A 70,840-nucleotide genomic window follows, 5' to 3' on the forward strand; every position below is an offset into this window, starting at 1 on the left:
TTGCATCGCCAACGAGATAAGAATGGTGACATAGAAATAACAAACAATGAAAACATCAAACAAATGCGGAACAAGAACCCCAAGATTTTGGATCATATTCCTTTTAGGGTTGTCCCATTAAACTTGGGTCATTTCATTTGTTGTTAAAATACAACACACTTCATCACTCTTACTTCATTCTCTGTCTTAGTTTAGTTACTCCTACTTAATTACTACTATCTCTTAATTCGCTCTTTCTTCTACATTATTCTCACTCTACTTAACTCATAAAATATTAGTATGCTCCAACACTAATGGGATGGAGGGAGTACTACAACGCTTATCCTCTAACAATCAAGTCATTTTCGGTCATCAATTAAACACCAAACATGGGCAGAATTTCATCAAGCCTCAAACCAACAAACATAAAAAAAACTAACCAAGTAATAACCATGATGCATGAAGCATAAACAGAGAATAAAATAGTAAGTTATGATGTTTAAAAAGAAAAAGGGGGAAAAAGAGAAGTGTCAAACCTGTTTAGCAGCATCATCAGGTAACTGGAAAGAGACCGTCTTTTTCTTTCTACCCATTCTCCTTCACTTAGAAACGCAACACTAGGGCAGAATGAAAAGCAACCCCTCGTGTATGGTGGAGGTCTGTGTTTTATGTACTCAATAAACGAATAATGGCGAAGCGTAGGGAGTACTGAAGAGTGTTTTCAATCGTGGCCGTCCATTTGGGTCCCACAATGCGATTTGGCTCGAACCAGATTTTGGAAAGTTACACAATGATTATTGGATTCCAATCAAATCTAATCAAATTTAAATCGACTTTTATTTCTGATTTTGTTAATTTTTTATATCAAAATAATATATTTGTTCCTTATTAGTTTACAGAGAATATTAATTTTTTAGGCTAATGTGAAATATCATGCGTTTAGGATTTTATTTGGAAAAATAATTTGATTGCTTAATTTAATATTAATAGTATTTTTAATGTATTGATTTAAATAATTAGAATTTCGATTCTATAATTATAATTTCTCAGTTTCTCTAGATATTCTTTTTTATATTTTAATAACCTTCGAAATAAATATTGATATGTGTTATTTTTACGTAAATACATGAACTTTATATTTTTTTATTTTTCTTTTAAACTTTTAAAACTTGAATACAAAAACATAAGTTTTTATTTTTCTCCTAGATCTGAAATTAATATATATGTGAGAATCAAAATTACATCAACATGTTAATATTAATTAAGAAAATACTAAATTTGAGTTTCACATTATCTCCAACTAATCAACAACATCATCTTCTTCCTCTTCCTCATCGAGTTGACTTGCCTTTCCCACTCTACCGGCACCTACAAACGATCATGCTAGCTCATATCCCTTCTGCAACACCTCCATCCCTCTCAAGTTTACTGACCATAAAAATGATTCCTCTATAATAATAACAATATTAATTTTTATAATGGTATAAATAATAAAAATATACTACTAGTTATTAAATATCTAAATACATCATAATCTTAAGAGTGATGCTAAATGGCCATAATGTGGTCAGCCATAAACATAAAATATTAATAAAAATTTATGTATTTAATGCTATTTTACTTGAAATTGGTTCATCTTAAAATTATCAAATTTTAAAGACTAATTTACCCCATTCCCATTGCATAGAATAGAATGACAATTTTAAGTCTTTGACCGCAATACTATTGTATAACTACGTAAAACTAATTTTCTAGTGTCCAATTTTTTGGCCTAACCATCAACTTCTATCTCTGCGAACTACATCAAATTATCAAATTACTAATGTGACTTTATGGACTATGAGTTTAGCACAAACAAATAACTTATTTTAATAACTTATCATTGAAAATACAAAACAAATAATATTAAAAAGAAAATGAGAAAGAAATAATCTTCTTCCTCTGCGTCACTGCTTATGTTTTCAATCGGTTGAGCCGCCATCGTGAGAGCAAGGCGGAAGAGCCCAAAGTCGACCAACCGCCGCCCCTTGCTGATAATACTAATGGAGAGAAGAAGCCTGAATCGGGGCCGAAGAAGCCGGAGGAGAAGCCAACAATCGCCTTACAGAGGGCCGACATCGAATCCGGGTTTGCTTATAGTCACGGCGGAGGAGGGCCGGTGCCGCCGCAGTATGGCGGAGGAAGGGGTCCGGCGCCACCGCCTCAATACGGCGGGAATAGTCCGGCGAACTTTTTGACATTATTACTCTCTTCGAGTGCCGGCTTCCCCCCCAATTTCCTGACGATGTGATGATGTGGCGAATTTTTGATGGGAATAAATGCAAGTAATAAACGATCACAACACGGAAAATTACGTGGTTCGATTTACTGAGGTAAATCTACGTCCACGGGAAGAAGAGAGGGCAAATTTGTATTGCTTGGTCTCGCTTACAGATTACAATACTGATTTGCTATAAGATTCAGGATCTAGAGAGCTTAACCCTGGTCTATCTGATCTAAGTTCTATTTATACATTCGAACTAAGATCGTGGTTTGCAGCCCTGGTAGGGAAGTTGATAACTGCTTAATACCACTAAATAGATCGTGGGTGTAATGGAGGTCGTGGAGATCCTGCATGGGTCCACTATCTCCTTGTTCGGTCGAATACTGAGACCGAACTGCTGAACTTTGCCGATCAGCTTTTGCCGATCTGAGAGTTGAGCTCGATTGGTCGGCTTTTACCGAGCTATAGGCTGTGACCGAACTCTTTGGTTGTGCCGAACTGATACTCTTCCTTGGATTACTATCTCCTTGTTCGGTCGAATACTGAGACCGAACTGCTGAACTTTGCCGAGCTATAGGCTGTGACCGAACTCTTTGGTTGTGCCGAACTGATACTCTTCCTTGGGTTTTGGGCTGATGGGCCGTCACTGCTATTGGGCTCGCAATTATTGTTTAGTTGTTTAGTTCGTATCCCATCACTACCCCCCCGAAAAGCGAAGTGAATCACTTCGGCATTTTGGATAAGTGTCAGGGGACGTGCTCTGCACGTGTCTGCATTAAATGTGACAGCAAATCCGGCCAGAGAATCCAGAAAAAGTGGGATTTGAAACGGTGCGACGAATTTGAAAAATATTTCCTTTCTTCATCATTGGAGCACTTTTGCGATTATTTCTTCTGCACTCTCTCTCTTTTTCGTAAAATTTTCTTCCGCTTCTTCAAGAATTTCTTCAGAGACTTTCGACCATCAAAGAGTAAGAATCATGTCTTCTTCTTCTGAAACTGTTTCTGAATCAGGTAGTGGTAGGAAGGGGGGTAAGGGATCTTCTGGCCGGAAAAAGTCCGGGGAGAAGACGGTAGAATATTTTCACAGCATTTTGAGTAAGGATACTGTGATATCCTTACACAGAAAATACTTTCTTCCTGGGGGGTTAGTGGTGATTCCCGACGACACTCATAGGGCTAACTCGCCGCCGGAGGGTTATGCCACCGTTTACGAAGCCTGCTTAGAATGCGGGCTTCGTTTCCCTCTTCCCCCTGCCTTTGTAGAGCTTCTTGATTTTTTTCAACTTCCTTTAGGTCAGGTGACTCCAAATTCTTGGAGGCACTTATCGGCCTTTGCTGCCGAGCTGCGTAGACTAGAAAAGGATCTGTCTCTGAGGGCAATCCTTAATTTCTTTCAGTTTAAGAGAAAGGGATCCTGGTTTTACTTGATCCCTTTACAGCCCTTCAGAGCATTCTGTAAAACCAAATGGCCGAAGTGGCAAAATCGTTTCTTTTTTTACAATAGGACAGCGGCTCCGGACTTTTCCTGGAGAGGGCCGAAGTCCGTAATTCCTCATCCTCGGGTAGAACCGTTGGACGAGCTCGAGGGCGAGCTCAATAAGATTCCCATGATTAGGAAACAGTATTCGGAATCTGAGCTCGTCAAGGGTGACTTCGTGTTCGATTCCTCGTCTTCGGACGAAGAGACTGAGGGTGAGGATTTCTTTTTTATGCTTTACTGCTTTAGCGGCGAAAACTAACTTTGTTTTCTCGCTTTTTGGCAGTGAACATGCTAAGCAGGCTAGGTCGCAAATCCTCCGAATCCAAGGAGCCGGAGAAACAGAGAGCCACCAGCTCGGCGTCTGATGCCGAGAAGAATCCGAAGAGGCAGAAGACCTCTTCGAGTCAGTCTTCGGATCCAAAAAAGCCGGAATCGACTTCGGCAAAAGGGAAGGCGAAGACTCAGAAACCCCCAAAAGCGCCACAGAGAGACATTGTCCTGGGGGGTTGTGGATCCGGAGCGGTTGCGGCCACTTCGGAACATATCTCTGAGCCCTTTTTATGGCCAAAGGACTTTGTGGAGGTGAATTTCCTTCTTGATTTTCTGGTTTTGCTTCTTTCCTATATTTTTTGTGGCCCCTCTGTTGACTTTTTTCCTTTTTCCATTTTCAGAGGAACAATGTGACATCCCTAACCTGAAACATGCATCAATTTGCATATTTGTAATATTATTTGTATAATTATATTTTATATATAAGTGTGTGTATATAAAAGTATGCGTATGTGTGTTAGTTTAATTTATGGATGGTTATGTATAGTGATCTTCTATAATATTAATATAGATGACTTCTTCTTGTTTTATTAGTATACATATTTTATGTACACAGGGGTACGCCCAATTTAGGAAACATTTTTAACTTGATAAAACCTTAGCTGTCATATTTTTTATAATAAACATATATGTGATGATACGTGGGAGCTAATGAAGAAACCATGCATGTATTTGATTAGGTGGACAAATTTAGACCGATGACTAAGCTTTATAGGACCCTTTCATATTTGAGAAAGTATAATGAAGAAAATAAGGAAAAGAAGAGGAAGGAGACGAAGTGGAGACGGTATAGAATCTGGAAAATCATAAAAAAAAAATAATGACATGGACTGAGCTATGAAGTTAGGACCGAGGGTTGTGAATTAGGAGACAGAATAAGAGGTTCGGTTAGATTCTTGTCATAATCAGGTGTGTATAAATCACACTTTTAATTTTACATGTTTTATTTGCTTCTTTGCTAGGTGTTAAACAAAATGAATGATTTGATTATATGATGTGATCCAATATGATTATAAGTTATTTGATTTTGATGGTCGAATATGATATGAATATTTGATTGTTGAAATGGACACGTTTGTTTAGATATATTGGATAATTTGATGGAATATGATATGGATATGTTATTGGTGCAAATGATATGTTTATGATACCGATTATGTGAATCATTGGATTAAAGAGGATCTGTGACAGTTTTGCCCTGGATCTGAAATTACAGTGGATATATTGGGACCTTCGGGTCAGACATATTGGGACCTTCGGGTCAAATCATATTGGGACCTTCGGGTCAAACATATTGGGACCTTCGGGTCAATTACAGAGGGACCTATGAGTCCAAATACAGAGGGACCTATGAGTCCAAATCATAATGGGACCTACGGGTCAATCATAGAGGAATCCCGGGCAGATACCAGGCTTGACTGTTACAGAATAATAAACTGAATAGAGTGGCATATGCATATGAATATGAAATGGTTTGTTTTTAAATTATGTTATATATTATTTCTGATTATATGTATTGATAAAAGAATATGCTTGATGTTTGTATCATGTGAGATTAAAGGTGGAAATTTATATATACTGAGTTGTGGCTCATATAAACCACTAATATTTTTCAGGAATAAGATATCAGTGAAGTTTTGACTGACATGGGTCATAGGAACTCCACGTGTTATCAGGTTCCGCGGCTGACGCATATTGGCAACCTTCTCTTCCTCATCATTTCGCATGTAGATAAATGTATAGTATATAGAGTGGTGAGAGGGTTCCACTACTTTACAGGATATTTTGAAATATGTATCGGATAAGTGTTGGTTTGAACTTATATTATATGGGTGTTCTATGAATTAGACACGTGTATTGATTGCTTTTATGATAAGTGGTTTATTTATTAAAAGAGTATACGTCAGAGGGGTTGAGGTGTCACAGTTTAGGTGGTATCAGAGCGGGGATAGAATCCCGCTGGGACATAGTATTCATGTATATCATATGATACATTTATGTTATAAGTTTCATTTGCATTTGTATTGTCATGAACATATCTCACTGAGGAGAGAAGGGTCAGCCGCCCTGCATCATCAATTAATTATAGAAACATCTCATATACATACTGCATCATATGGTGATTTCCAGTAAATACATGGACCAATGATGAGTCAAAGAGGTTGAAACATTAAATAGCACCGAAAAGTGGAATTGTTGACTTTATGAGACTACTCATCCGACCGAGGCCGAGATACAGTTGAAAAGGTTAAAACATGTGTTCAATCAGATGAGTAGTATATCAGAGTAGCATTACACAGTATCTCTTCTTTGAAGCAATACTTACTATTGGTGAGAAACAGTCCCACAATCTATGATACAACCTCTGGTACTCAGTTCGGACGATTTTCCTAGAGAATTTAATGATAAATATATGCAAGAAGTGTATTGTGATATGGAGTAAAGAGAGATTCTGTCTTTAAACAGGAACTATGTTTGTTGTTGAATATGACCTGACATTGTTTCAGTATACATGGTTTATCTAGACTGCGCGGTGCGAGTTAACTCAGTTGAGCTGCTAGCGGATATTGATTCCCTTGTTCACACACAAATTTGATATTATCATGGGTATAGATTGGTTGTCACTTCATCGAACTAAGGCAGCTTGTCATGTTAAAGAAATGGTAATATAATCATCGAGACGAGATCGAGTGATATTTAATGGTATCGACCAATTGCAACTTGTCTTATATTAGCTACATCAGTTTTTCGATTTATTCAAAGTGGAGATTTTCCTGGATTAGCACCTAATCAAGAGACAAGATTCACTATTGAGTTACTACCAGGTACTGCATCTATTTCTATTCATCCTTATCAAATGTCTTGATTAGAGTTTCAAGAGTTAAATAAATAGTTACAAGAGTTGTCAGACAAGAGATAAGTATGACTCAATGTTTTACTTTGGAGAGCACCAATATTATTTTTGAAGAAGAAAGACGACACACTGCGACATTATATACACTATTGGAAGTCGAATCAAGTGACTATGAAGAATAAATATCTATTACCGAGAATAGAAGACTTATTTGATCAATTTCAAGGTACATGATATTATGTTATTTACAGTAATGCACTACAACATGGATTTGGTTTTCTATTTTGCTCTGGATTTCTATTAAAAAATGGAAAGTTTATTGCTTATGCTTCAAGGACAATCACGAGTACATGAAGCTTCTTATTCTTTTTCTGATCTGAATTTAGCAGTGTTGTTTTCCTTCGAAGATTTGGCTTCATTATTTGTATGGAGGACTTCGTCAAATTATGGTTGATCACGAGAGTTTGAAATATTTGAAGAGTGAGAAGGAGTTGAATATGAGACTAAGACATTGGATGGAGTTTCTTACAGAATATGATTGCACCATCGAATACTATCTTGAGCAATGTGAATGTTGTTACAAATACTTTGAGTTACGAGTCAAGCAGAGTGATTACACATATGCAAATAACATCATTATTAAAGTATTATTGTTGGTCGAAGAGGAAGAAGAAAGTCGTAGAGTTTGTTTCGAGGTGTTTGACGTGTCAACATGTTAAAGCAGATCATCATATGTCTCCAGGTTTGTTGAAGCCTTTAGCTATTATAGTCTTGAGATGAGAACGCAATTACGATATTTTGCTATAGGTTACTGAGAACACTAAAAGGGAAAAGATGTTGTTTAGATGATTGTAGACAGACTAACAACACATTTCTTATCTATACGTTGGATTTCTTCGCTATATCACTTAGCTGAAAAGTACGCGAGAGATGAAGTATATTTATATGGTATTCTAGTATCTTACATGTCTGACAGAAATCCGTAATTTACTATCTTCGCCTTGATAAAGTTTTTAGACAACTATGAGGACATGACTAAATTTTAGTAATGTTTTTCACCCTTAGAAAGATGGTAAGTCAGAGAGAACTATAAAGACGTTGGAAGAACTGTTCTGTGCTCGTGTTATTGAATTTCAGGGTTCAGGGGATGAGTATATTCTACTGATAAAGTTTGCGTATACTAACCAGTTCATTTATGACACTGTATGAAACATTGTATAGTAGAAAATGTAGAAGTTCTATATAGAGATTTTAGAAATGTCAGAGATTATTCGAGAAACTGTCCAAGATTGACATTATTAAAAGCAGATTGAAAGCGACATGGGATAGACAGGAGAGTTATAAAGGTAAGTTGAGTCCTCATTATATTGGTCCGTATGATATTGTTGAAAGAGTGGGACCATTGACATACAATTTAGCATTACCTTCAGAGTTAGAGCAGATTCATAATGTTTCTCACATCAGCATGCTTCGACGCTATCGATCTGATCCTTCACATATTTTGAAAGATACTGATATATAGATTTCTGAGAAATTGAGTTATATAAAAGAACCTGTTAATATAGTGGACCGTCAGATAAAGCAATTGCGACGAAAAGATATTCCGATGGTAAAAGTTATTTGGCAAAATCACGGAGTCGAAGAAGAAACTTGGGAAACAGAGGAAAAGATGAGAAAGAACTATCCACATTTGTTTACGGGTTAGCAATTTATTGTGCGCGTCAAATTAGAAATAAATGAATTTTGCGGACAAAATTCTTAAAGAGAGGAAGAGTTGTGACATCCCTAACCTGAAACATGCATCAATTTGCATATTTGTAATATTATTTGTATAATTATATTTTATATATAAGTGTGTGTATATAAAAGTATGCGTATGTGTGTTAGTTTAATTTATGGATGGTTATGTATAGTGATCTTCTATAATATTAATATAGATGACTTCTTCTTGTTTTATTAGTATACATATTTTATGTACACAGGGGTACGCCCAATTTAGGAAACATTTTTAACTTGATAAAACCTTAGCTGTCATATTTTTTATAATAAACATATATGTGATGATACGTGGGAGCTAATGAAGAAACCATGCATGTATTTGATTAGGTGGACAAATTTAGACCGATGACTAAGCTTTATAGGACCCTTTCATATTTGAGAAAGTATAATGAAGAAAATAAGGAAAAGAAGAGGAAGGAGACGAAGTGGAGACGGTATAGAATCTGGAAAATCATAAAAAAAAAATAATGACATGGACTGAGCTATGAAGTTAGGACCGAGGGTTGTGAATTAGGAGACAGAATAAGAGGTTCGGTTAGATTCTTGTCATAATCAGGTGTGTATAAATCACACTTTTAATTTTACATGTTTTATTTGCTTCTTTGCTAGGTGTTAAACAAAATGAATGATTTGATTATATGATGTGATCCAATATGATTATAAGTTATTTGATTTTGATGGTCGAATATGATATGAATATTTGATTGTTGAAATGGACACGTTTGTTTAGATATATTGGATAATTTGATGGAATATGATATGGATATGTTATTGGTGCAAATGATATGTTTATGATACCGATTATGTGAATCATTGGATTAAAGAGGATCTGTGACAGTTTTGCCCTGGATCTGAAATTACAGTGGATATATTGGGACCTTCGGGTCAGACATATTGGGACCTTCGGGTCAAATCATATTGGGACCTTCGGGTCAAACATATTGGGACCTTCGGGTCAATTACAGAGGGACCTATGAGTCCAAATACAGAGGGACCTATGAGTCCAAATCATAATGGGACCTACGGGTCAATCATAGAGGAATCCCGGGCAGATACCAGGCTTGACTGTTACAGAATAATAAACTGAATAGAGTGGCATATGCATATGAATATGAAATGGTTTGTTTTTAAATTATGTTATATATTATTTCTGATTATATGTATTGATAAAAGAATATGCTTGATGTTTGTATCATGTGAGATTAAAGGTGGAAATTTATATATACTGAGTTGTGGCTCATATAAACCACTAATATTTTTCAGGAATAAGATATCAGTGAAGTTTTGACTGACATGGGTCATAGGAACTCCACGTGTTATCAGGTTCCGCGGCTGACGCATATTGGCAACCTTCTCTTCCTCATCATTTCGCATGTAGATAAATGTATAGTATATAGAGTGGTGAGAGGGTTCCACTACTTTACAGGATATTTTGAAATATGTATCGGATAAGTGTTGGTTTGAACTTATATTATATGGGTGTTCTATGAATTAGACACGTGTATTGATTGCTTTTATGATAAGTGGTTTATTTATTAAAAGAGTATACGTCAGAGGGGTTGAGGTGTCACAAACAATATGCTCTGCAAGCTCGTCACAGTTGAACTCTCTAAAGCGTCCAGCGATTATGATGAGATGCAGAGGAATTTGAATGCTGCTCGTCACCAGGCCGAACAGGCTCGGGCAGACTTTGAGGAGGCAAGGGCCGCTAGGATCTCGGCTCAGGATGAAGCCCAGCGTGCCAAAAACCAGCTCATCATCCAGAGAGAGCAGTCGAAACAGAGGGAGGCTGCTGCCGTGGTTGCTCAGGGGGAGGCTCTCCGTGTTTACACGGAGAAACTCTTTTTGAGCAATCAATTTTCGGCCCTTATCGGCGATCTGCTGAAATTGATGACCGATAACGCTGAGCAGGAACCCGAAGTCGTTTTGCCGCTGTATGGCCGAGAGATTGCAGCGCGCCTCCAGAGTCTGCCGCTCCTTGAGGAGCTTGCGTCTTCATCGGTCCTGCTTTCTGCTGAACGAGTCCGTAATTGCCGTGCTGACCGTGACGAGAACATGGAGGCCATCTTTGCCTCCTTGGGGCCTGTTTCACCCGCTTCAATTTTCAAAGAGGGTGAGCAGGAAAATGAGGCCGGCAAGGAGACCGAGCAGAGGGATCAGCAGACCGGCGACGGGCACGCCGAGCAAGAGGTGCAGCAGATCGGCGATGGGGGCGCCGAGCAGGAGGGAGGGAGGAGGGAGGCCGAGGCTGAGACCGAGGTCGACAAGGAGAAAGAAGCTGAAACCCACAGGGAAGCCGGAGACGAAACTGGCGAAGTATGATTTCGTCTCCCTTCTCTTAGTTTAGTTTCTTTCTATTTGTAAAATGGCCTTGAAGCCCTCCTTGTGTAAAATATTTTCTTTGAATGAAAAAATTCTCCTTTCTACACTCGTGTCTTCTTTATAGTTTTTCTTAATCTCTTTTACTCCTATTGTGGTTTACTGCCTGCTCGGTAAACTGAAATGCCGAACTGACATAGCTGCTTCGTATTCTTTACTCTAAGGAGCTGGAGGTACTTCACTGGAAGCGGCTATACTCTTCGGCTTTAAATGAAGCTGAGAAAAAAGCTATAGATGACCAGATGAAGTATGATGAACTCTTGGCTCGTTTAGTGGAGCTGGAGTCCAATAAGGACTTAGAGTCCATAAAGAAAGATCTGGAGGCCGAGCTGAATACTGTCATCGCTGAGAGGACTGCATATGAAGATTTCATCTGCCGGCGCGGGGGAATGACTATATCTGAAGTTCAGAATCAAGTTGATGAACTGTGGGAGGAGCTTCATGTACTCCGGAAGAACAATGTGCTGGAGAGCTCGGCTTGCCAACAAGTTGTGAAATCATTGCGGCGCTTGGCTTCTCTGTACGACATCATTCTTTCCCGGCGTCCCTCAATCGAGAGATTCCTTAGCCGTTTCCCGCTAACAGATGCTCACACTCCAACTCAAACCTCTAATCCACTTACTCAAATTTCTACTCCAAATCAGCAACGGACTCAGGAGCAACCGGAAACGTCAAGACAAGAACGCCCTGAAGTTCGTAGAGGAGTTGTGAATATGAGTGAGCAAGATCAGCAAATGCTTCGTGGAGAGACTCTTCGCCGCCGAGGTGCTAGAACTTCCCGGACTCAGGGAAGAGGCGGTAGGTCGATCAGAGCATCTCGTCCACCTACTTATTCTTCAACTGCTCGGAACGCCCGAACTCAGCATCATGAGGATTTTTCGGATAGGTGGCTCAACTTTAGCAATCGTAGACAGTAGAATAGTCCTTTGTAATGGTGTAACGCATTCTCGTAGGGCAGCGGAATTGTATGCCCAACAAGACTTAGTAAATGAAATTTTTTCATTTCGCTTCTATCACTGCGTATTTACAGTTCAACGATTTTTTATTTCATTTATTGTACTCGTCCTCGGTCTTATGAAGTAAACTCTTCTTTGACCGGACTGAGTTAGTGTCCTTATTTGGCGAGTTTTATCGCTTGGATTGGACTTTCCCTGTACTCGTCCTCGGTCTTATGAAGTAAACTCTTCTTTGACCGGACTTAGTTAGTGTCCTCGTCCTTGGTCTTATGAAGTAAACTCTTCTTTGACCGGACTTAGTTTGTGTACTCGTCCTTGGTCTTATGAAGTAAACTCTTCTTTGACCGGACTTAGTTTGTGTCCTTATTTGGCGAGTTTTATCGCTTGGATTGGACTTTCCCTAGTTAACCGAAGTGGTTTTCGGCTTATTGCAGTTGGTTTCAGACGAATTGCTTGTTTCTTAAGCTGAATTGTGGAGTCTTGTATCTTCCTTAGAAGCTTGGACTCACAATTGTCTTTAATAATTGATCTAAAAAGGGGATCAGCCTTTAATGATCAATATACCTCAGTAACATTTATAAGAGACAAAACGCACATAACCCTAGGACCGAACTAGACACAAGAACAATAAAAATATGAAAGCACATAACCCTAGGACCGAACTAGACACAAGACTGACCGGACCTTGTCTCTTACAAATAGAACTTCTTGAGGTTGGAAATATGCCATATTCGGGGTACTTGTTCTCCTGACATGTGGGTTAATTTATAAGACCCTTTTCCCAGGACTTCTGACACCCGATACGGACCTTCCCATGTGGGTTCAAGTTTGCCCAGCTTTTCTGCTCGGCTTACTTCATTGTTTCTCAATACGAGATCTCCCACTTGAAACTGCAGCTTTTTCACCCTTTGGTTATAATACCGGGTTACTTGCTCCTTGTACTTGGCTTCTTTTATGAAGGCCAATTCTCTTCTTTCTTCGGCAAGATCTAGTTCGGCTCTCAGTCCGTCGTCATTCAGTTCTGTTGAGAAATTAAGAGTTCGGGGGCTGGGTATGCCGATCTCAACCGGAATTATGGCTTCAGTGCCGTACACTAGACTGTACGGAGTTTCACCGTTGGAGGTTTTTGGTGTAGTTCGGTAAGACCATAGGACTTGAGGAAGATTTTCTACCCATTGTCCTTTGGCTTGTTCTAACCGAGTTTTTAATCCTTTCACCAAAGTACGGTTTGTTACTTCCGTTTGTCCGTTTGCTTGTGGGTGAGAGACCGAAGTGAACCGCTGTTGAATATTCAACTCTTGGCACCAATTCTTGAATGTTTTGTCAGTAAACTGAGTCCCATTATCTGAAATGAGGATATGGGGTATGCCAAATCGGCAAACTATGTTCTTCCAGACAAAATCTAATGCCTTTGAGCTTGTTATCGTAGCTAATGGCTCAGCCTCCACCCACTTCGTGAAGTAATCCACGGCAACGATCAAGAATTTCATTTGCCGGGGAGCTTGTGGTAGTGGTCCTACTATGTCTATGCCCCATTGCATAAAAGGCCAAGGGCTTTGCATAGCACATAGATCAGTCTGCGGCATCCTTGGGATATTTGCATGGATTTGGCATTTCGTACATTTCTTAACTAGCTGTACTGCTTCTTGTACCAAAGTTGGCCAATAATATCCCCATCTCAGAACTTTTTTAGCTAATGCTCTAGCTCCGATGTGGCTACCGCAAGATCCTTCATGAACTTCTCTAAGGATGTAATCCGTCTCTTCTGGTCCTACACATCGCAATAACGGTTGAAGGTAGGACTTTCTATATAGGACTCCTTCATGAAGTTCATACCGACGTGCTCGGCATGTGATTTTCCTTGCTTCTCTCTTATCCTCGGGCAGTTGTCCTTGATCTAGATACTTTAATATTGGCGTCATCCAGTTTGGTGAACTGGTTACTGAGTGTACTTCAGCTTCATCAATGCTTATGTGCGGTAATTCCTCCACCTTTGAGCTCGGATATGAGGCCAACTTACTTAAAGTATCTGCTCGGCTATTTCCCGCTCTGGGAATGTGGATTATCCGAAAATAAGAGAAATTTCGGCTAATACTTTGCGCTTTGTCCAAGTATTTTTTCATCCTTTCACCACGGGCTTCACTTGTACCCAGCATGTGATTCACTATGACTTGTGAATCACAATGAATTTTGAGAGATTTGACAAGTAGATGTTGCGCTAACTGAAGTCCGGCAAGAAGGGCTTCGTATTCGGCTTCGTTATTAGTGGTTGGGAATAAGAACCGAAGTGAATAAGTTACTTCGTGTCCGTCGGGAGCGATAAGTAGAATACCAGCTCCACTTCCTGTCTTATTCGAAGCTCCATCTACGAATCCAATCCAACAGTCCGGCAGCTCTACTTCGGGTTTCTGGGGCTGTGTTAGTTCGTCATTGGTAGGATTTTTCTGTTCGGCAATAATAGGGATTGCCTGATCGAACTTTGCCTCTACAAGAAAATCTGCCAAGGCTTGTCCCTTGATGGCTTTCCGAGGTAGATATTCTATTGAATGTTCTCCCAACTCTATGGCCCACTTGGCAATTCTGCCTGATGCTTCGGGCTTAGTCAAAACTTGCCGAAGTGGAAGATCGGTTAAGACGCATACTTTGTGAGCATAGAAATATGGCCGCAGTCTCCTTGCTGCATTTACTAATGCCAGAGCAATTTTTTCCAGAGGTTGATACCTTGTTTCGGGACCTCTTAATGCTCGGCTTGTAAAGTAGATAGGACGCTGCTTTAGGCCTTCTTCTCGCACAAGCACCGCGCTAATGGTTTGATCTGATGCTGCTAAATATAAGAATATCACTTCGGCATCTGTTGGAGCAGAGAGAGTAGGGAGTTCGGTTAAATAACTTTTGAGTTCGTCAAAAGCCTTTTTCTGTTCGGCTCCCCACTCAAACTTTGGTGCCTTCTTCAAAACATTGAAGAACGGCATTTGCTTTTCGGCTGCTTGGGAAAGGAATCTATTCAGTGCGGCTAGACATCCAGTTAGCCTTTGCACATCATGTATGGATTTCGGCATTGCCATGTTCTGAACAACTTGAACCTTTAGGGGATTTGCCTTGAGTCCTTCCTTTGAAACCCAACAACCCAGAAATTTTCCCGAATCTACCAAAAAGGTACATTTTTGGGGATTGAGTTTGAGGTTGGCTTTTTTGAGCACGTCGAGAGTGGATTTGAGATTGTTTTCGTACTCCGAAGTGCTTCTGCTTTTAACAACTATGTCGTCAACATATACTTCAACCTCTTTTCCGATCAGGTGCCGAAATAGCTTATCTACCATCCTTTGATATGTGACTCCGGCATTCTTTAAACCAAATGGCATCTTTTTATAAGCAAAAATACCGAAGTCAGTAATGAAAGCCGTTTTTGAAGCATCATTCTCATCCATTAAAACTTGGTGGTATCCTTTATACAAATCAAGAAAACAGAAAATTTCGAAGCCTATCAGAGCTTCTACTTTTTTATCTATGTTGGGAAGGGGGGTAGCAATCTTTAGGACAGTGCTTATTTAGATCCGTAAAATCTATGCACATCCGCCATCCTCCTTCTTTTTTCTTGATCATCACAGGATTGGCCACCCAAGAAGGATATTTTACTTCAAATAATACATCCGCTTTCAGTAATTGGCGGACTTCGTCATGGATGACTTGATTTCTTTCTGCCGCAAAGAGTCTTTGCTTCTGTTTTATAGGCCGGACTGAAGGATCAATATTTAACCGATGTGTAATTACCTCGGGAGACACTCCAGTCATGTCCAACGGAGACCACGCAAAGACATCTTTGTACTCTTTGAGGAGTTGGATGGTCTTTTCCCGGAGTAGAGGTGTTCCCGCGAAACCGATCTTGACCGTTCTGGATGGATCGTCTTCGTATAACTGAACTGGTCGTGAGTTCGGCTCCGGTGTGACTTCGTTCATTTCGCCTGCCTCTGACTCCGGCTGCTGTGATTGCTATGCTTGATGGTGCCGATATGATTGTTCGGCACTTTTAAGCGCAATCTGCAGACATTCTTTTGCTCTCTTTTGATCACCTCGGATGACTGCTATCCCTCCTTTAGTGGGGATCTTGATTGTGAGGTGATAAGTAGAGCAAATGGCCCGAACTGTGTTGAGCCAGTCTCTTCCCAGTATAATGTTATACGGGGATCGAGCTTTTACCACAAAAAACTCGATCATCGTACTGGAGCTAGTAGGCGCTCTTCCTACCGTAATCGGAAGGCTGATAATACCTTCAGGGCGGGTGTCCTCCTGGGCGAAACTTTTCAGAGGAAGTGGGGCCGGACTGAGCCGAGCTGGATCCACTTCCAGTTTATCAAAACATTCTTTAAAAAGAATGCTAACCGACGCTCCTGTATCCACAAACACTCTGTGGATCAGTTTGTTTGCCACTCCAGCTTGAATGACAATAGCGTCTTGATGAGGGGAAATGGCCGGGACGGGATCTGCATCTGAAAATGTAATTACTTCCTCCTTCTTCAGCCTTTTATGTGTTGGCTCCTCTCGATTGAAGCCTCTGCGCTCTGATTTTAGAGACGATTTAGTCTTCCCGGCTGGGAGAGCGTCAATAGTCTGGATTACTCCATCATATTGCGGCTCGTCATCGTCTTCGGGATCCTGTTGCCTTTTAAGATCCTGAGGAGCGCAGTTCGCACTTCTCTGTTTCTTATTCTTTTTCGGCGGCTTGCTTTGGTATTTTTTTAACGTCCCTGCTTTCACAAGAACATCAATATCTGCTGCCAAATTTCGGCACTCCTCGGTATCGTGACCGTGGTCTTGATGGAAGGAGCAATATTTATCCTGACTTCGGCGCGTGGCCGATTTCGTCATCGACTTTGTTCAATGGTACGAACTGAGCGGGTGGTTTCTCAGGATTGAGACGTGGTCCCAATCTGTCTTGTACCGGTGCCCTTTGAATTCTTTCAAAAGGAGTTCGGCGAGGATGTCCCTGATCGCTATGATCGGGCTTCCTCTTGTCTCCTCTGGAAGAGCTGTCTAAAGACCGTTTTCGACGGTCTGCCTCATCAGCACGAGAAAACTGGTCCGCAATGTCCCACATCTCTTGAGCTGTTTGCGGACTGCATTCAACGAGCTTTCTGTAGAGAGCTCCTGGCAGAATTCCATTTTGGAATGCCGAAATGACAAGTAGATCATTGAGATCATCTACTTGTAGGCATTCCTTGTGGAATCTTGTCATGAAGTCGCTAATCTTTTCATCGCGACCTTGACGTATAGAAAGCAGCTGAGCCGAAGTGATTCGGGTTTCAGCTTTCTGGAAGAACCTCCTATGAAAAGCATCCATTAGATCTCTGTAAGATCTAATGCTGCCTTGAGGGAGGCTATCAAACCACCTTCTTGCGTTCCCGATGAGCAGCTCGGGAAACAGCTTACACATATGAACCTCATTGAGACCTTGGTTCGCCATATTATACTGATAGCGTCCCAGGAAATCATGAGGATCCACTAACCCGTCATAAGTCACTGACGGAGTTCGGTAATTCTGTGGCAACGGAGTTCTGGTGATATCATCCGAAAATGGAGTCTTCAGCGCTCCATACATAGCGAATCCGACATCTCTTCGGTATGGTGGAGATGGAGTTCTCCTGTGATTTCGGTAACAAGGAGGAGAAGGAACATATCGGTGGTGAGGATTCTTTCTCCTGGAAGATACGACACTACTGCGGTAGTGACTTTCATGTCTGGAGGGGGAGGGAGAATCCGCCGTTTTCTTCTCCGGCTTCTGGCTCTTTTGCAGGAATGTTAAGAACTCATCCTGCTTCTCAGCCAAGAACAACTTGACAGCCTCATTCAAAGCGAGCTGCTGGGGAGGCTCGGTGCGATGACTTTTTGAGTGGTTTGTTCTTTCACCGTGAGAACTGGAGGCAGATTTCTCCCGAGGCTGTTTTCCAGACCTACGGGCTGGACTAGCTTCCTCACGTTCATCACGGACGGAAGTATGGGTATTATGTGATCTGGTACGCATTTTTTGGTGGAAGAGGATCAAAAACTCGCTTTTATCACAGTTTTGGTTTTCTGTCGATTCCCACAGACGGCGCCAGTGATGATGTGGCGAATTTTTGATGGGAATAAATGCAAGTAATAAACGATCACAACACGGAAAATTACGTGGTTCGATTTACTGAGGTAAATCTACGTCCACGGGAAGAAGAGAGGGCAAATTTGTATTGCTTGGTCTCGCTTACAGATTACAATACTGATTTGCTATAAGATTCAGGATCTAGAGAGCTTAACCCTGGTCTATCTGATCTAAGTTCTATTTATACATTCGAACTAAGATCGTGGTTTGCAGCCCTGGTAGGGAAGTTGATAACTGCTTAATACCACTAAATAGATCGTGGGTGTAATGGAGGTCGTGGAGATCCTGCATGGGTCCACTATCTCCTTGTTCGGTCGAATACTGAGACCGAACTGCTGAACTTTGCCGATAAGCTTTTGCCGATCTGAGAGTTGAGCTCGATTGGTCGGCTTTTACCGAGCTATAGGCTGTGACCGAACTCTTTGGTTGTGCCGAACTGATACTCTTCCTTGGATTACTATCTCCTTGTTCGGTCGAATACTGAGACCGAACTGCTGAACTTTGCCGATCAGCTTTTGCCGAGCTATAGGCTGTGACCGAACTCTTTGGTTGTGCCGAACTGATACTCTTCCTTGGGTTTTGGGCTGATGGGCCGTCACTGCTATTGGGCTCGCAATTATTGTTTAGTTGTTTAGTTCGTATCCCATCAATGGCGGAGGAGATGAGTTTCTTTAATGAGAAATCCCCTAAATCTGGCTTGAATCTGATGAAGAAGCTAAGGTTTTCGCAGCTAATGACGTTGAATTCGGCGTTCATGGTGAGGGGGCTCTGGATCGGTGAGCCGAAATGGCCGATTCCGGACTTGACTAAGTGTTGTTATTTCTTCTAATTTTCTTTTTAGTATTATTTGTTTTGTATTTTAAATGATAATTATTAAAATAATTAAGGATATAATTATGGAGTTAGTAATCATATTCAACCGCTTAATTTGGTTAAAATTGGAATTTAAAATATTGACGGCTAAAATTTGATGGAACAATTAATTTTGGGCTAATTGTGATATGAGTTAAAATGTTTGGGATTCAAAAATTCAAAAATAATATATAGGATCAAAATTGTAAAAATAGATCTATGTTATAAAATAAGTAAAGTTTAGGTTATATTATCACAACAGGATTTTTAATTGTATTTTTTTTACCTCTTTTACAAAGTTAAATTAAAATTTTAGTATTTTTTATACTATTCGAATAAACCCAAATGCACCCAAAACTGAAATTTTCCGAACCAGCCAGAATAAATCCCTAGCGCAATTACCCAATCTGCAATTCACCGACGCACTTTTGAATCGAAGGATTCGACTTGAAATTGAATCAGAATCATGGATATTTTGAAGCAGGAATTGATGAAGAAAAAGCAAAGTCTGGCGCAGGACGTCGGCGGAAAGAAGTTTTTCAAGCGGTCGGAAATCGAGCAGAAACGCCTCCAGCGCCTGCGGGAGGAGGAGAAGCGTGAATCCGAGGCTAAAGCCCTCCGCCAGAAGCAGCTGCAGCAAGATCATCATAGCAAGGATCCAAAATCATCGTCAGACCCTAATTCGAACACCGAGAACGCCAAACCTAACACCGAATCCTCCTCCTCTAAATCCCTAATCGAGGAGCAAAACATCGACAATCTCAATCTGCCGAAGCAGGAGGTGATCCGCCGCCTTCGGTTCCTGAAACAGCCGGTGACGCTCTTCGGCGAAGACGATGAGGCGAGGCTCGACCGCCTCAAGTACGTGCTGAAGACGGGGCTTTTCGAGGTCGACGACGATATCACGGAAGGGCAGACGAATGACTTCCTGCGGGATATTGTGGAGCTGAAGAAGCGGCAGAAATCGGGGATTGTGAGTGATCGAAAGAGGAAGTCAAGGGAGGATGCTGGCGATGATGAGGACGGTGGGGATGGAGATAAGGATCTCAGCGGAGACGGGGCATCGTCTGGGGCTGATCACGACAAGGATGTTAAGAGAATGAAGGCGAATTTTGAGGAGTTGTGCGATGAGGATAAGATTCTGGTGTTTTTCAAGAAGTTGTTGAATGAGTGGAATCAGGAGCTTCATGAGATGACCGAGACGGAGAAGAGGACTGCCAAAGGGAAGTCGATGGTGGCGACATTTAAGCAATGTGCTCGCTATTTGAGTCCATTGTTCAAGTTCTGCAGAAAGAAGGTGAGTTGTTGTGGTAATTCAGTAATGTTTTTTACTCTTCTGATTTCACTTTCATATTTAAATGAACATGTTTATATACATTTTGAATTGATGATTTATTGGAGGGTTGAGTGAATGATCAATCTAGGCTTCAATTGATGCATCAAAATTTGAAACTGTATTGTCATCATGTGCAATTGTGAATTGGTGATGAGCAGAGGAGAAGCTGGTTAGGTTAGGGTAGGGTAGGATAACACTTGATCTTTCATTATATGATTTGCGGTTTTCATTGATGCCCGGGCTAGATTGTTTCAGTATATCAATGGGAGTGGAAGTCAATGGCTTACGTTTGCCTTTTTTTTTATATCGTTTTTAGGTTCTTCCTGATGATATTCGGCAAGCATTGATGATTGTTGTCAAGTGCTGTATGAAACGTGACTACCTAGCTGCAATGGATCACTACATCAAAATGGCCATCGGGAATGCACCCTGGCCCATTGGAGTGACTATGGTTGGTATCCACGAACGTTCTGCGCGTGAGAAGATTTACACCAACAGTGTGGCACACGTCATGAACGATGAGACTACTCGTAAGTATTTACAATCTATCAAAAGGCTAATGACATTCGCCCAGCGACGCTATCCAACAATGCCTTCCAAAGCTGTGGAGTTCAACAGCCTAGCCAACGGTAGTGATCTGCAGTCGCTGTTAGCGGAGGAGATGATGTCGGAAGGGAAACAAGCTGAGGAGAGGCTTCTACTGATGGCTTCTCCCAAGGATGACTAAGTTTAGCATGTTTAAAATAAGTGTAAAGGTGGATCTTTGTGATAGAAACTAAAAAGAGGTTCCAGACTATTTTGATTCAATAGAAGGGTGTAAACTACATATGTGCATGCACCCAGGGACGGAACCAGCCCAGGTTAAGCCGTTGCTCCGGTGGGGGCTTGGCCAGCACAGATTAGTTCCCCCCCATACTGGCCGTGAGCTTGTCTATGATATTAGAAATGTTAAGAGGATGATGAGACAGGGGATGAAGTTTTAAGGGAATGCGAATAATAAAAAAATTACAAAAGCAAAGCTAGGAGCTAAGAGGGAGAGGCTATACATAAACTACGCTTTCCCTTTTCTCGAGTTCAGCCAATTTTTTTTTTTTTTTTTTTTAATGTTTCTGTCCCAATTTAAATGCGCAGTAATTCATCTTCTTTTACCTCTACTTTCTATTAAATTGCTTTTATTTACCTCCTCAAATTTTATTAAAATCTAATTAAATAAGTGTTGAATTTTCAATTAATTAGATGACCATTTGTTTAGGAATAGTGAATTTAGAGCTCGCTATTTTATTTAATTTTCATTTTATTTGTTTTTCAATGAAATTATAGTAGTGATTTCTGAATTATAATATGATTTATTATTGATTTTGGAATTAAATAGTAGTAGTAGTTAGAATATGTGTTGTAATTAGTGATTCATGAGCGAATTTGAAAATGATTTTTTTTTGAAATTTTGTTAATTATAACATCTAGTGTCTCGTATAAATTTAAATATTAAAATTTTTTATATAAATTTTCTTGTATTTAAGTTTCTAGTTTTGTCAATGCATGATGCATGCTTGTAATGAATTTGAAACAAGATAGTTTTAGCATGGACGTGGCGCGTCGAGTTAGTAAAGATGATTTTTGTAAAGTTTACTAGTGTATAAAAATGTTTAAAAGTTATAATATACCTAAAAATGTCTATAGTGTAGCGATTAATGTATTTTATTATTCATGGGTTCAGATAATCCCGCGAGAAATGATTAAATATATGAATAAAAATCAATTCTAAAAAGTAGCATTATTACTACATTTGGGCTGGTTGGCCATGCCATCTGTTTCAGTATGCATTGACAGTAGAATTGGGCCCAACTAAGCCCATGAAAATCTTCGTTTCGTTTACAGAACCCTAGTGTTAAGGTTAAAGCTCCTCTTCTTTGAAAACCGGCAACAGCCAGAATCACATCCCATCCAAGCGGCGAAGCACGGCGTGAATCTGCTAATTACACCGTATTTCTCTTCGAACGCTCCAATACCACTCATCTTGCATTCCTTTACTAGTTAATCGAGACATTTATTCGAATCTGTTTCTGTAACGTTTTGCAGCAAAATGGCGGACAAGGCTGTCACAATTAGAACAAGGAAGTTCATGACAAATCGCCTCCTCTCGAGGAAGCAATTCATCATCGATGTGTTGCATCCAGGAAGAGCTAATGTTTCCAAGGTCTGTCTTTTTAATTACTACATCGTTGATTGTTGATTTACCTTCATTATTTTTGTTTTTGCTACATTATTTAGCTCAGAAGTATTATAAATATAGATGTTAGAAATATGCAATAAGGTATACTGTTATGATGTTATACGAAAATAGCTCGATTTGGATAAGGAGAGGATAAATATTTTTGATTAATGTTTGTGTGGTGAGACGATAGCAGTTCAACTGATTTGCACTAGTGTTTCATTTATCTTCTTATGTTGAAGAGTATGTTAATGGAGCATGAGAAGTAATAGGATTTTTTTAACAATACAGCTTTTTGAGAACAAGAATTTGTGTGGGAAGTCTGTTCTTTGTCTTATTTGTGTCTGTTTTGTTGAAGGCTGAGCTGAAGGAGAAGTTGGCTAGGATGTATGAGGTTAAGGATACAAATGCCATCTTTGTGTTCAAGTTCAGGACACACTTTGGTGGTGGCAAATCCACTGGCTTTGGCTTGATTTATGACTCCGTAGAAAATGCTAAGAAATTCGAACCAAAATACAGACTAATCAGGGTAATTTTTCTATCTTATATAACTACTTGTATTTTTTTATCTGTGCTTATGGGAACATGTTTTTGTAATAGCTTTAGCTGTCTGCTAAACTAGTACTAATCAATTTCATATCAAGTGGTGGAGTTTGGTGTTTTATCTGATGGGTGTTAGAATTGTGTTATATTCAATCATTGAATTTCAAACCTGTTTTTTGCGATGCTGTCTACCTTATTTTAGTTGTTTTGGTGTGAGTATTTTATGATGCAATTCCTTAAAATTGTTTCAAATGTGTACAGACTAAACATGTTCTAAGTTTTTTTTTCTCTCTCATTTTCAAACAAGTAAACTCCCTCCAAAACATAAACCTGTCTTTCTCATTTAACAGGCTGTTAGTTTCTTTTTCTGTGTGGAAAATAAGTCTTGGGTTTCCTATTTCTAACTTTCTTACTTTTGGATTTCAGAATGGTCTTGACACCAAGATTGAGAAGTCAAGGAAGCAAATGAAAGAACGCAAGAACAGAACGAAGAAGATCCGTGGTGTCAAGAAGGTATGAGTGTCCCTTCACTGTGATTAGCCCTCTTAAACTTTGAACTCACTTACAAAACTTGAAAAATCTCCATTCTTGATCCTCTTCTGTTGGACCTTATATTAACACGATCCGATTGCAATGCTAACATTGGTTTTACATCATTGTGTAGACAAAGGCTGGAGATGCCGCCAAGGCTGGAAAGAAGAAATAAGTTCTTTAGGATTTGTTGTCTTATACAATCTTGAAGATTATCATAAGAGCGTTAGTTTTTATGTTTAGTTAAAGTGGCGCAGAAATTTTGTGTTGGTTACTTTTCATGTCTGAAAGCTGTGTTGAATCAAATTTACCATCTATCTTAGATTATTATTTTTTCTGAATTGATTCACAACTTGTACTACTATTATTTATTGTTTTTGAATTGTTCACTGCTATACTAACGCATTTTGGTTCATTGTGTCGATATTTTAATTAGGGTGAACGAATTTCAGATTCTTAGATTGGAATTATAACCAAACTTATGGACTTAGGGTTCATATTTCACACTTCCTTTTAAGTTCATGGCAAGGAAGGTAAAAAGAAGCCATATAAAAATCACGTTGATTTAGTAGTGGCAAGTGTGATAAAAATATAAATAAGTTAGTCAGATATGGTGACCGGCTTGCCGTGGGAAATAAGAAAAAAAATGTAAGGTTTGTTATATATTTAAGATTAAAAAAAATTTAAAGTTTGTTATATTTAAGACCAATTTTAAAGTTCGTTAGAAATAACAAAATTTAGCTAAAGTTTATAATTTTAGGGACTAATATTCTTATTTTAAATAGGAGATTTATAGATTAGAAATTTTGTAGCCATTATTACTACCGCTTGAATGTTTAGATTTATAATAGCAGATTCAATTTATTTAGTATTTATTTGGATAGGTAAATGATTTAAATTTAAAGGATTTGAAGGACTCGATCCTCGATCTTGAGACCTTTCGCCTGAGGCATTACCTTCTTTACCGCTTGGCCAACTCACACGCGATTATATTCAATTTATATATTTCATAGATAACAATCATTTTGAAAATTTATTTCCTTATTAATTATTATTATAGTTTGCATTGAAAATCTTACTCGAATTACTCTTAAAATTAGGTGAAATTTACTCTATGAGTGGCTATGATCACTTTATGAAACAATACAAATTTACACAGGCAGGTGGCAGACAGAGTCGGGGTGCCTCCACAATAGCATCCCTTAATCAACGCGGGCTTCTCCAGCCAGGACGAGATGGATAAGGGATGACTGTTTTGGCCATTTTGAAATTTGGTTTTCTTAAATTGGAAATATTTAAATGGTTAAATTTTTTAACTTCCTCAAATGTTGCCGTTTAGTTACCGTTTTTTTCTCCTTTTTATTATCATTTTTTTTTGTTCTCTAATTCATCCCAAAATCATTTATAAATACTCCATTCATCAGATTTTCCATGGGTTGGGTCGCTATTAGTTTAACCCGATAATAAACCAATCCATATAATTCGCCACCCTATCTATCTATTCGCACAATGATGATGGCATAATGTTTTGTATTGTAAATTGTTTATAACGAGACATCTTCAAATATTTTAATAAAGTTAACTTAATAAATTTTGGTTACATGGTATTTAAATGTCATTTATAACAAAATAATTAACAAATTAAAACAAACCATCAAATGATACAAAATTTATAGTAGTATTACAAAATCAAGAACGTTGATGTATACCAATCAATCGACATTTTATTAGACAATGATGCTACTGGAAAATTCATTGGACTAATATGAACGTATGTTATAAATTCATTGTAAATCATTCAATTTGAAATTTATAATTGGAGATTTATTTATTGGTTAATTCATATTATCGCCAAATTTTCTCAACGTGCCGATGTTTCGGCCCAATCCATTACCAGCCCAAACTTACGGACTAAGGGTTCGTATAAATAGGAGTGTGTAATGTGACCATCAGATTAGGGTTTTTGAATTTCTCAATCGGAGTTTCGCCGGCTCAGAGCTCAGAGAACCCTAGTCCACAGCAATGGTTCGTCTGTAAAATTCACACTGGGATTCCGTTTGATTAATAGCCATATTCTTCTCCCATTACCGATTCTTCTGTATTTTATTTTTGCTAACTCTTCATTTTTTGCAGTCGCTTGTTGCAAACGAGGATTTCCAGCACATTCTGCGTGTGCAAAACACAAATGTCGATGGCAAGCAGAAGATCATGTTTGCCATGACCTCGATCAAGGGTATTGGGCGCCGTTTCGCCAACATTGTCTGTAAAAAAGCTGATATCGACATGAACAAGAGGTTTCACTTCATCTCTCTCTCTCTCTTGAATGTCTTAGTTTTCGATACTTCCTCTTCATAGGTCACTTTCTTTTCGATTTAATTTTACTTCGAATTTGTGATATCTATCTGCAAATTAAAATAGTAAATTTCGTTTTTTGCACATTTTATGGGGAGAATAATTCCAGAATTTGAAATTCGTAATAGATGGAAATTTCACAACCATTATTTCCCCTGATAAGAAATTTCACAACCATTTTGAATTATTGCAGTTGCTATATGCTTTATGTATCAAAATATTGCTTTATTGGTGAACAACAGCTAATGAATATGAATTTATATATGTCATCTCTAGTTGGATTCATATCTATTCCTTTGAATTTATACCTCATTTATATTGAGTATGTTTTCATTTTGAATAATTCATTGGATTTGATTGTCTGTTTGAAGGAAGTTTCGCCCTCATTATTTAAGTACCTTGTTTACCTTCTATGAATTTGAGTAAAAGTTGTTTGATTTATAACTTGTACAGAGCTGGTGAGCTTTCTGCTGCTGAGATAGATAGCTTGATGGTGATTGTTGCAAATCCTCGCCAATTCAAGATCCCAGACTGGTTTCTGAATAGGAAGAAGGATTACAAGGATGGGAAGTTCTCTCAAGTGACTTCCAATGCCTTGGACATGAAGCTCAGGGATGACCTTGAACGTTTGAAGAAAATCAGGTCAGATTCCACAAATATGCACTCCCTTTTGTTTTTACAAGTGGTTCTTCGTCTTATGCTTGCATCTCCTGTTTGATACCTGCAGGAACCATCGTGGTCTGCGTCACTACTGGGGTCTTCGTGTGCGTGGGCAGCACACCAAGACTACTGGTCGCAGGGGAAAGACTGTTGGTGTTTCAAAGAAGCGATGAGAATCTTCAATTTCTGTCATTATTATGTATTTCCTGGCTTTCCATCACATATATATTACTGAGATTGGTAATATTAGTTTTGTCATGTAGGACGACGAGCCGGTAGAATATTTATAATTTGATTCACTGAGACTTCCCATGTTTGTGATCGTTGTTGTTACTTAAGCTCAGCTTCCATTAGAATTGTATTTTTGAAAGTTGATTCCCTTCTGCTTTAATTTATTGGATTACATTTGGCATGAGTTTCTTTCGATATTCTTTTGAATTCCAACTTTTTATGCGTCGTCTTATCTTTCTTTGTTATTGATACTTTATTAGAGTCGAGAAATCAAGTTGTTCCAGGTGATGAGGCTTATGTCTTAGTATTTGGATGGAGTTCGGAACTCACTTGTAAGTGATGATTCAAGTTTTTTAGTCATGGAACAATTCATGCGTAAGTCCTTTTATATTAGAAAGGTAGTTGTATACTAATTTAGTAGAACAGAAAAAAGGCGTAGAAGACCACCAGCAAAGGTTGCACATCCAAAACAAGCTTTTAAAAGGAAGTCAGTTCTGATTTAAGCCTGGCGCAGCGGCAACAACCGCAGCAACGCCCCCGGGGTTGGTGGATAGATCATCCTTGTTCCTGACCTCGGCATATATGACCCCCTCCGCATCTTCCCTTGTCACCCACCAGTTTCTCACTCGCATCCTCAGAAAATAGCAATTACGCATAACGCCATATAATACAATCGAACCAAATTAATCTGATTTTCAGATTGAATTTTACAGTTAAAACATCGGCGAGCGTGGTCTTCTCCTCATCCCTGGTGGTCTGCAGCCGCAGATTGGGCTTCAGCCCCAATGCGCGCGAACCTCAGCCGCCTGTATCGCAGCAACATCACTCTTGTCAACTGGCTTGTTTCCGGCGGAGAGAGCTGTTGCCTCCAGTGCCTCTCCGATTGTGACAGCATCACCCGCCGCTGTCGATTTAGACTCATCAATTTGGATGTCCACTACACATGAGGCAAAAACAAATCATCCACATAAAATTTACCAACAATCTCAAGAATTATATTAGTAGTAGTATTATAAATAATTACAAAGACTTGCTTCGGTGACAACACGGTAGCTTCCGATGTTGGCTTCGGCGATGGTTCCGCCACGGTCTCTTACGGCGCCGGTCATGTCGTCGTGGTCAACCACCCTTGATGGTCTGGCCGTAGGCGGCAGTCTCCGCCGCCTGAAGAGCGGCGGCATCCTGTGGGGAGATGGGCTGTGAAGCGAGTTGGCCGGAGACGTTGAAGACGTCGCCGTACTTGACGGGCTGCGGCTGTCCTTGACTCATGATTTTTGAAACAGGAAGTAGATTGGTTAAAGTTCGGTGTAATTAATTTGTGTTTGCAAGGTGAATTTGAGAAACTAATATATAGGTTTATTAGGTAATAGAGTTTGTAGGGTGGCGCGCGGTGGTTAAGCGGTGGCTGCTCCGCTGGCATTAAGAGTGTCCACTATAAGGCAGACACGCCCAATAGCCATGTCCCAGTTTTTATCCATATCCCCAGTTTTGTTGTCCATAGCCCTAAAATTTTATATCCGCCACTATAGCGGACACCTCCAATAGCCCCAAATTCTAATCAACTTTCATTTTATAATGTTTCAAGTAATTATGAACAAATTTATCTGGCTATACGTAATTAGAAGAACACGACTATACGAAGTAGAAGTAGAATTAGAATTAAAATTAAAATTAAAATTACACGCTACATTTAATCTAGTACAAATCACTAACATGTTTACACTGCGCCACCACCTCCCATACATGCCCATACTTCTTCAATCAAATCGGCCTACAGTGTGTTATGTGATGTGGTCCTGCGCATATCAGTGAAGCGTTGGATCAAATATTCATTGCTCCGTGGTACGCCATCTGGATCGGCGCGGAGGCAACACCGTGACTTGTACTTGCGCCCTCTTCCGGCGCCCATCGCTCTGCCGCAAAGCCTTCATCTTCTATTATCATATTATGCAATATGATATAGGCTAACATAATATTCGCGACATCATCTTCGTGCCAAATTCGTGCCGGACACCGTATAATAGCCCACCGCGATTGGAGGACACCAAAAGCCCACTCAACATCCTTCCTAGCACTCTCTTGTTTGCGCGCAAAATATTGTTTCTTCGGTCCAACCGTGTTGGCGGACAGTCTTCACGAATACGGGTCACCACAGATATATCCCATATGCCAAATAGTAGGCCCTACTGTACTGCGTACCGTTGGCTACGAAGCTGATTTCTGGACCCTCCCCCCGGCACTCCTCGTTGAAGAGCGGCGATGACTGAAGAACATTGATGTCGTTGTTCGAACCTGCCACACCGAAATACGCATGCCAGATCCGCAGACGGTAGTCCGCAACGGCTTCCAGAATCATCGTTGGATATTTGCTTTTGAATCCAGTAGTGAACTGTCCTTTCCATGCCACGGGGCAGTTCCTCCACTCCCAATGCATGCAATCGATGCTTCCTAACATTCCTGGGAACCCGTGCATCGAACCGTGCATATCCAGTAGGCGCTGACACTCATCCGGGTTGGGCTTCCGTAGAAACTCCCCACCGAAAACTTCCCGGATCCCCTTACAGAACTGCCTAAGCACCGTGAGGCCAGTCGTCTCACCCATCTGTAGGTATTCATCGAACATGTCCGCTGGTCCGGCGTAGGCAAGCTGCCGGATTGCAGCGGTGCACTTCTGTTGCGTAGACAACCCGATCCAGCTAGCCGCATCACGCCGGAGGGTGAAGCACCGGTAACGCTCCGCCAAATTCGTCGCTATATAGTTGAACAGCCGTCGCGACATCCTGAATCTCCGGCGGAATATCTCGGCTGGATAACAGGGGTTATCCACAAAGTAATCATCCATTAGACGCTGGTGCGCACCGACGTGGTCTCGTGGGATTGTCCGCCGATGAGTAATGGCAGGAGGGATCGCATCCTTCGCATTCTCCGCCTCCTCCGCCAAATGGGCCGCTTCCTCCTGGGCGGCCTGGTGTTGCACCTGTTGAATCAGAGCATTCCAACTGTTTCTTCACAAATTGTTCATTTCCGACCCCAAATTGTAGTGAGAGAAATTTTTATAGATGTAGAGTTGGAATGGTGTGAAAATAATGAATGAAGTGGAGTGTATTTATAGGTGAATTGAAATGAAAAAAAAAAATTAAAATCGGCTATAGCCGCGGCGGTCGGTGCCGCCACTATAGGCGCCGCGCCTATAACCGCGTCCGCCCCCATTTCGCCGCGTCCTCGCCCCGGAGTCGGCTGAAGCCCGTCCGCCCCCTACCGCCCCCATTTCGGTGTCCGCCCCGCGGACGGACAACCTCTCCACTATAGCCCGCCCGCCCTCCGCCCCAACCTGCGGCTATAGCCGCGGGCACCCCATAGTGGACACCCAAAGGGTACATACACGTCGGCGACGTAGCAACTTACACCTATGATCTTTCACACCTTTAATTTCCTTTTTTCTTTCTTTTTCCCCTTTTCTTCTTTTGCTTCTCGGATATAATCACACCTCTTTCACTAATTTATTTTGGCTAAAATAAGTACGTAGTCCAACAACAAATTTTCCATTTTGCCACCTCAATAGATTTAGGTGACCAAATTTTGTACAGCCAAAACTAATTTATTTGCAAAAAAATTAGTTTTTTTATACATTTAATTAAAATATATGGACACGTATATAGTACATGGAACTTGCATAATGTTATGGTCATATATTAATGATTTATATATAATTTTTTACTTTTTTGAAACCATAAAATGTAATTAATGCATATTTTAATTTAAATTTGAAAAATAATAGAGTGACAATTCAAATATTAAAAAAAATTAAAAATGAGGCGGAAGACTATTAAAGTCTTTTTAACTTGTCCACTAACTATATTTATTATTTTAATATATAATTATTATATCAAAATTATTAATATAATCTTATTTTAATTGTACAAAATTTAATTGTTTATTATAAAATTACTAATATAACCTTGTCACTTACCATGTTCCAGTAAGTCCATCTAGTTACATTTTTCTACTATTTCATTAATAAAATCAAATAATTTTTTAAAATCGGTGTTAATAAAAAAATAAGAGTTCCCTCTTGAGAACCGAGAGTAGTACTTTATAACTTATATTCATATTAAATGAGTAGGCAATAAACATAAGTAACTAATCACTACTCTCTCTTCATAAACATAAGTAACTAATCACTTCTCCCTCTTCCCTCAGTATGTTGTTAGCATTTTTAGACTATACAAGTTTTAAGAAATATTAAAAAAAAAATGAATGATGGAGTAAAAAATTAGTGGAATATAAATCTCATTTATATATATATTTTAAATGAAATGGGAGTGAAATGAGTTAGTAGAATCTGAGACCATATTACCATTTCACTGCAACAAGAAATATAATTAAGGACATTTTTAATGCAATTAAGAAACCTAATTTATGTTTTCTTAATATACCATCAACTCTTCAAAAAACGTCCTTATTGTTATTGTCAACTAAAATTAGAGGACGCAAATGGAAGCGTCATTAAAAAAACAAAAGATTAAGTTAATTTGTTATTCATATTTGTCATTCATTTATGAACTTTTTTTTAATATCCTAAATTGTTGTTATTTTTTACAATTTTTAAACACAAGTAATTACGTCTCAATTTTTGTGACCGTAAAAGATAAGTTGTTTATAGTAAAAATGAACCAAGATTCCTATTTGTGGATAGATTAAAATGGAAAAATGAGATCCATTTTCGTGGACGGAGGGAGTATATAGATGGAACTGAACTTTTGTGTTCAAGAATGGTGAGATATAATTGTAACGAAAGAGTTGCATGTATCACGTGATTATGAAAATAAATGATTTAATCACAAGACATGTGCATCATATATTAAGGACAAAATTATTAGGATACCAGAAACGAAAACTATTCAGCGATGCACCAAAATTGTGACTCACCAATCACCATACTAAAAGAAAATTAAAGGATACAGCGGTGCATGAAGGAGATAGATTCTTGATGTTGTCAAATTTTATTTTTAGCAGAAATATTTAAAAATACATGATAATTATAAATTATACTGGTCTCGTTAATTGGCTAGAGTTCTCATTATCATAATTTCCTTTGCGTTTTAACTTTAGATTCAGCCATTTAGGTTGGTGATAGATCTAAATCTTGAAGACTTTTTTTCTTCTTTCTTCTAATTACTTAAGTGACAATTCTTGAAGAAGTTTGAAAGGGCGGCTGTTTTTCAAAATTCTTCAAGGCCAAGAAATGTGAAAGTTTGGAAGATAGGACTTTCCCTTCTAAATATACTCGAAAAAATTTGTCACAGTTGAGAAATTCATGAATTATCTATTACTTGATGAATTGACAATCTAAATACTTCCGCTTTGTTGGCCTACTTTTGAAACTACTTTAATTTGTTCGTAATCTAACACTGATGCATGTATGAGGCAACTTTCTATGAAGATGTGACCCTCTATTGTATTAACGAACGCTTGTAATGTATCTAGAAAAGAGAAAAAATTATCTACAGAAGAAATCAACACAATTAGTGTGATTTTTTTTTTTATAATTTTTGCTAAATTTTCAGAATTCCCCTGACACATGACAACCATATACAGACTATCCTCTACTTCATAGTAGTGTAGTAGTACTACATTTTCCTTCGATATCCAAACTTTCATATACTCTCCCATCACAATCAATAGACGTCTAATATTTTTTCATTTTAATTTATCCACAAAAACTAGTCTCATTCCACTTTTGGTATATGTTTCTCTTTAATGAGGTTGACCCTCTCTATGAAAATATTTTAATTATATTTTTTTCTATTATATTTCTCTCTCAAATTATACTACTAATTATGAGTGAAAATTTGTGTTGTTCACTACAAAATTTAATGACTTGAGAACTGTATTAAGTTTGTGGCTTCTAGATTTTATGACTAAACTACCTCAAATCAAAGTTTCCAGAGCACTAAACCAGATTAGAATATTCCGTACCTGAAATGGCAGATGGAATAAACGTGACTTAAACCTGTATAAAAAGGACATACCCAAGTCAAGGCAGTTGAGCTCCAAAATCCAGTTTCAAATCTACCCTAAAAAAACCCAAACCAATTTATAAGCTCCAAATCCTAGCCATCAACACCACTCCCCTGTTTGAAGATGGCTTCATTAATCCTTCCAATAATTGTGTTAATCTTATCATCGATTTTAAAGACAAATGCGCAGATCAACACAGCATGCAGCAATTCCATGATAAGCAGCTTCACACCATGCTTGAGTATCGTCGCCGGCTCCTCTCCCAGCCGGGGTTGCTGCGACGCGTTGAAATCTCTAGTTGAAAACAACATGGACTGCGCTTGCCTCATAATCACCGGAAACGTGCCCGTCTCCATCCCCTTCATCAACGCCAACTTAGGAAGTACTCTGCCACGAGCTTGCAAAACCTCTATCCCTATGCACTGCAAATGTACCTTTTACTACCTCCATTTTCTCATTACTAAATTTGAGGTTTAATTTCTTATGATCTTATGTTTTGCAGCCTCCGGTGTTCCCTTACCAGCTCCAGGTCCGGTATTATTTACGCCGCCTGCACCACCTGCTCCGGAACCGGCTCTTCCTCGTGTTCATGTACCTGCTTCTGCTCCTGCTCCTGCTCCTCATCATGCTCATTCTCCAAAAGGTAATTCGGCTACACAAGGATTGCCATTTTGAATTATCGTCTTACTACAAAAAAACTTACTAGTGACACAAAAATTGTGACGCAATTACAGCGTTTGGAAATTTTTAAAAATAACTATAATTTAGGACGCAAAAGAAAGCGTCACTAAGTTGGGGCAAATTATCTTATTCTTTTATTTTTTAGAACACTTCTATTTGTGTCCCCTAATTTTAGTTGGGACACTAACAATAAGGACACTTTGTAGAACGTTGGTGGTATAATTAAATACATAAATTAGCGTCCTTAATAGCATGTCCCCATTTTTTTTTGCGGTCTGTTGGAAAATATAGTAAGTATAATTGAAATCGTGTACAGCTTTGGTCATATTTTAAGAGTGAACCTTTTTTGTAGGTTCTAAAGCGGCGAGGGCGGCTGCTCCGCCGCCAGACGGAGGCTTGGATATTGCACCGGCGGCGGCGGCGGCTCCTCCTCCGAAATTCCCATTAGGTCGAGGTGCAAATCCGGGGGTTAGACCAGTGGTGAACAACAACTCATCAGCCTCGGATCTATTCGCCGTTTCATGGGCACATCTTATTTTAGTGTTTGCAGGCATTATTGCTATTTAATTCTTCAAAGTAATAATATATTTGCGATGTAATGTTGTTGTTCGTCAAATTAATGGAGGAATATTTCGACCATCATCGACCAATGAAACTTCAAATTTTCTTGAATTTAATCATGATGTTGAAACTTTTTTTTCACCGGACTCTGCTTGGTATCATTATATCGACGGTGTCGAATTGAAATTAGATTACTTTGTTCCAAATTCAATACGAGTATTTGGTATGATAAAATACTTGAATTTGAATATAAATTATAATTTCAAGTTTCTTAATTTCATCCATGATTTGAATTTCATATTCAAAATAGATATTTGGAGTTTCAAATAGCTATAAAAGTGGATATTTCACACACATTACACACACACACGATACGCACACAACAACATAAAAATAAGACTTTTATTTCATTCTTACTATATTAGTGCTATATAGACCACAAATTCCATTAACTTATTTTATTTATATTTTATTATAAATTAATACTCTACGACTCAATCTAAAAAAAATCTCCAGCTTCTTTTTAAAATTTTAACACAAAACGAATCAAAGTAAGATACATAATAAAAGACCAATGGATAACAATATATAAAAAATAAAAATCCCAAAGATAAAAAATTAATTTTTGAAAAAAACTAAAACAAATAGCTAGTTTTATTCTCAATTTTCCATTAAGAATGATAGAATTTTTTTTCTATAATTGAATTAAAAAGGAAAAGGAATGAAAGAATCAGAAAAGTATTTGAACACTAAAATCTAGTTGTAAAATTTGAATAAATTAATAGTTTAATAACTAATAAATACTTCCTCCGTTCTTTCATAATTACGGTGGAAATTTCAGCACAAAGTTTAATAAATGGATGTTTAATATCATGTTAAGTACATAGATAAAAAAAAGTAAAAGAGATAAAAAAACGTAGAGGAAAAGTAAAAAGTAGATAAATTACCAATATCATTGTTTGATAAACCCAACTCATAAAATAACTATTTAGAGCTTGCTGCCAAGCTTAACTCATTGGATTGTAATGCACCTAGAAAGAATTGCACAAGTACCAGTGCTACTAAATCCAGCTATATATGATTTGGAATATATAAAAGATACTCATTTTTTTTTGTTTCTTGTTTAGTCTCTACAATATAAAAAATTAACTTTTTTTATATTTGACGACAAATTCGCAAGCATATCAATAGTAAGTTATTACTCTCAGACTAATACTAGTATAGCATTTCCTACGCAAAACAAAAAATCATATTTATAGATGATATGAATTTTAATGAGAAATTAATAAAATAAGAGAAAAAAAGAAAAAATCTGTAAAGTAAGAGAGATATAGAAAAAAGTAAATAAAATATATAAGAGAATAGAAAAAGTAGGTAAGATATAAAAGACAAATATTCTTCTTACAAATAAAATTATTTTTTAATGAACGGATGAACTACAACCACATTTGATTAACGATATGATTGTAATTAATTTTCCTTCACCATCACCAATTTAAATATTTAAATAAGAACGACATACATAAAAGGTTTGTTCAGATAAGAACGTACTGTATTTATGCATGTGAAAAGATTGATGTTTAAAGTCCAGCTAGTTAGTACGAAAATTAAAGAATGGAAAAACAAAAGATGAACGTGGAGAGGAAGTGACAATACTGTATATAAATAGCAATTTGTCGCATCTAAAAAAAGGTAAAGAAGAAAGAAGATGATAAATACAATTAATATAAGCCCAAGATCCTTTTATTTCCCATCGCTCTTATCCATATATCCTAGTCTCATTGTGCTTGTATTACAATTCATACTATTTATATTAATCTAGCTATATGCTAGATGATACTCCCTCCCTCTGTTCCATTAATAAGTATTTAGAGCATCTCCAACTATTACACTAAACTCAAACCTATAAGGAATATTCCACACCCACTAACTTTTTGTACTTTTCAATCATACCTATATATTTTTATCTAAATTACACACTAATCCCATGGCACTTTGTCAATATCTTAAATTAAATTAAATAATATAATATAAGATTTATTAATTAATATAACTAAATATGAAATCTATTATTCATTAAATAATAAATTACAAAATTTAGAAAATTTAAATACAATAAAAATACTAATATTACAACGTACACATAAAATAACTAAATTTCAAATTAAAATTCATTTAATAATAAATTACAAAATTTATGTATTTGGCTTATGTTTCTCTATTTTATAATTTCTATATTATGCACTGTTTTAATTACTAAAGTTTAACTATTGTTTATTATATTTGATAGCATATTTTATTTGAATATATTAATGTACGTATAGTATTTAATTAATTAGTAAAATAATTGTTTCCATACATTTTATATGTACCGTTAGTTATTAACATTAATATGGGCCAGCCCACTATTTAATAACTAAATTAAATATTAATAAGATTAGATTAGGTTAATTCAAGAATCATCTTCTCCACGCCGCTTTCTGCTTTCTTCTCTGTAATTTTTTTTTCTTTCTATATTTTGATTTCTCTTCCATCACTTCTTTTATTTTGATAAATATGAACTGATTTGGACTTGAATGCAATAACTCAAATTATGAAAAGTGTTTTTGGTATACTTTTAGTGTAAAATTAAAGATAAGTTTTTTTTCTTCAAAAACCTATAATGAGATTGGTTTTGTATTACTGTTGGAGATAATATTCTACTTTATTTTAGGTTTTGCAGTACTATTGGAGATGGTCGGGCATCTTAAAATGTTACAACAGTTACCCATTAATAAGTACTAACATCTTAAAATGTTACAATAAAATTTTTAAAAATTTATTATGGCTATAAAGGAAAGAGGCGTAATTGTAAGATTACTTTGGACAGCTTTTTATATTCAAAATATAATACTGTGGTAATAAATCTGAGACATTGGTAATTGGACAAAGAAAATAATTCTATGTCAAAGGAACTTTGTTTAGTACTACTAATAAATATCCTACTACTTCTTTACTTATTAAAATATTTAATATATTCAATTTTCTTTTTAATTTATCTCATTCAATTTATTAATTTTCTTTGAAAAAAATTAACTTTTTAAATAAAGTGAACTACATAAATGGTACATGATCTTTCGCATTCGCACATAAATGGTACCTGATCTTTATTTTATATCATTTTTGGTACCTATAAATCACATTTTTGGTACCTGATACAATTTTCACCCCAAAATGTCATTTAAACAAATACATTTTCCCATTTGTGTCATAGAGAATATTTTAGACATACACAAAATTAGTACCAAAAGTGATATTATATTATCTTCTCTCATTCTCCTCACTCTTTATACTATTATTATTTTGATGTTATAAATTAATAATTAATTTCTTTTTAATATCATTCAAATATACTTAATTAAAATTAGAGTTATAATTATATTTAATTATTATTATAATAATATTATTGTAATAATACTAAAAATTAGTATTGATTAATAAATAATTATAGTATAATTATTTAAATTAGGAATCATATAATATTATATAATAATAACTATTATTATTATTAAATTATATTAAATTAATAACTAATCAATATAGTCTTAATAAAAATTTAAAATTGTGAATTGTATTTATAATGATATAAACAATTGAATATTTTTAGTTAGATGTTTTAACCCTAAAATGAGTATAAAATAATTTAATTAAAAATATTCAATTGATTTAATTAGTTTAAATAATTAATTTAATTAGATGTTTTGTTCTTGATTAATATTGTGAATACAATTAGATGTATATTAAATACTAAAAAGAAATAAGAAAAGGAAGAGAAAAAGAAAAAAAAGGATACATAAACTAATGAGAAAAAAGAAAGCAGAATGGAAGATAAAATACTGAAAAGAAAATGAAGAAAAAAGAAAGAAGAATAAACTAAAGAAGAAAAAAAGAAATATGAAAGGAACGAAAAAAGAAATCATATATTTGGTACTATTTAATTGAAATTTTTAAAAATATTCTCTATAGTAAAAAAATTATATATTTAGTAGTTAGGATTATTTTTGTTATAGGGTACTAAAAATGATATAAAATAAAAATCTGTTATTATTTAGGTGCGAAAGTGAAAGTGGTAATGTATCTAGTTCACTCTTTTAAATATATGGTGTACATGGAGATGAGAGCAAAGAACATAGAGGGGAATTACTGAAGGTCGCAGCAGTGAAATTCAAATCTTAGACGGACACCATTTTGTCGTCTAGTTCTTTTGTGTGCAGTGAACAGATGTGGTGTTTCTCTTTTGTCGTGAGTGAGGAAGACGCGGCGATCATCTTCATCCTCCCTTCGCCACGTAACCCTGACACGTGTACTCATGCATGGCGCGTCTAACCTTCGAAGCATATCTCCGCTCTAAACTCACTCTCTCTATATATATATATAACTCACACCAACAGTAACACACTCACACTTAAAACACACAAAATGAGTTATAAAGCGATGTGTTTAGCGTTGCTGCTTGCCTCGGCCGCAGTGGCCTTGGCATCCCAGGATCCGGAGCTGCAGCAGTGCAAGCACCAGTGCCACGCCGACGACAAGCAGGTTCGGCAATGCGAAGACCGCTGCGAGGAATACCACCGCCATGACAACGACAGGAGCCCCATCCAGAAGCTGCGCGAGTGTAACAAGGACTGCGAGCGCCGCCACCAGGAGCAGCAACAGGAGCGGCAGCGTGAGGACTGCCAGAGGCGCTGCCAGGAGAGATACGAGAAGGAGACACAGAGCTACGAAGGGAGAGGAAGGCACGGCAGAGACAGTCACCAGCAGAAGCAGACCAACAACCCCTACGTGTTCGAGGATCGCCATTTCTTCACCGGAATGCAGACGCAGCACGGCCGCCTCCGCATTCTCCAGCAGTTCACCGAGAGGTCCGATCTGCTCCGCGGGATCGAGAACTACCGCATCGCTGTCCTTGAAGCGCAGCCGCAGACGTTCATCGTGCCTTCGCACTTGGATGCCGAGATCCTTGTGTTTGTTGCCAGAGGTGATTATAATAGTTTTATACTACTAATTTCATGATTTGAATGTTGCTAATTTTGTGTGGTTATGAGCAGGAAGGGGCGCAGTAAACATGGTGCGCGAAGAGAGGAGAGAGGGTTTCAACATTAAAGAGGGAGATATATTCAGAATCCACGCCGGAACGACGGCGTATTTGGTCAACAGGGACAACAATGAGAGACTTGTCCTAGTCAAACTTATCCAGCCTGTTAATACTCCCGGCCAGTTTCAGGTATCAACTACTTCCAAATTCATTATTTTGATTCATAATTGTATTTTGATGAATATGTTTGGTTTTTATTCGTAGGAATTTTACGGAGCTGGAGGGCAAAATCCGGAGTCTTACTTCAAGGCCTTCAGCGATGAAATTCTTGAAGCTGCTTTCAATGTGGATGGAGAGAGAGTGAAGAGGCTATTCGGGCAACAGAGGCAAGGAGCGATCATCAAGGCGTCGTCGGAGCAGATCCGGTCGATGAGCCAGCACCAAGAAGGCGGGATCTGGCCGTTCGGCGGGGAGTCAAAGGGCACTCACAACATCTACGACAAACGCCCCATCTACAACAACAATTACGGGCAGTACTACGAAGTCGACTCCTCCCAATTCCGTCAGCTACGCGACCTGGACATCGCCATTTCATTCTCCAACATCTCCCAGGGTGCCATGACTGCTCCCTTCTACAACTCCAAAGCCAACAAGATCGCCGTCGTGGTGGAGGGCGAAGGCTACTTCGAAATGGCATGCCCCCACCTCTCCCAGTCTCGGTCTCAGTCGCAGTCGCAGAGGCAGAGCCGCCGTGGCGAGGAGGAGGAGGAGGAGGAGGAGGAGTACTCTTACAGGCCTCGTGGTGAAACCACCACCAGCTACAAGACGGTCCGGTCCCGGTTGAGGACTGGAACCGTGGTCGTCGTGCCGGCGGGTCATCCTTTCGTGGCTGTTGCTTCCAACAACCAGAATCTACAGATAGTCTCCTTCAAAGTGAATGCTGACAACAACGAACAATTCACTCTAGCAGGAAAGAGGAATGTGATGAACCAGCTGGAGAGGGAGGCGAAGGAGCTGGCGTTCGGGGTGCCGGCGAGAGAGGTGGAGGAGGTGTTCCGTAGCCAGGAGGAGGAGTTCTTCTTCGAGGGACCGGGCCGGAGAGCCGACGCATAAAGGCCGCTAGAGGCTGCCGAAATTTTGAGCTTGGAAGTTGGATGGGTGGTGTGTAAATTGTAGTGTGGGACACAACCAACTCTGTATATGTAAGATCCACATGAATAAAAACTATGAGCTTCGGCATCTCTGTTCTTTATTTATATGTTACTCCTATCCCACATCACTAGAATAATTTCTAGTACTCCTTTTGGGTTATAAAGGTAATGGTTAATTTGCACATTATTCGAATAATTTGTTTTGATTTAAGAAAGGACGGTTGACGCTTTGAGTTAACTTCAAAATTAACTTTAGAAATTGAAGAATAAACTTCTACAGAAAATGAGGTTACAAGTTTTTAAATCTTGATAATTTAGGAATTAAAAAATATTACTTATATTTTCTAATTTTTAATTATATAAAAATATACTAGTACTTACTATAATTGACTTGATCATGGCGGGGCTTCATCATATCGGTATTTACCGTATACGTTTATGTTCTCCTTGGGATAGGGCATCATCTATCCTGGTCGGTGCTAGACTCATTTGGGGTGGCAGTTCGGTTTGCAAGATTGTATCTGAGATTAAATTTGTGGTTTGAGGGTGTTCGGTTTGCAAGATTGTATCCGAGATTAAATTTGTAGTATGTTCGATTCATGATATTCAATTCCACAACTCAATTGTAAATGGATAATCATGGGATAATTTGTCATAGTTAATCTCTTATAACTAAAATAATTTTAAAACTTAATTCTAGATTATATCAAATTAATCGAAGCTAATCTTCTATAAATAAAATAATTTCAAAACTTAATTCTAGATTATATCAAATTAATCGAGAATGATTGAAATGTGATTAATGATTTTTCAAAAATTTATGATGATATTGTTTCAAGGAAATTAAAATGTGCAAATTTCAATATTTATGGATCAATTTTGAATTTCACTCTAAATTATAAGCCGATGAGTTAGGTTAGACAATAAAATAGCAAAATTATAAAATAAAAAAAATGAATTGGTTAGTACTCTTTTGGAAACGACTTAAGTAATAATAAAGCCGAAAAAATTCAAAATAAAATATTTATAATTGAAATGACTTAAGAAGAAAGTAATATTTAATGTTAAATTGAACTTATAAAAACCGGCAACCATTTCAGTGTGTTGAAAAGAACCGGGCCGGCCTAAAATTCTATTGGATGAGTATAGGGAGAGTAATAGTATTTATTGTTTATTCAAAATATTTCGTAAAGCTTAATTTGAACCCAAGGTCTGCAATATCAGCAATATGACAAATTAAAGATGTAACAACCACGTCATATACTCATATATACACATCAATTTATATCCAAATCCAATATACACCAATATAGTGGACCGTCCGACTCCAATTGCAGTAAATAGTGTCTTCTGCGTTAAGAACATGTCCCATTTCATTTAATGTAGAGTTTTTGTATCTTTTACTCGTTCTGCCCACAATTAATAAATTCTAATATTTTTTGTTTATAAATATAATTATATTTTATATTTAGAAAACTATTAATAATGTGGGTTTTATTCTCTATTAATAATATTTTAGTATTTATTTTATATTTTTCTCTTTATTAACTTGACATTAAAATACTAATATATCCACTACAATGATTATTGGTGGTAGACGGATGAAGTATTAGTACTTTTACTATCTTATTTTTAATTATTTTATAAATTGAGTACATAAAATGAAATAATCTACTAGGAGTATAATATTGCTAATTATAGTATTTTTTTATCTAAATATTAATAATATAATATTTTCAATAGGCAATTGTGGTAGTAGTATATACTAATAATTAGGTATTGCCAATTTTATTGTATCATTTCAAATAAATTAATAAAATAATAAATTGATTTTTGCTTTTTATGTAATAATATCAGTAACTATATCTAAAGTGATAAAATAAAATTATATACATCTATGAAGTACACAATGTCAATATGGACTAATTACTAGATTGTTTATGAATGGTACTTAATAAAGTACGTAATTGATGATATTATCGTAATCCAGAACCGTGAATTTAGAAATTTAATTTAAAAATTAATACTAACAATCAAATAGAATTGAAGCAATAAATGAAATCTAAGTGCGTGTAGTAAATGATACTCCTATATTACAGAAATTATTTGGTGAATGTAAAAAATACTTTAATTTGTTGAATGCTAATGAGATGTGCCTATATATTTTTGCAGCACCTCCTCTTCAACTTGTATCCCTCACTTGTCTGTTTTTTCACTTGTTGTACTAAACCTTCAATTCAGCTCATGGCTTCTCAACAATCCGGTTCGTCGTGGGGGAATAACACCGAAATTGCTGGTTTTTTGAAGCAGTGTATCTTCTGCGAAAAGAAGATCGACAGCAATTCCGACATCTTTATGGCCAGGTATGAATTCAATCTCTGCTTCAAATTTTTTTTTTTTATTATAATCGATCCAATTTGTTTTTTGTTTTGTTAGTCACTTGTTTTTGTTTTACATTAAGTTTCCTGACTGATTTTAGTAAATTAAATGCGGTTTGATTTCCTAGTTTTTCTTCGCATTATTTGTTTGCTATTCAGCTTTTGTGATTATTATGAATATCTTTTTCACGGTTCAAATTTCATTGACTGTATTCCTGGGTGGTTATGAATTATGATATCCTAAATAATGAATGGTTTATTGACTAAATTTCTGATTGGCAATGATAATTATGTATGTTTTCCATTTTGTATGAAACCCTATTAATTAGTAAGTTTTATCTGCAGTGTTTTGCTTTTGATGTTGTTGTGCATGTTCCCTGCTAATTTGAATAGTAACGGAAACTTAATGAATATGCCAAATTAACGAGTGAATATATGTTTGAAATAAATGGTTTTGTTTGCAAATGTTTATGATTGGAAAGTATTATTTAATTAGTGGTAATTAAGGGTTGAACGAGAATTTATGCAGTGACTTGCGTGCATTCTGCTCACCTGAATGCCGCGATAAACAGCTTGCTGTGGATGAAGCTGCAGAGAGAAAGTCATCAAAATCCAGACAGTGAAGAGGGTTGAAGCTTGTTGTGTTGTGTTGTGTTGTGTGTGGAAGGAAGTAGCTACATATCTACTCTCCGCTCTTAGTTTTAGCTGATTTGGAGTTAAATGTGAGCTTGTTTGCTATTGTGTTTGTTGTGTGGCTACATACTTTTTTATTGGCTTTTAGTAAAATTTTAAGACTTTCATTAAGCAAGGTTATGCATCGGTTATCTAATTTTCAAATATATATATATATATATATATATATATATATATATATATAGTCATGATCTATGGCAAACACCCCTTAACCAAATAACTAGAGAACAAATAATAGCCACAAGATAAAAAAATCAATGGCTAATAGTAATTTTCGAATTTGATGATATATTAGCTCCCTCAATCACAAATTTACTCCATAATAACAAGTCAGGGGTATTATTGTCATTACACCATCGAATTAAATCCAAAATTGTGTTAGTCATTCAGAAATTCGCGCCGATTCAGTTCGTCTCTCTCGTTCTCCTCTGTTCAATCCGAATCGCCAACTCAACCGCATTCAAGCCGTCGCCGTCGCCGATTAAACCGAATTCAACTCGTCAGCATCATCTACTTTGTCAAACAAATGGATACAAATCAAAAGGATTTTTCGAAAAGTAAGTTTCCTACTGATTAACAATCATTTCTAGGTTTTATTTTAGATCTGATTTAGATTAGTATTCTTTGTAGCTTTCGAACGAACAAAGAAAAAAACAACCGGAAGTTCCGTTTCACTTCACTCAGGCTCGAACCGTGAGTCATTCCTACTATTTATTAATTTTAATATACAATATCTTCGTTTGCTGTGAATATGAAAACCGTAGTTTCTGTGTTTAGATTTATAGTTGTTTCACTGATGTTAAGTGATTATGAAAACCGTAGTTTCTGTAGTAAGATTTATAGTTGTTTCACTGATGTTTAGTGATTATGAAAACCATATGGCCTTTGTATTACGTTTACATGGTTAGATTTATAGTTGTTCTGCAAAAAAGAGTGAAGTGTTTCCTGAACAAGAGTGAAGTGTTTTCTGAACAAGAGTGATGTGTTTTGTGAACAAGAGTGAACTGAAATCAGAATAATAGTGATGTGTTTTCTGAACAAGAATGAAGTGTTTTCTGAACAAGAGTGAACTGAAATCAGAATAAGAGTGAAGTGTTTTTGTGAACAAGAGTGAAGTGTTTTCTGAATAAGAGTGAAGTGTTTTTGTGAACAAGAATGAAGTGTTTTTGTAACAAGAGTGATGTGTTTTCTGAACAATAGTGAAGTTTTTCCTGAACAAGAGTGTAGTCTTTTCTGAACAAGAGTGATGCCTTTTGTAAACAAGAATGATGCGTTTTCTGAACAATAGTGAAGTGTTTTGTGAACAAGAGTGAAGTGTTTTATGAACAAAAGTGAAGTGAAATCTGAATAAGAGTGATGTGTTTTGTGAACAAGTGTGATGTGTCTGATTTTTTGCTATATTGATTTTTTTCCTCATATCCATGAAGTTGCTGCAGCCGAAAAAAGGTCTAAGATGCGTGAAGATAGACTGCAACAAAGTGCTGCACGTACAACTGAAATAAGCACAATAAATCAACAGGATGTTCTTCGAACAACAACTTCTGCCGAAATAAGGTCAAAAAAGAAAAATGATATGCAGAAACCAGAGAGTGAGTTATGTAATTATTTATGTATTGGGCATAGTTATTAATGTATAATTTTGAGCTATATTAAGTGTGTATTCACGAATTTGATCAAAAATCTTGTATGTATTTAGCCTCAAAGCGTGGGAGGTCACAATGCATCGACAAACCAGAAATGCCTGCCAGAAAGAAACAGGCTAAAGCAAAGAGTGACAAAGCTATTACTTGTAAAATCAGAAGACCTAAATTGGTCATTAAGATAGGGGTGAAAGTTTTGGTTGATGCCATTGAGAAAATGAACTCCAAACAAAAAGCTGCTCTGGAAGATATGGGTTTCGGACAGCTTGTGCATTTGAAGATACGATGTATTCCTGCTGACATGGCATTTTCACTACTTGAAAATTTTAATCATGACAACTGCTCCAGAATAAAACTTGTTGATGATCAACCATTACACATCACTGAGGAGGATGTGTATGCTACGTTGGGACTGCCAAGAGGAGAGTTGATGATTAAAAGAGAAAAGAAGCATGAAATGAATGATGTGATGAAGACCATTGTCAATGCTAAGAAGAACAAAGCAATAACCCCAGCTGATTTGCAAGAGCAGCTTGATAGTAATCCATTCACTGGACCAATCACTTTCCTCTTGGTGAGTTTTCTATTTTAACCACTCCTTTATAGTGAAGTAAAAACATGCTTAGAGTAAAGTAAAATCATATTTAGAGTGATGTTTTTCACGGTTAAGTAGTAAATGCATGGTTAGAGTGATGTGTTTTTTATACATGAGTGAAATCAGAATAAGAGTGATGTGTTTTGCGAGTGAAGTAAAATGTGAATAAGAGTGAAGTGTTTTGTGAACAAGAGTGATGTGTTTTGTGAACAAGAGTGAAGTAAAATGAGAATAAGAGTGAAGTGTTTTGTGAACAAGAGTGAAGTAAAATGAGAATAAGAGTGAAGTGGTTTGTAAACAAGAGTGAAGTAAAATGTGAATAAGAGTGAAGTGTTTTGTGAACAGAGTGAAGTAAAATCAGAACAAGAGTGAAGTGTTTTGTGAACAAGAGTGAAGTAAAATGAGAATAAGAGTGAAGTGTTTTGTGAACAAGAGTGAAGTAAAATCAGAACAAGAGTGAAGTGTTTTGTGAACAAGAGTGAAGTAAAATGAGAATAAGAGTGAAGTGTTTTGTAAACAAGAGTGAAGTAAAATCAGAATAAGAGTGAAGTCCTTGTAATGCATTTTATTATTGATCTGTTTTTGCAGGCATGCTATGTAGATAGGGTTGTCTACAGAACAAGACTGGTGGTTAGAAGATTCTCAACTGTCCGTAACTGGACAGAATTCATTCTTAATGAGAGAGGACAGATGGAATTTGATAATGGAGGCACCATTGGAAGAGGAAGCATAGAAAGTATCATTGATCCTGTCTCCATTGAATCTTTATATGCCAACAAGGATTCAATAACTGTCACTACCTCTGTCCCTTCAACTGATGAAGCAACTTTACGTGTTGAAGCCCCCCCTTCAACTGATGATGCCCCCCTTCAACTGATCAAGTTCCTTCGTCTGATGAAATTAAAAGTTCAATTAGGGAGGCTGCAGATGCAATTAGTAAAATGATGAGGTATATAAAGGTTGCTCCAGCAAATACCAATGACATCAATTGCTTCAAAGTTGCAGCTATAAATGCACTAATGATGGTTGGTGTGGAGGTTGATCAAGGGGACCAAGCTGTGTCTAAGCCAATTGAAAACATGACACAAGCTATGGAAGAGGATCAAGAAGATGATCCAGAATGGATTCAGCTTGTGGAAAAACTGATGGAAATCCATGATGAAAAATGCAAATTAGTGAATGAAGGCACAACAATTTTCCCTGATATTAACTTGGGAAAGAAACCAGTAAGTTCAAGATTTGGAACAGAAACCATGGATATTTTAAACAATTTGATTGTGGTCTGTTGTACTTTAACACTTGACATTTGATTCAGAGTGAACTAAAAACAATTTGTATTATGTTCTGTACTAATGCATAATATTTATTTACTTTTTTGACTTTTTATTCTTATGTTATATCGCATTTCTTTATTTGCAGGAGACAAATGAATTTTATGAAGATGTAGCTAAAGCAACATCACAAAACACACAGATGAAGGTATAAAAAAGTGCTTCGAGTGATGTGTTCCATTGTTAAGTGAGGTTTCTGTGTTGCATGTGTATAGTGATGTGTTTGTTAACAAGAGTGAAGTGAATTCAGAATAAGAGTGATGTGTTTTGTGAACAAGAGTGAAGTGTTTTCTGAATAAGAGTGATGTGATTTGTTAACAAGAGTGAAGTGAAATAAGAATAATATTGATTTGTTTTGTGAACAAGAGTGAAGTAAAATCGAAGTAAGAATGATGTGTGTTATGAACAAGAGTGAAGTGATTTCTGAACAAGAGTGATGTGTTTTGTGAACAAGAGTGAAGTGTTTTGTGAACAAGAGTGAAGTGAAATCTCAATAAGAGTGATGTGTTTTGTAAACAAGTGTGAAGTAAAAATCGTGTTGATAGTGATGTGTTTTCATTTCTTATTATGAAAATAGGACGACATTGTGGATGCCCAAATTGCATCTGCAATAGAAGCATGCATGGAGATATATGCTGATGATGATTGTGTTCAATCAGAGTTAAATGTATCTGGCAAAAATCCTTCAACCGAAATAATAGTTTACAATCCAGACATTGTAAGTGTTAAACAATGATATATCTCATCCATTCACCAACACTTTTAACAAACATCAAGTGAACTATATGTCTTATATAGTGATGTTTTCATATCATTCTTGCCCTGACAGGAAACTGCTAGGATTGAACAAATGGAGATACGTTCAAAAGCTGAGAAGAAAATATCAGCTGCATTGAAATCTCCATTCCATGAAAGAGTGGTTAAGGCTAAAACCAAGTTTACCTTGAAAGAGTCCCAAGTCTTTTTGTGGATTATGACAACAAATGAATTAAATGAGTAAGATTTATATTATAGTTCTGATTTAGAAAAAAAATATACAAAAGATGTGCTAACACACACACATGTTTGAACAGGGACACCATAGTGTATGATGATGATGTCATAATGGTAACAAAAAGAGAATTTTGTTCACTGTTGCCACATACGCTAATAGAAGTGGGTGTGATAAGTGCATGGGCTTCTTATTTAAATAACATGGAAGAATAAAGGTCCCTATCTTCATCGAGGCGCCTCTTTTTCACAACATACCCAACGGTAAGAATAGAATAAATTTTGAACAGTATTGTGATTATGAAAACCGCAGTTTATGTGGTAAGATTTATAGCCGTTTCACTGATTTTAAGTGATTATGAAAACCGTATGGCCTTTGTATTATGTTTACATGGTTAGATTTACGAGTGAAGTGTTTTGTGAACAAGAGTGAAGTAAAATCAAAGTAAGAGTGATGTGTTTTGTGAACAAGAGTGAAGTAAATCCAGAGTAAGAGTGATGTGTTTTGTGAACAAGAGTGAAGTAAATTCAGAGTAAGAGTGATGTGTTTTGTGAACAAGGGTGAAGTAAAACAAAGTGAATGTGTTTGAATCCTTGTCCTTTATGTCATATACTTCAATATCTGTATTGGTAGACACTCCTAGAGTTGCACAAGACAAAGAGAAACATGCATATACTATCTCTTCTTGAATTTCAGTATAAGCACTACCACTATATATCGTCGATGCATGTTTCTCGATTTCCAATCCTGTTCGCAAAATAGGTACTTTTGTTGAATCATAGTATTCAAGCTTTGCACTATTACTTCTTTGAGTCTCCAGAGCATGATTATAGTTCATATAAAATTGCATAAGGTTAGCCAGAGACTTTGAGTACCTTTTGAAGAAGTTATTCTGTGATTTAGATATAGAAGTTGTCTTTATCAACGAACTTATCGGAAAATTACGGAAAAAGGCTGGAACCCAAAATTTTCTGGATGCAAACATTGATGAAAACCAGACATTATTGGTCAGCCCATATCTTTCCATTATAGCATGCCAAGTTTCCTCAAATGCATCAGGTTCTATCAACTCTGACCATACACATGCATTCAGTTCCTTCTTTAATTGTTCACTACCAAGCATGTTCTTTGGCAATTTGTCAGCAACTTTATTCATAACGTGCCACATACACCACCGGTGTCTTGTATTGACAAGGAACTCCTCAACAGCAACTTTCATTCCTAAGTCTTAGTCGGTTACAATGAGTTTGAGAGCCACACCCATACACTTTACAAATTGGTTAAATAACCATGAAAAGGAGTTGGCATTTTCCTTGGACAAAAGGCCAGCAGCAAATGTCACAGGGCGACCATGATTATCCTTGCCCGTAAAAGGAGCAAATATCATACAGTATCTGAAATGAAAAACAATTCACTATAAGCATGCAGAAAACACATCACTCTTTTTCACAAAATACGTCACTCTTGTTCAGACAATACTTCACTCTTTTTCACAAAACACATCACTCTTGTTATGATTTCAGAAAACACATCAATATAAGCATGCAGAAAAATACATCACTCTTTTTCACAAAACACGTCACTCTTGTTCAGACAATACTTCACTCTTTTTCACAAAACACTTCACTCTTGTTATGATTTCAGAAAACACATCAATATAAGCATGCAGAAAAATACATCATTCTTTTTCACAAAACACATTACTCTTGTTAAGAAAACACTTCACTCTTGTTCACAAAACACTTCACTCTTTTTCAGAAACACATCACTCATGTTATGATTTCAGAAAACAATTTAACAAAAGAGTAATTAGTGAGCACATACCTGTTTGTGGAGTATGTCGTATCAAACGAAACAATATCTCCATACAAATGGTAGTTTCTTCTGGCAGTAGGATCACACCAAAACAATCGTGTCATCCTATCCTTTGAGTTGACCTCATACTCATATGTAAATGCACTACACAACTCCTTCTTCCTACGCAACTCATTCAATAACATTTGTGCATCAGCTCCTTCTACATAAGCTCCAAGGTCACGTCTATAGTTGCGCACTTCTAAAACAGTACACCCTACATAATCTAATCCACCAAGCACTTCTTTAAGTAAGCTAAAACTTAAAGTTGGACCAATATTTGCATTAGCACAATCGAGGATGAATTTCTGATGGACTAAATCCAAATTACGGTTCAAATTCATAAAACGCTTATGGCGTTCCTCAACCATCTCGTGATTATGGTCTTCAACGAAACTTTGTATAACATAACCAACACCCATAATATACTTCCAAGACACTTTAGCATTACAATAGCACTTAATAGAAGAAATCTTTCGTTTCACCTCAGATTGTTTACTGTTTCTTTGCTTTGTACCTTCTCGGCTACACACCACGTAAATCCAAGTAGTGACATCTTTTTCCTTTTTCGATCCCTTTTTACAGGTGTCAAATCCAACATATCGAGCATAATTATTGTAGAAGTCCAATGCACGATCAAGGGTCATGAAACTTTGTCCAATTTTTGGTTTCAATTCATCTAGGCATTTTGGTACGCAAACCACTGTAAAAAACACAGCACTCTAATAATGAGATTACTGCACTCTTGTTCAGAAAAAGACTTCACTCTTGTTCACAATACACATCACTCTTATTCTGATTTTACTTCACTCTTGTTTACAAAACACATCACTCTTATTCTCATTTTACTTCACTCTTGTTCACAAAACACTTCACTCTTGTTCACAAAACACTTCACTCTTGTTCACAAAACACATCACTCTTATTCTGATTTTACTTCACTCTTATTTGCAAAACACATCACTCTTATTCTGATTTTACTTCACTCTTGTTCAGAAAACACTTCACTCTTATTCTGATTTTACTTCACTCTTCTTCACGAAACACATCATTTAGTGGTTTACAAAACACAACAGTGAATTAAATAGTAAAAAAGATATTAATGTAAAATAAGTACTTGTTAATTCACTGATGAAGTTTTCTACAATAGTTCATGAACGCTTGAAGTTTACAATCATTTTTTCCACATCCATGTTATTGGTTTTCCCATATTCTTCATAATGCTTTGATGTTACTGACAAGAGTGAAGTGTTTTGTGAACAAGAGTGAAGTGTTTTGTGAACAAGAGTGAAGTAAAATGAGAATAAGAGTGAAGTGGTTTGTGAACAAGAGTGAAGTAAAATCAGAATAAGAGTGATGTGTTTTGTGAACAAGAGTGAAGTTTTTCTGAACAAGAGTGAAGTAAAATCAGAATAAGAGTGATGTGTTTTGTGAACAAGAGTGAAGTAAAATCAGAATAAGAGTGATGTGTTTTGTGAACAAGAGTGAAGTGTTTTCTGAACAAGAGTGAAGTGTTTTGTGAACAAGAGTGAAGTAAAATCAGAATAAGAGTGATGTAAACACATCACTCTTATTCTGAGGGCATCACTCTTGTTCACAAAACACATCACTCATGTTAACAAAACACATCACTCTACTCTTGTTCACAAAACACATCACTCTTATTCTGATTTCACTTCACTCTTATTTGCAAAACAACTGTAAATCTAACCATGTAAACATAATACAAATACCATACGATTTTCATAATCACTTAACATCAGTGAAACAACTATAAATCTAATCACAAAAACTGCGGTTTTCATAATCACAATACACGAAAATATTGTATATTAATAAATAGTAGGAATTGTTATAGAATTGAACAAGAGTGAAGTAATTGTTATAGAATTGAACGAATAATGATTACCTTTAGAAGTCTCAGCTTCCTCGCCCGAAGATGATGAATCGGAATCGAAATAATCTTCGTCCGACCTCATAATTGAATCCATTGATTTGAATCACGATGATTGATTTGAATCGCGATGAACGGATTGAATAACGAATTGAATCGCGTCGAATTGAATTCAATCGCGATTTGAATGAAGTAATAAGATTTGGAACGAAATTTGGAAAAAAATCGGATCGCAAGTTTGGAAGGAAAGAAAAGATCGCAGATTATGGAGTAATTTGATCGCAGATTTGCATGTTTTGATCGCAGATTTAAATTAAGAAAGCAACTTCCAAAATTACCCTCAGCATATTTTCTATAATTAAAATAAATAATATTTGTTCCATTAAGATGTGTGGCTGAGATTTGTTCTCTAGTTATACACTTAAGATTAGTTATGCATTGATCACTACTCTCTATATATATATATATAGATTTAAACTATCTCAATTCATATATTGCTAGCATATAATATGATTATGATACCTCGTCTCTTAAAACTATAATTGAAACGTACCACAAGAATGACCAAACGAAAAAGATTGAGTCGTAGTTTCTTGAATTTGAACTTTATTAATAATACTACTTTTAAAAAGAGGGAACATTTTTTATGATCAGCAAACTTTGTCAAATCATCATTTTATATCCGTGAACTTTGAAAATATTATTAGATGTCCGTCAGCTACAAGTTAATACTATCATATTCTTGTGGAACAGACTAAAAATGAAAGAGTGCATATTCTTATAGGAATGATGAAATATTAAATAATTTGCAATTTTCTAAGTACCTTTGCCACATGTTTTCTTAAATATATTTTCCTTAATCTTTTACTTTTCCTCCATGCTCTATCCCTCTGTTTTAGGGTTGAATAGTGATAAAAGAGATCGATTTCTATGGAGAAGCGATAATTGTTTTCATTGAAGAATATCATACATAAGGTATCGTTATATAAGGCTAGGATAAGCTATACACTACTAGAAAATTAGCCTAAGACTACACTAAATTTGTGGCACTTTTTTTAAACTGTCACTACAGATAGTCACTCAATACACCAACCTTTAGCCACACTTATATCCTAAACTAATATTGCATCTCCAAATAAATGCCATGAAGAGATTCATGTAGTGGCACTTGTGCCAAGTGTCATACCAATAAATAAGAAAAGAAATTAGAGATGGAAAGGGGATAAAAATGCCTCCCTTCTAGAATTTACGGGAGTTCTCTCTCCCTTCTTCACAAAAAGAAAAATTCCCAAATTAAGGAAGAAGAAATCCCTAAATCTCGATCCCTCTCCTTCCTCTCGGTGACAACACAGGGCAGCCGCCCTTGTCGCGCCTCACGGAGGCGCCCTCTCTTCCCGCCGTCTCTCCCTCCGGTCGGCGTATCGCATCTCCCGTGCAGACGCTGTTCGTCCGCTCCAGCGGACCAGCCGTCGCCGCCCCCGTGACTCCCTCTCTGCTCCGATAACCACGCAGCACCGCCGCCGTCGGGCATGCACAGGCGGTGCTCTCGCCGTTGCCGCCTCGGCGTCGCACCGAGGCTGTCTCATTTCTGCCGGAAAAGCCCTGCTTCGAGGACAGTTCTCGGCATCCGCTCGACGTCATACGCTCCAAAGTGGGCTAGGCTTGGAGACTCCGGACAGCTTCCTCCTTAAGCTAAGTCTTCTATTTTATCCTATTTCAGTTAGGCCTCTCGGGGCAGTAGCTATGAAGGGTCTCTAAATTGGGGTTGGGAGTATTTGGGTTCTATAAAAGCATGCTCTTATCCCAAATTCTCTTATCATTTATTATGTTAAAAAAAACAAAACTTGGATAGTCGTTTTTGTCAAGTTGGGGTTCTGGTGCTTACTGTGAAGAAATCATACTGCTTAATTCGGCAACTTTATTTTTTAAGAACCGATTAGTCGCTTTTAGTGTAATTATGAAATTGCTTGAATGGAAGCTCGTTTAGATTGATAGTTGAATGTGTTATCATAGTTCTAACCTTTGTTTGGCAAGTCAAAAATCAAAGCCCTGACCCCGACTGAACAATGGATAACCTTTGCTTGGTGAGCCATCCGGCGTGCTCTGTCAGGCCCCAGGACTCGATGCCATCATAGTTGTCGGTTTTGGCTTGGCTGGCGCCCATCGCCGCTCGTCATAGGCTTACCATTGATGCAGATACGGAAGTTTGGGGTTGTGGATGAAGCAAATGGGATAAAAAGTGGTGAGTGGAGATTTTTCTATGGATGTGATGATTTCTCCTTTATTAACTTGAAATTTTAAACTGAAATGTTGTAGGTCGCGTGGTGTGGGAGATGTACTTGGCCCTTTTAGGCAGGCATGAGAGGCTCACATTCTAAAGAAACAATTTCAAATATGTTGAGTACTTTTGGAATAGATTAGCACTTTATAATTTTTTAGTACTAGTATTGTTTGTGTAGTTTAAGTCAAAGATGACCAACACTTAATATTGTTTAGTTTGTGTGTTCAAACACTTTACATTTTTGTGTAAAATCATTTGATGGTTTGAATATTATTCAAATAGTTGTCATTTTATTTGAGTGAGTAGTTTATTAAATTTGAAGGATTAAAATGAATTTATAAATATTTGAAGGATAAAAATATAAATTACAGAAATATGTAGGTGAAAAAAGTAAATTAAATAAAATGAGGGAAGATTGTAATAATAAATATTTATTGGGGTATATTGTATATTTTTCCAAAAGTTAATGTAGTTTAAGAAAATATATCGTGGCATTTTCTAGTGACATTACACGTCATGTTTCATGGCACTTTTTGATTGCCATAATACAAGACCTATCATTACACGTTACCTATAACTACAGCTACCGATAATGCACTTGCATGAAGTGCCATTACAGGCAAAGTGCTACAACAATAGTTTTCTAGTGGCAATTTTAGGTGTCATTAAAGGCTCATTTTCTAGTAGTGATACAAGGAAGACTAATTAATTTACATTGATTGGTATCTTCTATCGTTGGTAGAGTATAATTCTAGAATATCTCCATGATCTTCGGTAATTTGGAGCTGATCCCTCGTGATCCTCTGAGATCTTCTCGAACACTACCCCTCAAGTTAAGTAACTGGATTTCCGATACTCAACTTGCACAACACTTCTCGAAATGACTTCGAGTTTACTGCCTTGGTCAATATGTCTGCCAACTGGTCCTCGGATTTAACATACGGCATCTCGACTATCTTTGCTTCAATGTTATCCTTGATAAAGTGCCTATCAACCTCCACATGTTTAGTACGATCATGTTGGACCGGATTCTCTGAAATACTTATGGTCGCCTTATTATATCAGAACAACTTGCATGTTTGAGACGAAAACATCTCTAACTCCTTCATAAGCTTCCGTAGCCACAACAGTTCGGTCAGTCAACTCTTAATACCTCGAAACTCAGCTTCTGCGCTGGACAGTGCAACTACTTTCTGTTTCTTGCTTCTCCATGTTACAAGGTTTCCTCCTACGAAAGTAAGGTAACCCGCGGTGGACTTCCTATCATTTGGGTTTCCGGCCCAGTCAGCATCAGTAAATCCATGTATCTGCAAGTGTCCATGTTTTTCAAATAGAAGCCCATGTTCGGTAGTCCCTTTCAAGTAACGAACAATTCGGAGGACTGCCTCCCAGTGCTCTTCTTGGGGTGCGTGCATAAACTGGCTCACCACCCCCATAGCATAGGCAATGTCTGGTCTTGTATGCGATAGGTAAATCAACCTTCCAACCAATCGTTGATACTTTCCTCTGTCAGTCTGCGTGGCTCCTTCCTTCATCTGCAGTCCATGATTTTGGATCATCGGAGTGTCAGCTGGCTTGCAATCTATCATCCCAACTTCGGCTAGCAGATCCAACACATATTTCTTCTGATTAATAAAAATTCCCTTCTTCGACCTGAGAACTTCTATTCCCAAGAAGTACTTTAACGGTCCCAAATCTTTCATCTCGAACTCGCTAAACAAATTCTTCCTCAGTTCAGCCATCTCGTCTGTGTCAACTCCGGTAAGGATCATGTCATCTACATATACGATTAAGCATGTAATTTTATCTTCCCTCTTCTTGATAAACAGTGTGTGGTCGGAGTTGCTCTGCTTATATCCACACTTTTTCAACACTTCTGTGAACCTTCCAAACCAAGCCCTTGGGGACTGTTTCAACCCATATAACGTCCTCTGCAGCTTACACACTTCTCCTGCTTGAAACTCAACGGTGAATCCTGGTGGGGGTTCCATAAATATTGGCTTTGGCAGTTCTCCATGTAGGAAGGCATTCATCACATCGAACTGATGAAGTTGCCAATCCCTGTTGGCAGCAATCGAGAACAATACTCTTACAGTGTTAATTTTCACCACAGGTGAAAAAGTTTCAGCATAGTCGACGCCGTATGTCTGAGTGTACCCTTTTGCCACAAGTCTGGCTTTATACCTTTCTATTGTGCCATCTGGTCTTCTTTTGATTGTGAACACCCAACGGCACCCAACAGTTCTCCCTTCTTCTGGTAGCTTGTCATTGGTCCAGGTATTATTCCTCATCAGTGCCTTCATTTCAGTGAGCATAGCCTCCCTCCAGTGCTTATGCTTCATTGCTTCTTCGGCCGACTGTGGAATGTCTTATTCTTCGTATAGGGCAGCCTTAAATGCCCTTGCCATTTTTGCCAGATTCCCTTGTATTAAGTTCGCCACTCCATACCGGCTTTTCATCCCAATCTTTTTGGGTGAATATCTCTTTGGTGGAACTCCTCTTGTGCTTCGGGGAGGAAGAATATATCTCCTAGTGTCACTGTCAACTGTATTATTTTCCTCTGACGATTCTGCACTTATTGGGTCAGTAACAACCGTATGGCTATTTGGTTCAATAGTTACCTCGGATATCGGTGAAGGAGGATCAAGGGGTGGATGAGATGACTCACTGTCCGAAGGCAAGACATGCTTGGCGGTAGTGACAACTGGTTCTGGTGGATCCTCAATCGAAGAGTTTGGAAATGGCACCACCCAACTTAGATAGTCCACTGAACTATCTGGATCACTCTCCCCCTGACTACTAAGGTGGGTGTGATAGAAGAACTCGGTTTCCAGGAAGTTACAGTTCATGGTGGTGGTGATTTTCTTGGTATGAGGGTCAAAACATCGGTATCTCTTTTGGTTCACCCCGTACCCTACAAAGACACACTTGGTAGCACAGGGAGACAGTTTGGTTCTTTCGTGTTTGGCGATATGAATGTAGACAGTGCAGCCAAACACTTTGGGTTGAAGGTTAAGATGTTGAGGAATTTTGGACAAAGAGGATAGAATATCGAGAGAGGTCTTTTTGTTTAGGATTTTAGTGGGTAACGGTTCATCAGGTAGACAGAGGTGGCTATGGCTTCAGGCAATTTCTAGGATTGTCCTATTTCTAGGATTGTCCTATTTTTCCGTTCAGCTACCCCATTCTGTTCTGGTGTATAAGCACAAGAAGTTTGGTGAATCATTCCATGGTTTTGGAAAAAATGGGTCATGGGGCTATTAATGAATTCCCTCCCGTTATCAGATCGAAGGATTTTGATCGAAGCATGAAATTGGGTTTGAACCATTTTGACAAACAAAACAAACTTATCCATAACTTCAGACCTATGTTTCATAAAATAAATCCAAGTCATTCGTGTGCAGTCATCAACAAATATAACAAAGTATCGAAAACCATTTCCCCCGGCAAAAGGTGTGGGACCCCACACATCAGAGTGAACTAACGAAAAAATAGACTGCATACGAGTATTCGAAAGTTTAAACGATTGTCGGTGGCTTTTTGCCAAAACACAAGTCTCACAAAAGAAATCAGAAGGAATAGAAAGGTTCGGAAAAAGGAGTTTAAAGTAACCAGGGGAAGGATGTCCTAATCTTCGGTGCCATAGCCAAATTTCTTGTCTCGTGGATCCGTGAGCCAGCATCGCACTACCATGTTGAGCTATCTCGTCCACGTAGTAAAGTCCACGGTGCTCAGTGCTACGCCCAAGTATCCTCTTCTTCCGAATATCTTGTAAAATGCTGAAGGTAGGATTCATTAGGAGAGTGCAATTCAATTCTTTCGTTACATGACTGATTGACATCAAACGCTGAGATAAGGTCGGAACATATAAACAATTTTGGAGACGGAGTGTGGGAGAAATTTCTATAGTCCCCGACCCTTCAACTGTAATTAATTTCCCACTGGCGGTCTTAATGTAGGTTTTAGTGATTTTACTCATGCTAATAAAATCATCTATATTTGGGGTCATAGTATCAGTGGTCCCACAGTAAAAAATCCACCCTTTCGGTATATTTGTTCCCTTATGTACATGAAGTGCAGTGGGTAATTGTTCTAATGCATCAAAATGGTTTTTTTGTCACATAATCACATACATTGGGGGTTTTTTTGAGTTTTTAGGAAGACAGGGGTCATAATATGATTTCAAGGAATCTGGGGGTCTGCCATGCAAAAAACGGGGTCTAATTTCTGATTTTCGAAAGTTCATGGGGGGGAATGTCTAGTTTTCAGCAATTTAGAGGGGAACCATTTAATTTGACAGAATATCTAGAGTATAATTCTAGAATATCTCCATGATCTTCGGTAATTTGGAGCTGATCCCTCGTGATCCTCTGAGATCTTCTCCAACAAATAGTCATATATAAAAGGGTGGTATTTTCCGTTAGTTATTCATAATCTCCTTTTGATTCGACAAATTGTTATTTGTAATCACATTTTGTCTCGACCCACATTTTAACGTATCATTTGACTTTGTAAAGAAAAAGTGATAAATAAGTTAGGAGAATATGAACCCACATTTATATATTGATTTTATAATAGAATATGAGAATGTTGATTTAGTTGAATGATGGGGTTCACTCACCTAATTAAAATGAGAAAAAGTAGATGAAATTATAAATCGCGAACACCTCAAAATGGCAAAATGAGACATTTTCACGAATGGAGAAATTAGGAATGAAAAACGGGAAGTTTCCTATTTGGAAATCAGATATGCAGTAATTTACTTGAAATTTATGGTCCAATTTGTAAGAGTATTCCCAACCCACACTTCCAGCCATATCATCATTATTCATTCTCCTCAACTTTTGCGCCCGACTATAACTTCTACATTGGGGTGCCTCACGCCACGTCTCTCTCTCTCACCTCTTATATTAATTTACGCTGTTCATTCCAAATACATAATAATAATAATAATAATAATAATAATAATAATAATAATAATAATAATAATAATAATGATAATGATGATGATAATAATAATGATAATGATAATGATAATGATAATGTTTATTTCTAAATTTAAGAAATTTATTTATTATAATAAATAATGATTTTTTTTATTTTCAATCATTAATACCGTTAAATAATTCAAAATATATTTTTACAGGGAATATTTATTAATTAAAGAAATATTTAAAAAACCCACCAATTTTCACTAATAAAAAATAATTAAAACAATTATTTTCATAAATATAATTATTAATGCACAAAATTATACCATAATTAACACAATATTCCCTTTCTTTCTTCTTCTCCCCCCACCCCCCTCTCTTTCTTTTTCAATGGCCGAAAATTACCTGCATCCCCATCGCGTCGCCACTAATGACGGATCCAGGATCCTAACACGGAGGGGGCTAAATAAAATTTATTGGAAGCTATTGAGGGGAGATGGGCGACAATGGAAAATTTGCGTCCGGGTCCATGGTAGTGGGTAGCAGGAGCGGGGCCCGGTCGCCACTGATCATGATAAGGGAAAAACCCTTATCAAGTGAAAAAGATAAGAAAGTCGCAGAGAAACCTTGCTCTGTCGACAATCGAAAATTCTGAACGGAAAACTAAATAAAGATAAAAGACAATAATTATGATTTCATTGATTGAATAATGAGAATAACAATAGGTCCTATTTATAATACTCCTATGAATAACCTAACTTAGTGAACAAGATAATAAAGATATGGAAAAGATATGATAATATAATAATAGATATATGAAAGATATTTCGGAAGATATAATCGTATCAACTCCCCCACGGTTGAAATCTACCTTGTCCTCAAGGTGGAACCATGAGCGTCAAGGAATCCTCCTGGGTCAAACATACACCGAATAGTTGAACACCTCCATTCACCATTTCCAGCAAAAATTACTAAGGAATGACCATGTTGGATGCGAGTCAAGCCGGGTTCTGAAGCATTAGTCAATCCGGGTTTTGAGTTCAACTCTCAATGAAAGCACCAGTTGATAAGGGAAAAACCCTTATCAAGTGAAAAAGATAAAGAAAGTCGCAGAGAAACCTTGCTCTGTCGACAATCGGAAATTATGAACGGAAAACTAAATAAAGATAAAAGACAATAATTATGATTTCATTGATTGAATAATGAGAATAACAATAGGTCATATTTATAATAATCCTATGAATAACCTAACTTGGTGAACAAGATAATAAAGATATGGAAAAGATATGATAATATAGTAATAGATATATGAAAGATATTTCGGAAGATATAATCGTATCAGATCACCACCTTCCACAGTGGGCGTCGCCGAGCGTTCGCACCGGCGCTCTCCCTCATTTTACATTTTAATCATGGATAGGAGAAGCAATATATAACCTCCAAAGCCCAAAATCTCATAAACAATACACAGTACAACACTTTGGTAGAAATCGGAAATTACCGCTAACATACTCCCTCCGTTCGCGAATAGGAGTCCCGTTTTTCCATTTTGGTCCATCCACGAATAGGAGTCACAGTTCATAATTACCATAAATGGTAAAGAGTCCTCACATTCCACCAACTCATTATATACTTAGGGGTTGTAAGGTTTGCAAGATTGTATCCGAGATTAAATTTGTAGTGTGTTTGGTTTATGAGATTTAATCCTACAACTCAATCCTAAGCTAACCCCTATGACTAAAATAATCTCACAACTCAATTTTAGATTATATCTTGGTATTATATCTTGGAAACCGAACACTAAACTTAACATTGAATAGATGTGTGATAAATTCAATTATATAAATTGAAGTTTTACTCTTTTAGGTACTATTATGCTTGCAAACGCTCAACATTCGTTGGTGGTTACGGATTTATAGAGTAGAGTAGAATGTTTTAGGTCATCAAATCGGTCCAAACCACTTTTTATTTATGAATGATCTCAACTCTACTATGATTTAATTAAATAACTCCATTATTATAAATAATTACCATATAACCAAACACCTCTACCACTATACACCATAAGAACTTTTTGAAATATTATGAACACTAAATATTCCTATAGGCGTTAAACATGAAATTTTTTTGGCCTACACAAACTAATAATTGATGTTTAATTTTACTATATTCTATTAAGTAGTAATTGTTAATTAGTGTATAATACATATTTCATTATAATTATCAGTCCTAAATTTTAGTTATAATTTACTACTCCTAGTTACTAAATATTATTGTTATTATTATTATTATATTTTTTTATAATATATAATTAATTAGACATAAGGATTAATACTTTTTTGATATATTATTAGTTATAGTTTATTATTTTCAAAATATAATATTTTGTAATATATTCTTAATTATATATTATCATCACTAAGTTTAATATATTGTGTGTATTATAGATTTACAACAATATAACTATTCAACCAATAGTTTAACTAGTCTGGCCGGTTGAACCTTGAATGATGAATCAATAGTTTTGCCTGTTCGTTCATTGATCCGATATAAAACATTGTGATTAATATTGATTTAGAACACACTATTCATTTTATTCATAAGAAAAAAAACCACTTATGTTCATAATACTAATCACTTTTATTACGATTACTTTTAATGATAAGAATGACTACTTTCAAGTTTCAACATAGTCACTTTAGTAGTCTAGATTCTTTTCTTTCTTTTTCATTTATATGAAAAAAATCACCTTTTTTTTATTTTACATTTTCATTCCAAGACAATATTTTTATATAGTTGCTCGTGACAATATTATACTCCCTCCGTACGTGAATAGGAGTCCCATTTTTCCATTTTGGTCCGCCCGCGAATAGGAGTCCTGATTCATAATTACCATAAATGGTAAATAGGCCCCACATTCCATTAACTCATTTCACTCATACATCATTTAAAACTAATATATACAAGTGAGACTCCTATTCCACTAATTTCTTCCACCCACTTTTCTTAACATTTCTTAAAACCCATGCCGGAATTGAATGGGACTCCTATTCGCGGACGGAGGGAGTAGTACTCAATCTGAGAGAAAATGAGAAATAAATTTTTTTGCAAAAATCTAAGGGCACCCACAGCGGGGCGGACGATAGGCCGCCCGATGCCTCGGGCGCGCCATCGTCCGCCACTGTGGGTGGGCGGACGATGGACGATGCGTCGTCCTCGTCCGACAGATAGTCTGCGGAGGAAGCACGGACGATGCAACGCGTTTTTTGTTTTTTTTTTGAATTCAAAAAATTCATTTATATAAATACCCCCTACCCCACCGTCAATTGTAACATTTTCATTCGCATTTTCACTTACACTAGAAAATGGATTCCAGTGATTACTCAAGTCTCAATAGTCTGATGTTTGGAGGTGGTGCACGTTGGCAGGGTAAACAATCTGACGAATATCGGTCGTTCGACCCCTACACGCAGTACGATCCCGAATTCTATATGGATTCGTACGGTCTATCTGACATGGAGTCGTCTCCAACTCGCCCCTCCGCCCCTTCCTGCCGCTCCGCCGCCGCCCCCGCCAGAAAGAAGCGGATCAAGTACCGGGCGTACAAGTTGCCACCTCCGGCAACGAATGAAGAGTACGCCCCCGGGAGGACGAACTACCAACCCGATGAAACACCCTCGTCTTGGCGAGGAGTTGGGTGGATATCTCGGAGGACTCGGTATTCGAGAACAACCAAAAACAACTTGCGTACTGGGAGCGCATCACCGATCGCTACAATGAGGTGAAGCCGCCGAGCGCGTACAAGGGCCATAGGGAGCAGCTCCGCAAGCACTGAGATCAGGTTAACAAGCAAGTCAACCTGTTCGCAGCGGAGTACGAGAAGTGCTCGAGGGAGCAGGGAAGCGGCGATAGCCTGAGCGATGTGCGCGATAGAGCGCTGTTGTCGTACATATAATATGCTCCGCGCTCACTTTGACTGAGTCGACAGAGAGGTCAAATGATTCTGCGGCATCTACAAGAATAAAGCGGCTCAGTACCAAAGCGGAGCCACGGGAGCCGACATTCTGAGGTCGGCTTTGCGGGTCTACTACGAAGACACCGGCAAATAATTCAAATATGCCGATGTTTGGGAGGTCGTCAAGGACGAGGAAAGGTGGGTCGGCGGTGTGCGGTCCAGCTCGGGCTCGACCTCGAAGCGCACAGCGAGTGGCCAATACTCGTCTGGTGAGGGCGGTTCGAGCATCGGGCCACAAGAGTTTGCCTCGCAGGAGGAGGAGACCCCGGCAGACGATGCCGGGGGGTCCTCCAGTGGGCGTCGTCGGCCGCAAGGGAGAAATGCGGCGAAGGCGGCTAGAGGGAGGAGGGGCCGAGCCGAATCAAGCCAGGCGGGCTCGGGCTCGGGGGTGCCCTCGAACTCTCTTATGTCCATGTACATGACTGCCACAATGGCGGACACTTCCCGCTTTACGCCCACCCAATACGAAGTCTGGCTTAACGGAGTCCTGTTTATGGCGGCACAACTTGGTATCCCGCCTCCAAGTGGCCTCAGGGCACCTCCACCGCCTTTGTGGGATGATTTGCCGGCGGAGTAGTTTTTTGTTCTATAAAATTTTATTTTAAATTATGCCATTTTTATTTTTTTAGGATTTTAATTATGTCTTTTTTTTATTTTTTAAATTTTAAGTTGTATTTTTATTTTATGTTTTAATGTTATTTTATTTTTAATGAAGTGTGTTTTTTATTAATTGAATTTGGTGAAAAAAAATAAAAAAAATTGAAATTGAATTAATAGTAATTTAAGGGATGGTTTAAGGGACGGTTAAGGGACGGAGGGTTGCAGGTTCCGTCCCTTGGTAAAAAAGTATAGTGGGGCCGCAAATAGTGTTTTAAGGGACAGTATAGTGACATCGATGTAGATGGCCTAATATCCCTGGCCATAAGGGTGTCCACTATGGAACCGCCGCGGCTATAGCCCAGGCGGGGGTGAGGACGGGGTGCCTTATAGTGGAGAGCATGTCCGCCCCGAGGCAGATGAAATTTCCGGGGCGGATGATCAATCGGCGTCTTCGGGGTGAGGACGCGCCGGTCCGGGGCGGACGCGGCGAATAGGCGAGCCGGCTCTAGTGGGGCGGAGCCCGGCGCGCCGGAGGGCGGCGAAATTAAAAAAAAATTAATTCAATTTAATTCACCTATAAATGCACCCCATTCTATTCATTATTTTCACACCATTCCAACTCTTCATCACTCAAACTTTCTCTCACTAGAATTTGTGGTCTGAAATGGACAATCTGTGGAAAGACGCTTGGAATTCTCTGATTCAACAAGTGCAACACCAGGCAGCCCAGGAGAGTGCGGCGCGCTTGGCGGAAGAGGTGGAGGCTGCGATCCCTCGTGTGATTACTCATCGGCGGACCATCCAACGAGACCACGTCGGTGCGCACCATCGTCTAATGGCTGATATCCACTTGAGATTTTTCACCGGCGATCCAGAATGTTGCAACGGCTCTTCAACCATATAGCGACGAATTTGGCAGAGCATTACCGGTGCTTCACCCTCCGGCGTGATTGCGCTGGCCGGATCGGGCTGTCTACGCATCAGAAGTGCACCGCTGCAATCCGGCAGCTTGCGTACGCCGGTCCAGCAGATATGTTCGATGAATACCTACAGATGGCTAAGACGACTAGCCTAACGGTGCTTAGGCAGTTTTGTAAAGGGATCCGGGAAATTTTTGGTGGGGAGTTCCTACAGAAGCCCACCCCTAATGAGTGTCAGAGACTGCTGGATATGCACGGTTCGATCCACGGGTTCCCGGGAATGTTAGGAAGCATCGATTGCATGCATTGGGAGTGGAGGAACTGCCCTGTGGCCTAGAAAGGCCAGTTCACAACTGGATTCAAAAGCAAACATCCATCGATGATTCTGGAAGCCGTTGCTGACTACCGTTTGCGGCTTTGGCATGCGTATTTCGGTGTGGCAGGTTCGAACAACGACATTAATGTTCTTCAGTCATCGCCGCTCTTCAACGATAAGTGCCGGGGGGAGGGTCCAGAAATCAGCTTCGTAGTTAACGGCATGCAGTACAGTAGGGGATACTATTTGGCTGATGGGATATATCCGCGGTGGCCCGTATTCGTCAAGACAATTCGCCAACCGGTTGGACCAAAGAAATAATATTTTGTGCGCAAACAAGAGGGTGCTAGGAAGGATGTTGAGCAGGCTTTTGGTGTCCTCCAATCGAAGTGGGCCATTATACGGTGCCCGGCACGAGTTTGGCACGAAGATGATGTCGCGAATATTATGTTAGCATGTATCATATTGCATAATATGATAATAGAAGACGAAGGATTTGCAGCTGAGCGCTGGGCACCGGAAGAGGGCGCAAGTACAAGTCACGTTGTTGCATCCGCGCCAATCCAGATGGGCGTACCACAGAGCAATGAATATTTGATCTTTGATCCAACGTTTTACTGATATGCGCAGGACCACAACACATACCACACTCCAGGCCGATTTAATTGAAGAAGTTTGGGTACGTAGGGGAGGCGGCGCAGTGTGAACACCTTTGTGATTTGCACTAGATTAAATTTTCGTTGTATAATTTTTCCTGTACTTTAATACGATTGTTTAATTTTAATTTCTTCACGTATTACCGTTTTCTTCTAATTACATATACTCCGATAAATTTAATTATAATCGAAGTAACATAAAAAATGAAAAAAAGATTAGGATTATTGGAAATGTTCACCATAGTAGCGGAAACAAATTTTTAGAATTGTGGATAATAATTTTGGGGCTATGGATAAAAACTGAGGTTAAATTATTGAGTGTCCGCCTTAAAGTGGACACTCTAAATTTACAGGATAAGATCACAGTTTATATTTTTCATCGGTGAAAACGACGTTTATCAATCTATATCAAATTCTTTCGCGGCAAAAAAAATTAATAAATAAATGTTTGACTGTGAGATATGACAAGTTGCAGTTTGAGCTCAATTTCCAAGGAGAGCAATGGAATTGCAGAACAAGGACAGCAATATTTCCTTTTCAGTTATTGTTTCCACTTTAATTCTACACTTTAATTATAAAGCTCAAAATTCTCTTTTTTCCTTCACTGTGAAAATGGGCATCACCATTTCTTGGTTCCAATAAAAAGTAAAAGGGATGCACATTTATGAACTAAGCTACAAAAAATTCTGGCATTTACAGAGACTTCTCAATCATAACTGTGTATATACTGATTCGCTCCATCCTACAAAATAATCCAAATTAGACTAATATATATCTTAATTTCAACATAGAAACACGTGATTGCTCAAATGAATGATGTGTGCATATATAACTCAATTTACCTCATTATCGGTTGTGATTTTTAGAAATTTTGGCCACTTTATTTTTTCATACTTTGAGCCTGCAAATGGAAACCATGCCCCTATTAGTATAAGTAACAAGACTAATGCATTGTTGCAAACAATAAAAATTAAGTAAAGCAACAGAATGCAGATTACCAACTTCAGAGTTATAGAATAAATGCAGTTAAGTAAGAGGGTGAGTTCTAGAATGATGAATGAACCTTTATGGTTTGCTGCTCATGTATGCAGCAAAAGGTGAGGATTCCTTGCAGGATCTTGGATTTGATATGGTTTTCAGAATAAATTTAGTTGATCGTATCCATGTGAGTAAGGGAGGAGCTCCTCTATCTCAACTCGAGCGCTAGAATAGCTCGTGCTTTTCTTGAAACGGCCACAATTGGTGGACTCGACTTCAGCCAAAAACATACTGCAGACTGGTCTGTGATCTGAAAACCTCGACTCCCCACGTACATACGAGAGTTGTCTGAGACCATGGCCGTGCCATAATATACGATCACACCTTCATTCACACGCAAAGAATAAGACCCGTGTAAGCATGGTTTATTAACATGTATTTTGATAAGATAGTCACCATGCAGGTGTTCGTCGTTTCTTCTTTTGACGCATATTTTCTCCTGCGTATCTGTCTGAATTGTTTGAATACTTGTACGTAGGAGGGAAGTAGATCTTCCCCTCGTTCCATCCTGCAAAAACATGCCCATATCTCTGTTCTATCCTAAGCTGTTCAAGAGAAGAAAAGAGATTAGCATAGATAAAGCAAATCAGTGAAATAGTGTTAAGTTGCTATCAAATTAGAAATTCTTGCCTGATCGTTTTCTAACAACGCTCTCCAATTGCACATCTCTACAAGAGCCTTTGCATATCGGTACGAAAGTGCAATTCTATAGTTCAAGTCCCCAAGCCATATCACTCGACTGGAAGAAAACATGAGCAATATTTAAAATGAGAACTTAGCATATGAAACAAATACATTTCTTTTCTGCTTTAGGATGCTAGAGTATTCCACATTTATTATCCAAGTAGAAAATGTAGCACAAAACTAAAGCAAAGACAAATGCTCAAAAAGAGTAGATGGCTATGAATGAGAAATATACTCATGATCAAGGATTGTTTGAGGGGAGTTGCTCTCGTCTGTCGTGGCATGGACTTCTGGGAATCTTGTTTTCCTCAATATTTCCATGACATCAGAGTTCCTTCGTAGCTCGTCTCCATCCTTCTCCCCAGAGGTCAAGTGACTGCAGATGAAGCAGAAGCTTGTCTGGTACAAAGACATACTTATTGAAATCGAGCCCTGCAAAACACAACAACGTGAGATTGTGCCATTGTTGGTCATTCGAAGAACAACAACCAAGTTCGAAAAGGCGTACCTTGTTGCCGAGATAACCCATCAGCCCTCTCCCAACACAAGACACCTTCAGATTGCGCACAGCGTCTCTCAGTTCTGTCTTTATCCATACCGTGACAAGTATCCCAACCATTTGTTTGCTAGCAACAAGACAAAATCTTGACTGGCCTGGATGCTTGTCTTTGTCCTCAATGGAGACAGAGGCATTGTAGGACTGTGCACAAAACGAATCACTTGGCCCATCTTCATCATCAGAGGAAGCATCCCACCTAGCATTTTGATCATAGTAATCGCTTGGCCTATGACCATACATAACCCGATCGCACATGCTGAATCTATTATCAAGTTTAGATTGCGCCACTGAAATCCCACTTCCCATCATTCTCATGCTTTGGCTCACAGACTGCACAGAGTGACGGGGAAGGAAAGAAGGATCTTGTTCTCTGTTTGGCCCTTTAAGGTCATCATATAGTTCATAAGGACTCGTGGATCGTGTATTGAAAACAACACCACCACCTCCACCATCTCCACCACCACCAGAGGCAGGAAGGCTGTTGAGAGTTTTCCTAATGAGTGCTTGCCATTTCCTAGCTGGGCCATTATCCTCCGTGCCCAACACATTTCCAGCATTCAATGGAACAATCTCTTGAAACCTAAAAAATGACATTTCAAAATCCATCCATTAATAATTTGCGAGCCAAGAATCAACAAAAGCCACAGACAAAGAGGCGGTTCTCGACTAGTGAACTGACCCGAGAACATAAATATCAGCAGGAGGCGACGTGTGCAGCCAGTCTTCAAGATTCAAGTAACTCGGGGGCGACTTTCCACCCACATTCCATGTTGCCACAAAGATCCTGTTCCATTACAACATAATGGAATACACAAAAAGTAAAGACTTGCTTTTTCCCTTGGTGGCATTGCTAAAGTGATAAACTGATTGTATGGATTAAAGGAAGCACAAACCTATAATCTTGAACATCTGTAACTTGAGTGGAATCAAACTCACACTTGTTTCTTCTCATACACTCTGGATTTCGATTAGTCAATTTCTCTGTCAATCCAATTAGTCAAATTAAGCTACAGAGAGTAGCAAATACTAGTTACTAGCTATAAAAAAAGAAATTATTATTGTAAATAATTTAGAACTGGCAATTATATTGTGGTTGAAAAGAATAATCCAGAAGAAGTGAACCTGTGTTGCTTTTCTTGATTGTGTATGGCTGCTCCCTCTCAGGTAAATTGTTCCTCCATTCTTCATCCACGCCTGGAAAAGTAGATTTACAACTATTTAATAAAGCTGCTTCACTACGGCAGTAACTCCCACACTCTCACGTCAAACCAGCTCCAAATTAATTTGTCATAATGATGTAAACAGAAATTCATCAAACCCCTTTCAAATGACATAAATGCAAGAAATCCCAGAAAATTTGGAACAAAAATTAATCTTTCATTAAATGGAGGTGATCCGATTTAATCATCAAAGAAATTCAAACAATTTTTAACAAAGTTTTTACTGAGACAAAACTACCTCCATAAATGATTTCATCAGCATGAAAATCCCCATCTTTGCTCTGGAGGTTGAACCATTTCTTGACTAACGTCTTAGGCCATGAAAGCTTCATCAACAAACTCGACAAATCAGAAATACTCCGTTCAACAAAATCACCACAAACAAATGCTCATCAATGCCTTCCTTTTCCAAAAAAAAACAAATTCTTCAACACAGAGAGACAAATTCAAACCTTGCTCTTCTTTGAGCTCCCATCTTCTCTCATCGTTTCACCACTTCATACAATCAAACAGCAACCCTTCGAAAGTAAGCCAAGATCAAAACTTTTCCTCCCAACAAAAGTTCCCGAACTCAACTTTTCTTTAAAAAAAGAGTTCGAGAATGGAGGACACGAGAAAACGATGCAACTCAAATGGGATGAAAGCCAGCTAAGCTCTTTTCTTCAATTAAAGTAGTAATTCAGAGAGAGAGAGAGAGAGAGAGAGAATGAAATCCCATATTCTAGTAATGTCAACAAATTCTATCAACCGAATATGAAATTCACTCAAGGAAGAAAAAAATCAAGATTCAGTTAGAAATTAACAGGATCCTGCATTACGGAAAAAGGGCGAGCAAGAATACAAAGGTGAATGAGATACATTATAGAAACATGAGCGCTTGTTTTGTGGGTCGGGATGGGGGTGGAGGCTATACTAAATCTTAAACAACAGCCAGTTCAGAGCAGAGACTGAAAAAGATGGGATTTTGGAGCGGAGGGCGAGAAAAGAAAAGGGAAATTCACAAACACACAGTGTGTGTGAGTTTCGAGGTCTGGTTTGGCTCAAAACGAGGGTGGGGGGCCGACCCAAATAAATGTGTGGCATTGCACTGTAAATTTGCTCTCTATTGGAATAGGACACCCCAGTGCTCACCTGCCCGCTCGGCCCGGCCCCACCCCCTCTCGCTTTCTCTTCCTGCCCGCGGTCACCCCAGCAATATTGGGCCTTTTTGTTTAATACTTTGACTCTAACTAAGGTCATCCACAATGGGGCGTTCTAAAACCCACCCTATGCACCGCCACATCAGCATTTTATCCTCCTGCAGTGGGAGCGTCTTAAGGCGCGCCCTAAGCATTTTACTATTGTTTTGTTATTTAATTTAAATGTTTTCAAATATATAAATACAAACTTATTAAAAAAACACAATGATTAACTAAAAGCTCGACAAAAAATTCATTGATTAAAAAAAAGTTAGATGAGTTATAAATAAAAAAAAATTATTATCATACAAAAGCCCCAACTTCCGGATCAACTCATCGCTCAACCTCTGGAGGCGCTCGGCGGCGGAGGGGGGGGCGGCGGCGGAGGCGCGACGGGAAGCGGGCGCAGGCCGAGTTGGAAACAACTCCATGTCGGAGAGACCGTACGAATCCGTACTGAACTCTGGATCGTACTGCGTGTTGGCGTCGAACGACTGATATTCGCCAGGTTGTGTACCCGGCCACCATGCGCCATCTCCAAACATCGGGCTACTAGGACTAGAGTATCCACCAGAATCCATTTTATAGCGTAATTTTAGAGTTAATCGAAAAGTTACAAATGAAAAGTGAAGCTGAGGCATATATAAAACAAAATTTTTGAATTAAAAAAAAAAGAAAAATAAAACTAAAACTAAAACGCGTTGCA

The 70,840-nt window shown here is 37.9% G+C and overlaps 8 protein-coding genes across 9 annotated transcripts in view; 5 read left to right on the forward strand and 3 right to left on the reverse strand.

Annotated features, from left to right (window-relative positions):
* LOC121798512 overlaps positions 1-657 on the reverse strand; it is a 2,321-nt gene extending 1,664 nt beyond the window's left edge. The window contains exon 1 of the mRNA XM_042197558.1: positions 516-657. Within this exon, the coding sequence (XP_042053492.1) occupies positions 516-572 (57 nt within the window). The 5' untranslated portion in view covers positions 573-657. The remainder of the gene's footprint in view (positions 1-515) is intronic.
* An 18,696-nt stretch (positions 658-19,353) lies between these two features.
* On the forward strand, positions 19,354-21,361 carry LOC121798601 (pre-mRNA-splicing factor 18-like). The gene is made up of 2 exons (XM_042197678.1): positions 19,354-20,304; positions 20,660-21,361. The coding sequence occupies exons 1-2, from the start codon at positions 19,474-19,476 to the stop codon at positions 21,068-21,070; spliced, it is 1,242 nt and encodes a 413-aa protein (XP_042053612.1). The 5' UTR covers positions 19,354-19,473; the 3' UTR covers positions 21,071-21,361.
* Positions 21,362-22,166: 805 nt separating this feature from the next.
* On the forward strand, positions 22,167-23,970 carry LOC121798603 (40S ribosomal protein S24-1-like). The gene is made up of 5 exons (XM_042197679.1): positions 22,167-22,326; positions 22,423-22,540; positions 22,914-23,084; positions 23,525-23,611; positions 23,763-23,970. Exons 2-5 carry the CDS (start codon positions 22,427-22,429, stop codon positions 23,802-23,804), a joined length of 414 nt encoding a protein of 137 aa, XP_042053613.1. The 5' UTR covers positions 22,167-22,326; positions 22,423-22,426; the 3' UTR covers positions 23,805-23,970.
* Positions 23,971-25,550: 1,580 nt separating this feature from the next.
* On the forward strand, positions 25,551-27,056 carry LOC121797624 (40S ribosomal protein S18-like). The gene is made up of 4 exons (XM_042196262.1): positions 25,551-25,654; positions 25,763-25,923; positions 26,435-26,623; positions 26,709-27,056. The coding sequence occupies exons 1-4, from the start codon at positions 25,652-25,654 to the stop codon at positions 26,812-26,814; spliced, it is 459 nt and encodes a 152-aa protein (XP_042052196.1). The 5' UTR covers positions 25,551-25,651; the 3' UTR covers positions 26,815-27,056.
* An 84-nt stretch (positions 27,057-27,140) lies between these two features.
* LOC121800664 (late embryogenesis abundant protein D-34-like) lies at positions 27,141-28,172 on the reverse strand. The gene is made up of 3 exons (XM_042200186.1): positions 28,000-28,172; positions 27,897-27,905; positions 27,141-27,809 (listed from the first exon to the last, which is right to left on the reverse strand). The coding sequence occupies exons 1-3, from the start codon at positions 28,139-28,141 to the stop codon at positions 27,649-27,651; spliced, it is 312 nt and encodes a 103-aa protein (XP_042056120.1). The 5' UTR covers positions 28,142-28,172; the 3' UTR covers positions 27,141-27,648.
* A 4,766-nt stretch (positions 28,173-32,938) lies between these two features.
* Positions 32,939-34,213, forward strand: LOC121800193 (non-specific lipid transfer protein GPI-anchored 16-like). The gene is made up of 3 exons (XM_042199782.1): positions 32,939-33,323; positions 33,396-33,536; positions 33,927-34,213. The coding sequence occupies exons 1-3, from the start codon at positions 33,017-33,019 to the stop codon at positions 34,139-34,141; spliced, it is 663 nt and encodes a 220-aa protein (XP_042055716.1). The 5' UTR covers positions 32,939-33,016; the 3' UTR covers positions 34,142-34,213.
* A 4,381-nt stretch (positions 34,214-38,594) lies between these two features.
* LOC121800277 (vicilin Cor a 11.0101-like) lies at positions 38,595-40,384 on the forward strand. The gene is made up of 3 exons (XM_042199852.1): positions 38,595-39,152; positions 39,223-39,398; positions 39,474-40,384. Exons 1-3 carry the CDS (start codon positions 38,609-38,611, stop codon positions 40,320-40,322), a joined length of 1,569 nt encoding a protein of 522 aa, XP_042055786.1. The 5' UTR covers positions 38,595-38,608; the 3' UTR covers positions 40,323-40,384.
* A 25,605-nt stretch (positions 40,385-65,989) lies between these two features.
* LOC121798925 (type I inositol polyphosphate 5-phosphatase 4-like) lies at positions 65,990-70,010 on the reverse strand. Of its 2 annotated transcripts, none has more exons than XM_042198196.1 (12): positions 69,409-70,010; positions 69,195-69,282; positions 68,859-68,930; positions 68,630-68,693; positions 68,416-68,520; positions 67,686-68,316; positions 67,413-67,609; positions 67,124-67,232; positions 66,890-67,038; positions 66,519-66,817; positions 66,298-66,356; positions 65,990-66,197 (listed from the first exon to the last, which is right to left on the reverse strand). In XM_042198196.1, the coding sequence occupies exons 1-10, from the start codon at positions 69,439-69,441 to the stop codon at positions 66,592-66,594; spliced, it is 1,674 nt and encodes a 557-aa protein (XP_042054130.1). In that variant the 5' UTR covers positions 69,442-70,010; the 3' UTR covers positions 65,990-66,197; positions 66,298-66,356; positions 66,519-66,591. The 2 variants fall into 2 exon arrangements, with proteins under 2 accessions (XP_042054130.1, XP_042054129.1); XM_042198195.1 differs by having other exon boundaries at positions 68,630-68,717.
* Between the last annotated feature and the right edge of the window lie 830 nt (positions 70,011-70,840).

This window comes from Salvia splendens, chromosome 4, assembly GCF_004379255.2.
Source record: "Salvia splendens isolate huo1 chromosome 4, SspV2, whole genome shotgun sequence".
Lineage (NCBI taxonomy): Eukaryota > Viridiplantae > Streptophyta > Magnoliopsida > Lamiales > Lamiaceae > Salvia > Salvia splendens.

Bases quoted from the DNA above. Each gene is read 5' to 3' on its own strand.
- LOC121798603 (XM_042197679.1), top strand. From the start codon at position 22,427: ATGGCGGACAAGGCTGTCACAATTAGAACAAGGAAGTTCATGACAAAT. The intron at 23,085-23,524 runs GTAATTTTTCTA...TTTGGATTTCAG, and splicing joins CAAAATACAGACTAATCAGG to AATGGTCTTGACACCAAGAT. The intron at 23,612-23,762 runs GTATGAGTGTCC...ATCATTGTGTAG, and splicing joins AGATCCGTGGTGTCAAGAAG to ACAAAGGCTGGAGATGCCGC.
- LOC121800277 (XM_042199852.1), top strand. From the start codon at position 38,609: ATGTGTTTAGCGTTGCTGCTTGCCTCGGCCGCAGTGGCCTTGGCATCC. The intron at 39,153-39,222 runs GTGATTATAATA...GGTTATGAGCAG, and splicing joins CCTTGTGTTTGTTGCCAGAG to GAAGGGGCGCAGTAAACATG. The intron at 39,399-39,473 runs GTATCAACTACT...TTTTATTCGTAG, and splicing joins ATACTCCCGGCCAGTTTCAG to GAATTTTACGGAGCTGGAGG.
- LOC121798925 (XM_042198195.1), bottom strand. From the start codon at position 69,441: ATGAGAGAAGATGGGAGCTCAAAGAAGAGCAAG. The intron at 68,931-69,194 runs GTAGTTTTGTCT...CTACTTTTCCAG, and splicing joins TGATGAAATCATTTATGGAG to GCGTGGATGAAGAATGGAGG. The intron at 68,317-68,415 runs GTCAGTTCACTA...GTCATTTTTTAG, and splicing joins GCTGATATTTATGTTCTCGG to GTTTCAAGAGATTGTTCCAT.
- LOC121798601 (XM_042197678.1), top strand. From the start codon at position 19,474: ATGGATATTTTGAAGCAGGAATTGATGAAGAAAAAGCAAAGTCTGGCG. The intron at 20,305-20,659 runs GTGAGTTGTTGT...TATCGTTTTTAG, and splicing joins TCAAGTTCTGCAGAAAGAAG to GTTCTTCCTGATGATATTCG.
- LOC121800193 (XM_042199782.1), top strand. From the start codon at position 33,017: ATGGCTTCATTAATCCTTCCAATAATTGTGTTAATCTTATCATCGATT. The intron at 33,324-33,395 runs GTACCTTTTACT...TATGTTTTGCAG, and splicing joins TATCCCTATGCACTGCAAAT to CCTCCGGTGTTCCCTTACCA. The intron at 33,537-33,926 runs GTAATTCGGCTA...CCTTTTTTGTAG, and splicing joins TCATGCTCATTCTCCAAAAG to GTTCTAAAGCGGCGAGGGCG.
- LOC121800664 (XM_042200186.1), bottom strand. From the start codon at position 28,141: ATGAGTCAAGGACAGCCGCAGCCCGTCAAGTACGGCGACGTCTTCAAC.
- LOC121797624 (XM_042196262.1), top strand. The intron at 25,924-26,434 runs GTTTCACTTCAT...TAACTTGTACAG, and splicing joins GATATCGACATGAACAAGAG to AGCTGGTGAGCTTTCTGCTG. The intron at 26,624-26,708 runs GTCAGATTCCAC...TGATACCTGCAG, and splicing joins GAACGTTTGAAGAAAATCAG to GAACCATCGTGGTCTGCGTC.